Source organism: Eucyclogobius newberryi, unplaced genomic scaffold (genome assembly GCF_026437365.1).
Source record: "Eucyclogobius newberryi isolate DKJ021-1_F unplaced genomic scaffold, fEucNew1.0.hap1 SCAF_9, whole genome shotgun sequence".
Taxonomy (NCBI): Eukaryota; Metazoa; Chordata; class Actinopteri; order Gobiiformes; family Gobiidae; genus Eucyclogobius; species Eucyclogobius newberryi.
This window is the reverse complement of record NW_027316532.1, coordinates 21,238,321-21,310,061: the sequence shown is the minus strand read 5'-3', so window position 1 is coordinate 21,310,061 and position 71,741 is coordinate 21,238,321. Positions and strand designations below refer to the sequence as shown.

The 71,741-nt window shown below is 42.9% G+C and overlaps 3 protein-coding genes across 3 annotated transcripts in view; 2 read left to right on the top strand and 1 right to left on the bottom strand.

The window, feature by feature from the left end:
- The window catches only part of adamts10 (ADAM metallopeptidase with thrombospondin type 1 motif, 10), a 48,648-nt gene extending 43,208 nt beyond the window's left edge, over positions 1-5,440 (bottom strand). Inside the window, exon 1 of the mRNA XM_072439112.1 lies at positions 5,150-5,440. Coding sequence (XP_072295213.1) covers positions 5,150-5,240 — 91 coding nt within the window. The 5' untranslated portion in view covers positions 5,241-5,440. The remainder of the gene's footprint in view (positions 1-5,149) is intronic.
- A 16,387-nt stretch (positions 5,441-21,827) lies between these two features.
- On the top strand, positions 21,828-35,515 carry zap70 (zeta chain of T cell receptor associated protein kinase 70). The gene is made up of 14 exons (XM_072439051.1): positions 21,828-21,897; positions 23,309-23,562; positions 24,664-24,845; positions 26,392-26,552; positions 26,649-26,787; positions 27,926-28,007; positions 28,093-28,115; positions 28,194-28,248; positions 28,525-28,690; positions 29,399-29,605; positions 30,629-30,821; positions 32,013-32,153; positions 32,973-33,085; positions 35,162-35,515. The coding sequence occupies exons 2-14, from the start codon at positions 23,340-23,342 to the stop codon at positions 35,286-35,288; spliced, it is 1,812 nt and encodes a 603-aa protein (XP_072295152.1). The 5' UTR covers positions 21,828-21,897; positions 23,309-23,339; the 3' UTR covers positions 35,289-35,515.
- A 1,742-nt stretch (positions 35,516-37,257) lies between these two features.
- On the top strand, positions 37,258-49,451 carry mob3a (MOB kinase activator 3A). Its single transcript, XM_072438849.1, has 4 exons — positions 37,258-37,358; positions 39,026-39,522; positions 48,166-48,368; positions 49,419-49,451. The coding sequence occupies exons 2-4, from the start codon at positions 39,105-39,107 to the stop codon at positions 49,446-49,448; spliced, it is 651 nt and encodes a 216-aa protein (XP_072294950.1). The 5' UTR covers positions 37,258-37,358; positions 39,026-39,104; the 3' UTR covers positions 49,449-49,451.
- The last annotated feature ends 22,290 nt before the right edge of the window (positions 49,452-71,741 follow it).

The following is a 71,741-nucleotide window of genomic DNA, read 5'->3' as shown; positions in this document are numbered from 1 at the left end:
TAACATCTTTACAAGCCGCTCATGCAAATATTTCTCTTTCACGGATCAGTGACAAGCCCCACTCCAAAGTCACCAGGCATAGACTCAATATTTTGGATATTTAACCTGTCGGACAGTCGGTTCAGGGACATATGGGTCTTAATATTGAATAGTGCGATTGTTGAATGGGGCGTGTCTGTCATTTGACCATAACCTGGTTCTAATTGATTGATAAAATGGAGGTAATATGTTCTGCTGAGCTGTGTTTGTATGTTTAAAATGGTCAAAAGCCAATAAACACATTTTGAAGGGAAAAAAACATGCACATTTAGAGAAGGTGCAATCAAAAGTGCACTCAGGTCGAGGGAACGTGCAATCAAAGTGTCATTTTACATGTCACGTAAAAGCCCACTGATGTTGTGTTGTGTTCCCAGTGTCGGTATGTGTTCTTTATTTATTTTTTTTCTTCAATTTTTTCTAACATTTTTCAAATAAACACATCAGAGAGAAAATACAGTACACATACACCAAAAACAGAACACAAAAAGAGAACTCATGACACACAAAAACCACAGAAAACGTCTCATTTTGTCCACAGTCTGTCGAATTTGTCTATTCTCAAATTAAGTCAGAATATTATCTTATCTTAATATTATTATTTGACGAATGTCCATTATACTGTCAGTCCAGTCCTTGATCCTCGGTGCATTTTGTTTGGCTGCCACCAGGAGGACACTCTGTAGCTAGCTGCTGGTTGTGTCCACGGCAGGAGTCCTGAGGCCCAAATTATGTCATAAATTGTCTTTATTGATCTCTGTCCAAAACGCCTGAACGACAGGACAGTCCCAGAATACGTGATAGTGATATTTTGTGTCGTCCAGAAGAAGATCTGCACTTCCTCTGCCTCTAGAGTTTGTGGAGTTGTTTAGAAGTGACACAGAGGAAGAAGAATTCAGTGGATTTAGTGATTTGGGGTAATACTGATGCTTTGGTAAACTTGTTAGCATGTTCTTTATGCTATAGTTATCTGAATAACTGTTAATATGTTACGTTAACATACCAGACACTTTTCTGTCTGTGCGTCATGTAGCTGAAGGTGTTAGCGTTAGCATACGTACACCTATTCACCATGTTCTCTCATCTGTTATTATTTTAAATTGTATTTCAAGATGAAATGTTTGTTCTTGGTCTTGGATTTCATTTAAAAAAAAAAAAAAACATTCCCTCCTTTTTTCTTCTCTATTATGCCTTTTTTGGCTGATGTGATTTATACTCTGGAGCGACTTATAATACAGCATATCTAAAGAAGCACTGTGTAACTTTTTGGTGGAAGCTCCGCCCCCTGTCGTCTGCCTTGATTCGTCTGAAATATCCCTCAGTATGATATTACGCTTGTCCGTTTATTCCTGAGTTTTTATGGCTCAAAAATACATTGGAAAACACACTTTCTCACTAGGATCGGAGCAATAACATCGCCATGGAGACAGAAAGACTCCTGCACCAGAAAAGTTACGCAGTGTAGTCGTGTAATCTGACTGGTACGAGAAGGATGGACCAAGAACGGTCAGAAGATAGAGCGTTGACCTCGAGAACTGTGCGTCACACGGCACCCTAACACGTTACCGACACGGAGAGCAGACACGCTAAATTTAACACGCCACTAACGGCTCCGATAAACGACTCGTCCGCCCAGAACACGGGCATCACCCTGTTATTGTTATCACAGAACGAAAACAGTGGAAGGAAGCACTATGTTGGAAAAGCGTCCCACCCTTGATCTCGGGTCGCGGCGGGTCAACTCGGAGCCCCGCCCGTCTGCCGCCTGAGACCGGAGAACAGGCCCAAACGTGATTGTCCTGCTGCTCAGAGGTTTTGGATTGAGATCAATGAAGTCTTACGGACAATATACGACATTTACGCTCATTTAGATGTATTTGGGCCTCAGAACTCCTGCCATGGATACAACCGGCAGATATCTCTAGAACGTCCTCCTGGCGGCAGAGGAAAAAGCCCTCACGACAAACATGGACGACACAAAATGCACCAGCGATCAAAAATTGGACAGACATTATATTGGACATTAGAAACATTTTAAAAATCACATTCGGACTAAAATTAAAGAGCAACCAATTTGACATTTTGTGTGTAAAATTAGACATTTTGTGTGTAAAATGAGACAATTTGTGTGTTTTCGTTTCTATCGTTTTATAGGATGTCTTTTCTTTTTCTCTGTTGTACCATCTCTGGTCTTGTTCTGTTTTTGTATTTCATGTTTCTTTATATATTAATTAAAAAAAAGAACAGTCCAAAATGTGAAGGAGAATCAAGGCAACTGCATTAAACACGTTGTAAATGGTAAATGCTTAGATTATTCTAGAGCGTTTGTACATTCTGACAATAACTTCTACCAAACCTCAACCTAAAAACAATAACCGTAACCTAAATTAGCCCATATTTTGACTTTTAACTATGTCGTTGATCTAATATTGTCCCATTGTGTGGACAAATAAAGGCTTATCTTATCTTAATGTTGAAGGATTTACCTTGTGGGGCCTGGTGTTGGTCCTCATAAGGTAGGTTTGTGATTTTTAAGACTTTTTCACATTCACAAACGACTAAAAGTGATGTGAATGATGACAAAAGTGTGCTTATGTATGATTGCTATTGTTATAAAAGTTGAACGTTTTAGTGCTAATGCTTCTTTATGAACCTTTATTTAACCAGGTCAAACCCATTGAGATCGAGACCTCCTTTTCAAGTGTGTCCCGAGCCAAAGTGAAAAACAGGACAGCACGCAAATAAATAAAAACAACTGAGAGACATTTAAGAAGTAGACGCCCCTGAACATCGCAGACCCGGCTCGTACCGCTTTGACACACATGTTAATTCTCTGTGCGTGTGAATGTAGCGAGTGGCCCTGGGTCTCGGTGCACAATGAATCTAAAGACGTATTAATGCATCAGCGCTTTTCCATTGACAGTAATTCCATAAATGACCCAAACCAATAAAGACGAGCTACAGAACGCACTTTTGGATTCCGTTGTTTCCGGAGTCTTAGATTTAGGCTGTTCTGATGAAAGGGCGCATTCAGGTGTGTGTGTGTGTGTGTTATTGTGGGCGGGACAGCTGATGCCACGCCCATCACCGTGCACAGGCGTGAGGACTGTCTCTCATTAGCTCCACGGTTACACAGACTGATGCTTAAAGAAGCTCCGTGACCGTGAGAGACGAGTGACTGTGGCGGAGCAAAGGTTAAGTTTAGGAAATAGACTGTGACGGGCCTGTTCTGGGTGACAGCACAGGAGCATTCTGGGTATTTGTGTGTGTCTGTGCTTCAGAGGGATTTGACCGGCTCCGGTTCAGAGAGGACACGTGGCTCCGAGCCACACTGCACCTCCTTCTGCCCTCACACTGCACCTCCTTCTGCCCTCACACTGCACCTCCTTCTGCCCTCACACTGCACATACTTCTGCCCTCACACTGCACCTCCTTCTGCCCTCACACTGCACCTCCTTCTGCCCTCACACTGCACCTCCTTCTGCCCTCACACTGCACCTCCTTCTGCCCTCACACTGCACATACTTCTGCCCTCACACTGCACCTCCTTCTGCCCTCACACTGCACCTCCTTCTGCCCTCACACTGCACCTCCTTCTGCCCTCACACTGCACATCCTTCTGCCCTCACACTGCACCTCCTTCTGCCCTCACACTGCACCTCCTTCTACCCTCACACTGCACCTCCTTCTGCCCTCACACTGCACCTCCTTCTGCCCTCACACTGCACTTCCTTCTACCCTCACACTGCACCTCCTTCTGCCCTCACACTGCACCTCCTTCTACCCACACACTGCACTTCCTTCTGCCCTCACACTGCACCTCCTTCTACCCTCACACTGCACCTCCTTCTGCCCTCACACTGCACCTCCTTCTACCACTCGAACTACACCTCCTTCTGCCCTCACACTGCACTTCCTTCTACCCTCACACTGCACCTCCTTCTGCCCTCACACTGCACCTCCTTCTACCCTCACACTGCACCTCCTTCTGCCCTCACACTGCACCTCCTTCTACCACTCGAACTACACCTCCTTCTCACCTCACACTGCACCTCCTTCTCCACTCACACTGCACCTCCTTCTCTCACACTGCACCTCCTTCTCCTCTCACACTGCACATCCTTCTACCCTCCCACTACACCTCCTTCCTTCTCCACACACACTGCACCTCCTTCTCCACACACACTGCACCTCCTTCTCCCATCACACTGCACCTCCTTCTCCCATCACACTGCACCTCCTTCTACCCTCCCACTGCACCTCCTTCTCCACTCACACTGCACCTCCTCTTCCACTCACACTGCACCTCCTTCTCCACACACACTGCACCTCCTTCTCCCATCACACTGCACCTCCTTCTCCCATCACACTGCACCTCCTCTTCCACTCACACTGCACCTCCTTCTCCACTCACACTGCACCTCCTTCTCCACTCACACTGCACCTCCTTCTACCGTCACCTCTGTAGGGGCCAGATATGATGATGTGTAGCAACTAAAAACAAATGTTCCTGCACAAAAATAAACTTGAAGAGCTCAACTCACCTCACAACTGAAAGCCATAAAAGACCATTAAGAGGAGACGTTGGAGCATGTGTAATCAGCAGTGGACATCTTTGTCAACGGAGCGCTCTGATTGGTCACAAGTTTTCATCAGTGCGTCTTGATGTAGGAAAATACTGCCTAAATATACAGTAAAGGCGCTGGAGATGCGGTAAGTACAGCTGTGCAAGGAACATTATTTACTTATGATTTATTCTACAAGACAACCTGCTCCAGTACTTTGTATCTGACGTTGCCATGACATCAGAATGTTTAAAATTCCTGACAGGAGGCAACTGGAGGCGAAATGAAGTTGACAATAGAACATTTTCAATTATTAACTATCATCAGATTTAAACGATAAGAAGCTTAAGTATTTCTGACAAAAAATAAGATAGAAGAAGTACAAATGTCAAGCAGTCAGCACAAAAAGTATTATTTGTAGTGAGCATTGTATTAAATCTGTATTTGTCCAATCCTCAAAACCACATTGATTTTTCACATTTTATGATATTAAATGGCTAATCCCAGTGTTCAAATTGTGTTCCACTTGGTTTGTCGGTCGCTCTTACCTTGCGACTGGCCAAACTCATGTCCGTGGCCTCCGGCGATCTGCACGCCAAGCGCTACGACAATGACGAGGGTGCTCCACGCCGTCTCCATGGTTACCGCAGGGGTCGCTATCGTGACAGAACTCGGTGCAGTGGTCCCGGCGCCTCTGTCCCAACATGTCTCCCGCCCTCTGCGACGTCCCGGCGGCTAGCAAGGGGGCGGCCGAGCGCTGCGGCGGTCCATCGCTGGCGGCGGGGGGGGCGGAGAGTTCACAGCGACGGCATGGCGACGGGCGTGGTCCCTCCTGCCGCGGTCCTCCGGTGTCCTGGAGAGGGAGGTCACCGTGTCAAAATTTTGTGTTACGATTGTCGTGAGAGGAAAAAACGCCACGATTTAACGATTGTTCATTGACACTGTGACCAGAGAGCAGGGAAATATTTACCGTATTTTCCGCACTATACGGCGCACTGGAATATAAATCGCATTGTCAATGAATGGTCTATTTTTGATCATTTTTCATAAATAAGGCGCACCGGACTATAAGGCGCATTAAGCGAAACAAAACGTGTACCACACAAAATCACTTCGAGGTCAGTGAGCGCAACCAGAATTAATCCATATTGGAAGCACTGGATTTTTAGGCGCACTGTCGTTTTTAGAGTGCACCTTATAGTTCCTCAAGTTTGTGAGCGGCTTTACGAAATTGAACTTTCTGACGGACAAAATAATGTTAAACGTGACAAAACCAGCCAGATTAAAAAAATCGATTTACATTTAAGTCTATTTTTTGGACTAAAATGTACATAATTCTGCTTCTAAAATGGCCACAGTTATTATTTTTTGGTTCTTACGATTTGAATAATTATCTGAATAGCCTTGACATTCCCAGTCCTGAAAAGAGAGAAAGAGATCCAGTTCAAGTCGGACTAGGCCTCAGATTAGTTTAGTTCTGGGTGTGCACATAAACGTAGTGATTAAAGAGACTTATTTGACTCTCTACAGCTCAAATCTTATACATACATATTCATATAAAAAGAAGAAAATGTCCCACTATATAAAGAAAAGGCACACAATAAATGCTGCTCCAGCTTTCATAAATTGAACAATAGGTTGAATAATTGTCGTGACGGTGAGAAAAAACTGACATGTGAAACTCGGCTTTAACGATTTAACAAAAATATCTTCATCAGGATTTTTCTGCCAACGATCGTGACTTCAATTAGATTTGTCATTTTTGTTTCAATAGTAGAATTCTGTTCCAGGATTATCAACGTTTGAGAGAAGTTTGAGGTAAAATGACATTTCAGAACATGTTAGTAGAGGTCTAGCTACTTTATTACATAATAAGACTGCATGTTTTGTTGTTTGCAGGGGACATTATGTTTTCTTTTCTGGTTCCAAGTCTTTACTTGATTGGACAGTTTGATTTTCAGATGTTACGAAGTGACTTTTTTGCTCTCTGCAGGGGCATAATCAAAAACATTGGAGCTCCAGTCGTTTTTTACTTGTACATTTCACAGATCGGACGAAAACTATGAAACAGAAACAGTTTTGTCTCATTGCAGATACAAAATGAGTGATTACACGTCCTGTTTAGAGCTAGTCCACTGCAAACCCGCTCATTCAGACGCAGTTTCTCAGGATCGGGCTAAATCAATCCGGGCTTTTGTCTTTCACGCTGATGCCCACGGACAAGAGCAGGTCTGGGTGGTGCCCCCTCACGGAGCCTCACTTTGGAGCGGCCTGCCACCGGAAAGACTTCAAACACAAAGGAAGCCACTGATCTGGTGAAAAGCTGCACTTGAAGCCCAAACAGGACTTGGAAAGACTTTGTGTGTAGAATGAGCCTATGAGGGAAGCAGCAGGTCACATCCCCGTGTGGCGGTGGGAGGAGGACTGGCTCGCCGCCCGCCACTGCACAGCACTAATTGACTGTCTGATGGTATGAGAGTCTCTATGAAGCTTGTTTGGACACAGACAAAGGGAAAAGTGAAGGCAGCTGCAACAGTTTGTCCTTCAAAGACATAAACAGGCACTAGGCCTTTCCAACTTAATAAGTGATAATGTGACGATGGAAAGAGCTCCAGCAGATTAGCATTTCATCAGCCTTTCCATTCATTTCATTTGACAGGGTTAATATTAAACACGGCTCATGTTGGAACTACGTTTCTGGAAGTTTGTCTCTACATCAGTGTAGGGATTCTCAAGTGATCACTGTAGTGATATTCAGGTGATGATATTCAGGTATATAAAGTGTGGAAGGTAAACTCATCTGGACAGGTTTTCTTCAGTCACTTGCCTTTCAAAGGATTTCAAACTGTTTCAAAGGTGCGTCAATCTGACCACTCCTTGACAAATGGGGGATTACACCCACTCAGTATCCTTTATATGTAATAACAACAGTCTTTTGGATGTGGCTCTATGCACTCCTCCTATTGGTCAGCCCAATGACTTTAGTTACCACTTCAAAGCAATATAAAGGTATAACGTGTAATTGAATCATCACGATGGTTCCTAGAAAATTGTGATATATATATATCTTGGGGCATATTTGCCAACTCCTACTTCTCAACATTGTAGTAGTAGTAGTTGTTAGTTTGGTTGGAATTGAACCCCAGGGATGCCTCTTCCCTCTTGGAGCTGGAATATACTTTTTATCAGTCCGTCTTTAAAGAGATAAGTTATTTCTTAATACATGCAAACCTCATTACATTTGGACAGTTTTAGTTGAAAGAGAGAGCTGTGATTGAATGAACAATGAGTACATGTTACACTGCTCTGCCCTCTGCGTCAGTGATCCTGATTAAGCCCATAAGGTTTTACAAAAACACAGTTACTTTCTCAGAGCCATTTTAGACCATTATAGAAACAAGGCAAAGCCGGTGCCCTTTTTGTTGACTTGCCCCTTTCCCAAAATCTGGACTGCACCGTCAGCTAAAGGGGAGGCTTGCTGCCCCGTGTCCCAGCCTCCCTTCTTCCTTTCTGGGGAGGGTAAAGACGCCACACGGGCCCAGATGGCTGGCCGCTAACCAACTCCAGCCAAAGGTAATCAGAAGCAGATGGGAAACCTTTTGGTGACGAAAGCAGGGGAGCCAGTTCCCCCTGACAAAGAGAGAAAAGGCTGTGCATGGCCCTCAGAGGAGTCAGAGGGAGAGTTTCTGAAGTGTAAATATGTGCAGGAATGGCACTTATTTACACATTTCAATAAGAGCTCAGTGAAACCAGGCCTGTGTTTGACATAGATCTTAAATAGTTATGGTGGTGTGTTTGGATTCAAACCTGTTTGCAACAGCACCACACACTGATCCAAAAAGTCTTTGGACTTGATCTTTTCCAAAAAACAACCAGAGCGAAGCCAAATTAGTTTGGCTTGAGAAAAGGCTGTCAATTCTGTCTAGCAACCCCAATCAGAACGAGTGAAGCTCAAAGTCTGTTCTAACCACTCCATTACTCGGGGCCCTGTTGCGCCACATCGAGACGTGAAGGCTTGCTGCGTGTGCCCTGGTCGTCCCCTCCCTCAGGCACTCGCTCAGTCATTTCCTGCACCAGTCAAACTCCCTCCGTTTCATTACTTCTGCCCTCAGTCACAATTTATTGAGGGGTTATTAAACTTGCAGTTTGATATCAAGTGCGTTTCATTACAACTAACTCTCCCCTTTGTTTGTTTTAACAAGAGAAAGAGGAAGCACGGACCCCACAGAGCTCCCCCTTGGTGCTTTTTAAGTCGAACTGCTTAAAAAAAGTCGTGTGCAACCTTCACAAGACCCTCCCAACCACATGCATGCACGCTTTTCTGCCGGTTTTCTGGGAAATTATTGCATCTTCTCCGCCCCAAATGAAGAGGTATCTGTGGAGGTGATGCTGTTGTGAAAACCTCCCTCTGGGCCGTATCACTTCAACAAAATAAAAAGCTTATGTTTGTCGACAGGCCAAGCTGCCGGAGCGTACGCGTTGACTCCTTTGCTTCACTGTTTTCCTTGGACAAGTAGCTCGACAGCACAGGAATATCAAGCCTATGGCCGACCCGAATCACAGCCAAGGAAAGTCTTGGGCCGCAGACAGGCCACACAATTGCAATCACAATCTGCAAAAGGAGAAAAGGGAAAGTGGAGAAGAAAGGTTTCATTGTGAGAAAACTTGGATCGCTCGGGATGATTAGGTGCGAATTTACTCGAGAGCCAGATTCGAATGTAATCAAGTCCGTGCCGGGACCCAGAAACATTTGACACGTCATTCCTTCATCTTGTCATCTCGTCGCAAACAGAACTTTTTATGTGGTGCGTGGGATGTATTGTAACCTTCTTCTTCTTCTTCTTCTTCTTTTTTTTCATTTTTTAAACAGGCTAACTATGCTGTCCTTGTCTGTAACCGTTGCCAGCGCGAGTGGAGCTAGCCTGCTAATCAGAGCCATATGAGCGGCTCAAAGTAAAGTCTGTGCGAGGCTAACAGATGCTAAGTGTCCGTGGGCTTGCCCTCGCCGCTCCTCTCGTTCACACGCACCGGCGTCTACGCTTTGATCAGCCAAAAGCCCATGAATCAGCTTTAGGTCGGGTTTATTATTTCATTAAGCTGCTGGTACGGCTTCCCCCTTCTCTACCGGACCGTAAGGCAGCGGATCATATGGCCCATAATGCAGTCTGGGGAGGAGTCGGCTGCACAGGGAGAACCACGGAGGCAGAAAGAGAGGGAGTGTAAAAAATGGAGTTAAATATCTCTAAGAGTGCTGAGTCAGGACCAACGCTGACCCGACCTTCTCTTTCTCCACAAAGATCAGTCTCGTTCGAGCCACGAGGAAGCATCACCGGATGATTTCAAGTACGTAACAAACGGATGACGTTACTCACACCGTGTCCAATAGTGATATACCCTCCAAAAAAGAAAAGAAAATCCCAATTCATAAACTTAATATCTTTAAATGAGCTAAATTAATTTGCTCCTGCTTCAAACGTCATTGCAATTGGTCAAATCCACCTGTCGCTCGCTCAGTGCAGTACCGACACTGACCAATAGGAGGAATGGGGAATGGTGTCTTTGTTGGAGCATTAGTGGCACTTTTATCCAAGTGGCGTGAGGTCGTGATAGAGTCCGCAATTTCATTTGTATAGCCCGAGCCCAGACGATGTGATCGGCTCTCTTCTTTATTACTATTGCTGCAGTCGACCACAGGAATCCTCGGCCGATCGATTCGCCAACTAAAAAGGTGGCGCGCAAAAGCTTTCTAATCTAATTATCTATTCATCTCGGTGTCCGACCCAAAACTGCAACTGCAAAGTGACGAAACAACTACGACTGCACTTGAGTTTGAACTACTTGTACGGAAAAAGGCAAGTCACGATTCAAGCTAACTCGCTCCGTGTCGTCTCATTTCTGCTGTCGTCCCGTGTAAATCTTTATAATCTAAATTTGGTCAATAACGCGCCGTTGACCGATTAATCGACTGCGGACGTATGGTTCCAGTTGTCGAAAAATCTAAAACTGGTACAGAAATTATTTGAGCACATCACTGAACAGGCTTTTAGATAGAGACCCGTCTTCCCATATTTTAAAATGTGGACGGGCATTTTTGAGTGCAGGGACGGCCATTTTATTAATAAATCTTAGAATAAAAGGGAATATTATCATTAAATCGGGCCAGGAAGCGTTTGACAATAGTCCGCCATTACAGTTTACTGTTTACAAGTGAAAATTGAACAAGTGAACACTGGAAAGAATAACACAAATAAATTTATGTAACACTTTTCAATCAAGCTATTTTTGCAGCCTTTTACATAGATTTGAATCACAAACATTTTTTTCCCCATAAGTTCAATACATCTCTAATCTCTAAAACGGTACAGAAGTTGCATCATTGATATCGAGTGCGGAGCCTTTTCCCTTTGAGTTTGAAATGTTATCGCCGTGACGACATGAGCACAGACAAACGTTTAGTGCATTTAAATTGCGATTAACTTTGAGCTACAAACAATATTAGAAGTCACTTATGAAGCACTCAAACAGAAAATGCACATTTGAGTGGTTTTGTGTGCCGCGAGTGGGGTCTTGTCTTGGGTCTCCCGGGTTCACCTCGGCCTGTGATCCCCTCAACAGGTGATATAAATACTACAGAGGGGTTAGCGCCAGACTAAACTCATAGTGCGTCTGGTACAAAGTGAAAGAGGCGGGCATTCCTTTCTCCGTTTGCCCAAATAAACAGTGCGCAGATGAAAAGTGGGAATATGAGCGGGCGGGACTCCGATGCGCTCCCCTTGCCTCAGAATGTGCCTCTGAAAATCTGAAACAATATGTGAGAGCGCTGACTCGACACGAGCGGCTCTACAGCACAGATGGTCTGCACTGCTCCACATCAGCCCACTGGGACCTGCATACTCCGTTTATATTACATAACACAATTATTACTGCAGACGGAGGTGACTCAGGCCTTTTGGCACAGTCTCTGTCAGTTCTTTTGTAATATATTTCTATATTGCATTGCAGAATGGGTTCTCCATAAAACATCTCTATAAAAATCACAGCCGCCACTGTTGGATCAACTGCGTTTCCTTTCCTTGTGTTTATTATAACTTACAGAACAAAGCGGTTTTATTTTCTCAATGACACTTTGTGCCACTAGATGGAGTCAAGAGCAATGGTGTTCTCTCCAGAGCAGACTAGCGCTCACAGCTGCAACGTTTTATTTGGGAGCAAACACATTTTGGAGCAATGGTGGTGAAAATGAGTATTTTAGGAGCTTGTTTTTTCTTTCATGGTGATAAACGTAGGATTCAGTGTATATTCAGCAATATTGCCGCAAATGAAAATAACTTCTGCTTGTGATCGGCCCCACAGTCTGAGACACTTTGTTGTGATGACGTTTACAGGTGGAAATCAGTGCAGCAGCTTTTAACTGCAAGTCAACTGACATGTTTTAGATACATTTGATGTCCAAAACATAAAAGAATGATGCACGGGTTCATAGATTCATTACATCACACACAAAAGCATTATATGACATCGACTTCAAGCCTGAATCATGTACAAAGTTAAGTTTATGGCCACACGTGCTCTGTTTTTCTGCGTTCTAAGATCGACTGTGACTCCACTTAATTCACTTCCAATATTTACGCTGCTTTCAGTCTAATGGTTAATTTATTGCTTACTTTTACATCAAAGTAATTGTACTAGTTGCTCACAACTCCATCTGCTGTTGAATTATCATAATTGCAGTGTTAACAGTCATGTGTAGAAAGCTGTGAACCTGATTGACCTCAAAGAAACAAAACCTTGTAATAGACTAGTTTTTAATGGCTGTGTCACAACAACGACAGACCACATTTTTACACACATTTCTAAACTTATTATTTACAGCATGGTCCTTTTAATAAAGTCACTCCATCGTTCAAACTCTGAGAAGTCACGTGAGGCTCATTATTGGCCCCCAGCAGTGCATTAGTGCATCATCCAAACACATGAGAAACATGACACTCTTCTTCTGTTACTGCACTTACATAATGCGCACTGTAACGCATTACTTCATTACTGTGAGGGTCTCTGCTCCCCCCAGAGGCCACAACACGACTCCTCACTTCAGTCAATACCTGATGTCTGCAGACGGCCACATCATCCATTTACATAGTGTCACCTTCCAAACAACTGCCTCCACAAGGAAAAACTGCAGCTTTTTATCTTTGAGTGCAAAATATGAACACTTTACAATGAAATGGATGGTGTTTTGCAAACGCAGACTCATGCAAAACTATTGTAATAAACTAAAGTCCCGCAGAGAGCATTGGCTGGAGCTGCAGCCTGTTGCCAGCATCATGTCAGGACCGTTTCCTTCCAGACGCGCTGCGCGGAAAAAGGCGCAGACGGGACAAGATGGCACGCTTACCTTCTTCTCCCTGAGCTCCCGCCAAAGCTGTGCCCCGCAGAGAGAGTGTCCCGTGCCCGCTGTCCCGAGCGCTCTGTCCCGCTGTGTCCCGGAGCAGCGAGGAGGCGGAGGAGACGCTCACTTCTCCTCAGAGGCAGAGGCAGACACGCACGGCACGCGGCTACGTCAAGACGCACGTATGGACGAGCGCCACGTCCGGTCCGGCGCTTCAAAGTAAAGGCTCGACGCGCTGCTGCGAGTGGCGCTTGAACAGGATTTTATTTATTGCATCATGTTTCAGTTTTATGCTCTGTTCTGTTTCATCAGGACGTAGATTTACTCCAGACAATTATTCTTACTTGAATAGAAGTTTCCCCAAATACTTTACTCTTGCTGGGAAATTTCCTGTACTGCTGCTTTGTATTTCTGCTTGAGTAATATTATTTTGAAGTAATAAACTTAACTAGTTGAGTACAATTGTAACTGGATTGCTGCCGTTTTCCAAGTTTACTTTCTCATTTGTATGTGGCCATATTCATATCATAAGGGCATCTTTTGAGGACTTTTCACTATTTAATTGTATTATTATATTGGTAGTATCTGTGTCTGATATTTGTTAATTGAATGTGAATGGTTTCAGTACATTTTCACCCTATTAATAGACTTAAGCGCATGTCCATTGTTTTTCATCCGTTTTTTTTAAGTTGGGACACACGTTTCGTTCTGATCTCATTGTATACATACTGTATTTCTTATTTCGCGTGCCCATATTTTTATGTTATTTTCACTATTATCACATACATTGTTCTACCTGTTGTACTTTACCGCTAAAGCAAGTTCTTCGTTTGTTAATTCTCTACACTCGGAAAGGCATTAAAACCTCTTCCGATTCTTATTCTTGTTGAAAATCCGCTAAAACATTTTCAAACGACTCCAATCTGTGAAAAAACACAGATAACGTCCATATCAACAATGCGTCTGTATCCAATTGCGGATTTAGCGTTTGCGGTAGTTTTTGTGTCTTTTCTGGTTCTGAAGTTTGCGCTTAGAAAATTTAGAATCAAAACTATGTGAATTAGTTATTAGTCATTAGCAATCATTCACATACTTCAGTCCGATCGTGTTCTTTTGCGCACTGGCTTAACATGTGGATATTCTAACTGACCCATGTGAGAAAAAAAAACACCTCTTTACTTTATTTTGAAGGCGTGCAAGCTGTTTTCCTGTGCCGTGTTTGTTTGGGTCCGACTTGACAGGTTTGAGTTGTGATTGGCTGCAGCTCCGTGAAGCAGCTGCAGACAGAGGCGGAGGCAGCCGTGAACCCGTTTACACGCGACACACAGGGACCGGCCCCCGAGTTACACAAACTAAGGGGACCGGCCCCCGAGTTACACAAACTACAGGGACCGGCCCCCGAGTTACACAAACTACAGGGACCGGCCCCCGAGTTACACAAACTACAGGGACCGGCCCCCGAGTTACACAAACTACAGGGACCGGCCCCCGAGTTACACAAACTACAGGAACCGGCCCCCGAGTTACACAAACTACAGGAACCGGCCCCCGAGTTACACAAACTACAGGGACCGGCCCCCGAGTTACACAAACTACGGTCACTTTGTGCCCGAGGATTCATTTGAAGAAGGGGAAAAACGATTAGAGACCAAACTCGAATAATGATGTCCCGTAAGAGGCGGGTAAAGTCGACAAAAATTGCTTCTAAACAAGTAAAAGTACAAAATAATGGTCCAAGAAATAGCTCAAGAGTTTAAAAAAGTATTGGGGAGACTAATTCTTCATTTTATCTGTTTCTGTGCATTCAAACATAAACAGGAAGTGAACAGAGCACTAGATACACGGTCCTCTGTTTCGGAGCCTCACAAAAACACTCGGTTTCAACTATACCAAATTTGTGATGTTAAATGCAGAGATTTGGAGGTTTTTTGTGCTATTTTAAAATCCATAAATCATCACCAGACTCAAATTGCATTTATGACTCAAATTGCTTTCATTACAACCGCCTACTTACATTAGTGTGTCGGGCAAGCTAGCTTTTGTCTGTTCCCTCTGCTTCCAGTAGATGGAGCGCAACACAAATCCTGACGAGGGAGCGCCTGACTGTTATTAGGCAATGTGTTGTTTTCTATACTCTACATACAGTATTTTAAGTTCTAAAACATGAGTTGCTAAAGTGACGGTACTAAAGAGCACGTTTGACGACCAATAACAATGAAACGCGTGTCTTTAAAGTAAAACGTGTGACTGACAACGTACTGTTTACGAGCGCCGCAAATCGCACATTTAACTCCGCTCGGGTCGGCGAGTTCAGGCACACAGCGGCCGACTTTATTTCCTGCTGACTTTCGAGCGTTTGCATGCGAGACATGGCCCGACTTTTTCAAATGTGTAAAAATTCGCAGTTCGCCGCGCACAATAATCCCGTCTGTGTTCGCGGTGGGAGGCTGAATTAAGCGCGCGTTTCAAGAATCCCCAGATATACCGCGGTTTTGTTGCCACAGCTGCGCGGCCGGCTTAGCGCGAGGAAGAATAAAAAAAGTATGTACGCGCCGCAGTCACGCTGAGACACAAAGCCTGTTCCAGAGTTGACTTTACATGTACCCGAATACATATATTTATAGCCGCTTTCATTGTGCCTGGGAATAGAACAGTGCGAGGTTCGACGCGCCTCTGTGGCCGCCGGCTTTATCACTTGGAGAAATTACGACCTGTATTTTTGGGGACATATCTGCATGAGCCCGGCCACAAACGAGCCGGTGCACGTCCCGGAATAGACACGAAATGGCAGGTTATTGTCCAAATTCTGCTTTTTTTTTGGGCAAACACCGTGGCTATGAATAAAGTGCAAATGACAATGCGTGTAGGGTTTTCTCCAAAACAGTGTGGGAGAATGCAAAGATAACTCAGCGCAGGCGATACGTGCGTTATGATTATTATTATGATAAGTCTATTTTTAACTTTTACACGTGCACAAAATAGGAAGGTCGATGCGTTTCAAGTTGTTTTTGCGTCAGATACTGCGAAATAACACTGTGAATTTGGTCAAAGAGGTTTAAAAAAGACCAGATTTTCCTGCCTTTAAAACATACATGGAATAAACAAACATGGAATAAACAAACATGGAATAAACAAACATGGAATAAACAAACATGGAAAACAAAACAAACATGGAATAAACAAGCATGAAATAAACAAACGTGGAAAACAAAACAAACGTGGAATAAACAAACATGGAAAACAAAACAAACATGGAATAAACTAACATCGAAAACAAAACAAACATGGAATAAACAAACATGGAATAAACAAACATGGAAAACAAAAAACATGGAATAAACAAACATGTAAAACAAAACAAACATGGAATAAAGTCACATTACAAGTGCATTCAAATCTGAGACAAGTTTCAAACAATTATCACATTTAGCCCTATTTGAGTGCTATATTGTTTACATTTTTGCTCATAACTGGAACATTATCATAAATTCTGTAAAACATCAGGGATAAAATCATATTCCTGCACTTTTTTGGTAAATTCACGTTTGATAATGTAATGTAAGTTTAATTATAGATTGTGAATAATATGTACAAACCTTTGGCGATATCAACCAACCCGTTCTGGCTCGTTAGAAAATACTAATTGTAAAAATTTTAATTGACAAAGTTCACTTTACAATGTCACCAAACAAACCAAACAGAACTTTCCAACAGCTTTTCAAATCAAAATACAGAAAACCAGAAAGTCTGCCGGATTGTTTTTTGTAGATTTTAAGTTCAGTTAAGTTAAAACTCTTTATCACAGGGAGATAAATGATGTATGTTTACTTCCGTTAAATGTACTTATATATGTTAAAAGGGGAAGTGTACAATTGTCTATTTATCTGTGCTTTATGGCTTGCTAATACTAGAATGGCTTTTTCTTTAATTTAGTGTTTATTAGGGCGGGGTATTGTTTAGTACCTCAAACTTAACCCTAACCCTGATTCACGGATATCCCTTAAAACTGGTGTTAAAAGTTTATTGAAATTATGTTTTGATTAAGTAGAATAACAAAATTTAGTAGAATTTCATGTTCACAATGTCCTCAGTGTCAGAATACAACTGTCCCCTGATGACGTCACATTTTCAGCTCCTCAGATGCAGCATCTTTAGGTTCAGAAGTGTAGAACTCTAATAACTCTAATGACTTTACGTTGTTTAAAAGCATCACAAAATAAAAAGCTTTATATGGCCTTGTACTTGGACTTGGATTATGACTTGTGATGTGATTTCTGTTTCTGCTCAAACTCAACATGAGCTCACTCTTTGTTATAGTTTCATCTTGTCTTCGTGATAAACTTCGTGATTAGCGTGGACACAGAGCTCACAGCAGATTCACTCTGTCATGTTATTACACTCTAACCAGTGTTTTTACCTGTGGCTCCTGATCTGTCCAGGTTTGCGCTGGTTTGGATGTTTTCCTTCACAGAGCATCGTCGCAAAGTTTGTTTTCTTGTTGTTAGCGCCACATTAGCGCCACAGAAAACCTTCAACTTTCCCCAATCCTCAGACCTCTCTGCTCACGTCAAATCTGTAAGGTTTTGTGCACGTCGGCATCGAGGAGATGCCTGCAGGCCGCATCTTTGACACCCCTGCCATAAATCAATCAATCAATATACATTCTGATAAACTTTTACATGAGAAACACATTTTATTTACAGTGTAATCATCTCTTATTTGAGTTGAAGTTCTTATTTCTCTTCCCACTGTGAGTAAATCTGCACGTAACAAAAGCTTTGACAATATAAAATGTGTTTCTTGCTCCGCTTCTTCAGATGCAATTTAGTTTTTCATCATTTCAGCGGTCTATCTTTTTCCATATATTCCAGATTGTGTGTCACATAACGACTTTACAATTGCACACAATCTGCAAACGAGACGCCGCGAAAACTTACACGACGACACAATTGAGCGCTTGGAAACTGGCTGATGTCTGTTTGGGAGAATGCGCGACGTTACGTAATGCGGCGTAACTTCGTGATAGCACAACACAAATAATCGTCTGCGAAAATGGCCCCGTTCAGCGGTTATGGATGGAATGCACTTGATTTAGTGTAATTTACAAAAACACAGCTTGAATGATTTAAAACCATACGACGGAGCTCAGAGAACAACGCGAATATGCCACAAATGTTCATGACTTTAACTCTAGGCACTGCTTCCATGACCACGTAAAATGTTTGCGGCGTATTACAATATTTAACAATCTGAAATGGAAAAATAATTGACCAAAACATTTTTAAAAGTGCACAGTATAACTTCTCTGGAGCAGCATTTCGACACTTCATTGTAGAGGTTTTTGCTTTGCCTGGAATGTTCCACAGTGCGGCATTAAAGTCAACCGCCTTAATGGAAACAAGCGGGTGATGTCGCGGGTCAAGTTACGGGTCAGATCTGTGGAGAGGCGACCCTGCTCATTGTAAGAAGACGTGTTTTTCATGGTGTTATTTGCAATAAAATCACCTGTAATGCAATAGGGATCAGTTTAAAGCCATACTGTGGAACATCCCTGTAAAAACATTAAACAAAGCCTTTTATTAGTTTTGTAGCCCTATAGTTTTACTCTGCCTTTTTGTATCTTAACTATATTCATGGTATATTCTAATATTATGCTTAGATTAAGGTCTATTTTTAAGTTAAAATTTAGCTTTTCCTCTCTGTTCTTTGCATTGAACCTATTTGATTCTATATATCTTTATTCTATATATCTTGTTGTATGTTGCGCCAAATCACCAAAGCAAATAGGTATTTTTGTGAAATGTTTTTTTGACAATGGTAATAAAACTTTTTTGATTCTGATTCTGATTCTGAAGTTAAATGTGCACCAAAAAGAAGAAAAAAACCTAAATTAAATCTGGGCTATCCAACTTTTGTTTATTGTGAATGTTGTGTTTGGGCCTCAAAACTCCTGCCACGGACACAGTGGATGGATACCTTTGCAGCTCTCTCCTGTCAGCAGGAAAGAAGGCCCTTATATGGATGACACAAACTGCACCGACAAACAATTATAAATGATATTTTAAAAATTACTTTTTAGACAAACTTTTGACTTGATGACTTGACTTTGACCCATTAGTTGTGCTGTAATTTTAGATGTATTTATTGGATGTCTTGATTTTGTGTACTTGCTCTCTGTGCCGTTTTCTTTCTTTTGTGTTTTAAGTGTTTACAGTTTATATTTACACCAACACTATTCTGGAGATTTTGTTAGTTGAGGGTTAATTATCAGACAAATGTGAAACGTCTGTAAGATTAATCGCCAAAGTGCACAAATATCACCGTAAGCCCTTATCACTTTTCACACTTTTCACACTTGTATATTTGCGTGGCAGTTCTCCTCCTCCGCTGTGACTCATCTCGAGTAGTTTTGTGTCTTTAAGTGAAAGGCCACACTGGCTCTGCAGATGCATCGTGAGCGTGCAGCCTGCTCCATGTACGTGCTCATTAAAGGCTTAAAAAGACGCAACGCAACAATGTGGTTCAATGTAGGTCGAGTGCTCTGTTTACGGTGCAGAAAATCACAATTATCTCACATGAAATCTCAGTAAGTCTTAATAAAATGTATTGAACAATGTTTCCCTCTGGAGTTTGTGTGGTATTATCACGGCTTTGTCATGGAGCAATATTAACTGTGACGTGGGGAAGGTTTATGAATGTCAATTACTTTACTCTCTATTACTGTTGCCAGATATCAAGATGTTTTTTTATTCTGTTACATTTACTCTGTCACATTTACTCTGTTACATTTATTCTGTTACATTTACTCTGTCACATTTTCTCTGTTACAGCACTCTGTTACATTTACGGGCCTTTTTCTCTGCCTCCAAACATGCTTTCCAAAGGTATCCACTGTGTCCACGGCAGGAGTTTTGAGGCCCAAATACAAAGTGGGATGTCGATGTCAAGTCCAGTGTTTCTGAGCAGCAGAACAGTCCTAGGACACTGTGGTTTGCCTCCTGCCACCACAGTTTCTCCAACATGTCCAGAACACGGTGGTTTGCCTCCTGCCACCACAGTTTCTCCAACATGTCCTGAACACGGTGGTTTGCCTCCTGACAACCACAGTTTCTCCAACATGTCCTGAACACGGTGGTTTGCCTCCTGCCACCACAGTTTCTCCAACATGTCCTGAACACGGTGGTTTGCCTCCTGACAACCACAGTTTCTCCAACACGTCCTGAACAGGGTGGTTTGCCTCCTGACAACCACAGTTTCTCCAACACGTCCTGAACAGGGTGGTTTGCCTCCTGACAACCACAGTTTCTCCAACACGTCCTGAACACGGTGGTTTGCCTCCTGACAACCACAGTTTCTCCAACATTTCCTCGTGAATAATGACCCGTTTGACATATTTTCCCCACAGAATTCTTTCCAAACACGTGTCTTTGGAGTTCTTTCTGAGATCTATATTTGTTTTCCCTTTCTTCATCCGTCAAAGCAAAATTACCCTCTCTTTCCCATTTATTTTTAATTAATTGGTAGAAGGGCTGCTTGAATTGTCAATACATTTATATAGTTTGGATTTAATTCCCCTTGAAAGCCTTTTATAAGTTCAGTCAGAGAGTTATAATGACCGTTGCTACAATTTTACTCAAGTAATATTACATTTTTTCTTTCTTGAGTAACATTTTTGGCTTCTCCATCCGCCTTCTCAACAAGATGTACCTCACTTAAGCCCCAGAGCTGCTGCAATATTATCCAGTTTATCCATTCAAAGCCCACAATGTTTCTTTGTTGTTGTTGATATTGTTATTTTTTCTACAAAAAGTGAATAAAATAATAGGATTAGACAAACGACAGGCCTGGTGCACGTGGGCCTGTCGTGCATCGTGACTGTTTAACCTGTGCAACCGCCGCCGTCCATCGCTTCACCTGCTTTGCTCTCCGTTTGATGTGGCGCCCTCGACCCAGACCACAGCGCAGTCTTGTGGTCACTCTGGGCGCTGCGCCGCTTGTCCACTGCTGATGTGGTCAAGGACGCGAGAGGAAGCCGCGGTTTTACGCTGCTTCTTCCTCAAACTGAGACCCAAAAACCTGCTGTGCAACTCAAATTACATAATATACAGTTTCACATTTGATTTTATTACCCGAAGCAGCTTTTTAAGTGACACAAATGTTAACTTTTTCCACTTAATAATTCTATACATCTATTTAAATTATGTTTATGTTCAATTGGGATTCAGGTATTGAAATGGAAAAAGGGTGAAAATATATATATAGATTTTTTGGGTTTAAAATTTCATTTTTTGAGCGCATAACTCCTCCTTAAAAGTAAAAACGAAAAACAAGACGAGCCAAAATTAACTGTAAACTTTCCAAAACACAGAGATAATCATTGTTTTTTATCTGACATGTTCCACCGCCACTTTTCATCCTTATCTCGCATCTGCTCCACGACGTCACAATATATTAAACAGCATTGGCCTAAATAAGAGGCTAGGTGTTTTTTATTTTATTTCTATTTTTATTTTTATTTTTATCTTTATTTAATATTTTTATTTAAAATTCAGTTAATTTTATTCCCTTGTGTGTGAAATGTGCTCTACAAATAAACTTGCCTTGCCTAATATGGATTTTTAAGTTGTATTATTTGTGCTACAATCGAAGGCGCCGTAATGTTCTTGTTGAGTGCACAGAGAAAGATCTGGAAGCCTGCACCTGTCGCTCGGGGAAGATGCGGAGAAGGAGGCTGTGAGGGCGAAGTGCAGCTTCCTGTTGTGGCTTTTTGTCTCTGTCTCTTTCTCGTGCAAAACGCTCAGACTTTTTGACACAAACTCTCAAAGGCGCGGGGGCTCGAGGTGCAGGATATGTCGCCCGGTGAAGCCTCTGCACCGACACACGGCTTTGGGGATTCGAAAAACAAGGGTGAGACGCAAGGTTTTTACAGTTTTTTTTATTGCTTTTGTAGATTTGTTTAAAACGTTGACATTTCAAATATTTTCAGTGACTTTTCCCGCTGCTTTTGCTGTTTAACAACGACAGATTGCATAATGTCAGCAACGTAATACATGTTTTTGTAGGTGTCAGTGTTATTTTTTTATATATATATCGGTATTGGCTCGATGTTGTCATTCCCATTATGTTTTCTGTGCATTATATTTGCTTTGTTTTAGATTTTTTACGTAAATTGAAGAGTAACGAAGCTGAACATTTTGTAGTTTGACCTTTGTGACCTCAAATTATAGGCCTTTACACATAAGATGGTTTTATTTTGTTGGTTTTATTTGTTGTTTGCCTGAATAAGCAGTGTTTTATTTTGTAACTGACGAATAAAGTTATTTTCTAGTCATTGTTGGGAAATATTTTGATAATCTTTCATCGTTTTCCTGGACTTTACAGACTCTAAAACACTTATGAAAATACCTTTTTATAACAAAAACAGTGGCATTGTTCAATCTAAATGTCAAAAGAGAATAAACAATTTCTATTTTTCATCAATAACACACTTCATTTGTAAATGTTCTGCATCTAGAAGTTTTCAGTCGTCAAATTTCAACCTTTATTCGGCTGATATCTAAAAAGTCTCAATGGACAATAGAGATAATTGTTTGACAAATGGAAAAATGAATCGCAGACTAGACTGACCAATGAACTGCTTAAATGATCATTCGTCGCAGCCTTAGTAATATTGGATATAGTTATTGATAAAAAAAAATCAAATAAAATCCATAATTAGAACCTGGAACTGTCTGAAACTATTTGCTAAAAGCCTACAATGAGATGATGCCATGTTTTTATTTATTTTTTTAAAGTTCCCTGACCCTTATTGCATGTTTCATTTTATAATAACCACACCTTAACTCAATAAAGCATGAACAAAGACTTAATTCTTGGTAAGTACTTAATTGAGGAGTTAAGATTTCAAGATTATTCGGTTAATCGATAATCGTGATTATTCAGGTTGCAATATTGTCGTAAGAACCAAAAACGTATAATTGTGACCATATTAGAAGCAAAATTAAGCTTTTTTTGTTCAATATACGGCCCAAAAATAGATCTAAACGTAAAGAACTTAATTTTATCTGTCTGTTTCTGTCACATTTGACTTTATTTTGTCTTTCAGAGAGTTTAATTTCATAAAGCCGGTCACAAACATGAGGAAATATAACATGTTGGACAAAAACAATGAAGAAAATTAAAGATTTCATTGCTGTTTAGACACAATCTCTGTCATAATCTTGAGTTTTTTTCAAGTTAGATATCATGACATTAGAATTATAATGAAGTACTTTTAGTCAACTCTATTAGACGTGTTTCTCGTCCGTTGCGTCTCCAGTTGCTCTCGGCGAAGCCCTTTTCCCGGCGCCATGTCCATCGACCCGGCGGCCGAGCTCCCGTTCTTCTACGGCAGCATCAGCCGCTTCGACGCCGAGCAGTGCCTGAAGTTGGCCGGCATGAGCGACGGCCTGTTCCTCCTGCGCCAGTGCCTGCGCAGCCTCGGCGGCTACGTCCTGTCCGTGGTGTGGAACCTGAACTTCCACCACTACTCCATCGAGAGGCAGCTCAACGGGACGTACTGCATCGTGGGTGGTGAGTGGCGGACGGGCGCTCGTTTCGGCCCGAGTTTGATTATTAAAATGACGGGTTGGACTCGACTCGTTGAACTAGCTACTCAACTGAACTCGAGGCGTGCACAGGAATCACCGGCACAACGTTAATCTCACTATTGTTCTATCAGCAACGCTCTGATTTGAGCTGAAACAAAGTCATTTTCAAATCCCAACCTCCTTTTTAACAATTAAGATGAATATATATTAAATTTGGCTAAAGTACAAGACAGAGTTCCTTCCAGAATCGGTTGTTTTTCGACACTAAAATGTGATAATAATTATAACCTCAGAGCCAGTCACTGATCATTTCTATCAGTGACTGTGCCCTAGAACTCACTATATTGCAACATAAATCTGCATTGTAACAATATTTATTTCAAGTTCTGTATTAAATATTATTGTTTGATAGAATGCTGTGATGTCATCTGAAACCCAGAAATAGCTTTATCATTTTTACTTTCTGTTTGCAACTGATGACATCGTACTAGGAAATCACCCAACAAACACAAACTATATGAGAGCAACTTATTTTTGTTGAATTCATGTTTAGAAAGTCAAATAAATAATTTCTTTCTATTGTGTGATTTGTGCATAAACTTTGAGCGTAATGTCACTTTTTACAGATTTTTAAACATTCCTCCACAACTTCATTTATATTTGCAACAGGCATAAATACACCAAATACAGTCAAATACAGAAAATGATACAGACCCGTCATACGCACTTTACATTTTTTACCTTTTGAATTGTTTTGAGTTTAAAGACTGGAACAGTTTCATCTTCCCTGCCACAATTTGAAACTTCCTGTGTAGTTCACTTGCACAAATGTAAAAAAAAAAGTAAAATAAATCATCACGCCATGTTTTTATAAAGAAATAAGGCCTTTTATGTGTCAAAAACGGTAAAATTCAACACATTCGAGAACATTTAAATCTAAAAAATGAACAGAGCAGCTGCAGATTCCTCGCTTCATTTTAATGAGAAATGAATGTACAGAGTGGATTTTGATTATCCAACGAGATCTGACTGAAAATGGGCCTTTTAAAGTCGAAACGGCGCTGAAAGTGACGCTCTCCCGCAGGCAAAGCTCACTGCGGGCCGGCCGAGCTGTGCGAGTACTACAGCAAGGACCCGGACGGCCTGGTGTGCACGCTGAGGAAGCCCTGCCTGCGCCCGCCCGAGACACCCATCCGGCTCGGCGTGTTCGACAGCTTGCGGGACAACATGCTGCGGGACTACGTGCGGCAGACCTGGAACCTGCAGGTACCGCACCCGTCACCTGGAAACGCACCAGAAAAGACAAACTGGGGGCGTTAGGACTCAAAACTAACACTCGAACAACACATTTGACTTGCTGTCTTATGTCGTGAGGAAATGTTAAAGACACGAGATTAGGTCCATGAAAAAAACAAGATTTAGACAAACGTTATGATGAATAAATGTCAGATTAATTTGGATTTATTCGATTTTTGCTGTGACTTTTAAACATTTTTCGTTGATTGTGTGAGATTCAGCGCATCACGAGTTCTTGTCCTACATACTATTATATCTTAGACTAAGTGATATAGCAATATATAAAAGTATTTCTCAGGTCAGAATAAAATATCCCCTTCGAACAGCATTATTCTAGCATCACTGACGTTCAAAGAATGTTATGTCGAGTTGAGTTAAATGTCAGGCTAAATTTAAGCCAGTGACTTAATCCTTTTGTGCACAATAACACAGACACATATAAACGCTATAATCTGACTTTCACGCGCTATAAATATCTATTTAGCGTTACGAGTGAACATGCTCTCGTGACCTGCGACCAACTGCTTGTCTCCACAGAGATTCATGCGTTTAATGCCACGACGTGTAACATTGCAGATAAGGCAATAATATGTACCGTATTTCCTGACTATAAGTTGCACCAGCCAAAAAATGCATAATAGAGAAGAAAAAAACATATAAGTGGCACTGGTGTATAAGCCACATTTTTGGGGGAAATGTATTTGATCAAATCCAAGACCAAGAACAGACATTTCATCTTGAAATGCAGTTTAAAATAATAACAGATGAGAGAACATGGTGAATAGGTGTACATATGCTAACGCTAACACCTTCAGCTACATGACGCACAGACAGAAAAGTGTCTGGTATGTTAACGTAACATATTAACAGTTATTCAGATAACTATAGCATAAAGAACATGCTAACAAGTTTACCAAAGCATCAGTATTACCCCAAATCACTAAATCCATTGAATTCTTCTTCCTCTGTGTCACTTCTAAACAACTCCACAAACTCCGGAGGTAAAGGAAGTACAGATTCTTCTTCTGCGTCGCTTAGAGCCTAGAGCGCCCTCAGTGTGAATATAAGGAATAATATCACAAGTCGCTCTGGAGCAGGGGTGGGCAATTATTTTCCTTCGAGGGCCATATTCGAATCCAGGCAAGTAGCGGAGGACCGGCCTGCAATCATTAGTGTAAAAAAAACAAAATCTATGTATATTAAATATCAAATAAAATATCACTTTTCGGTAAACTACAGACTATTGAATCTATATTTAATTAATTAACATCTTTATTAAGGATACAAGTGCAGACAGATGTTACAGACAGTTAAAAAATAGAAACTAAAATCTTTCTAGGGAAGTATTAAAACATGCTGAGGGCCACATCTTGAATGCCCAGGTCTGCTCTGGAGTATAAGTCGCACCCCGGCCAAAACTATGAAAAAAGGTGCGAAATATCGTCCGGAAAATACGGTATAGAGAAATGTTCCCTTGAGTGTTATGAATATGTGTATGTGGGTGTGATGTGCGCAGGGTGACGAGATGGAGCAGGCCGTCATCAGCCAGGCCCCAAACCTGGAGCGCCTCATCGCCACCACGGCCCACGAGCGGATGTCCTGGTACCACGGGAAGATCCCCAGACAGGAGGGGGAGCGGCGGCTGTACAGCGGGGTGCAGCCGGACGGAAAGTTCCTGTGAGGAGAGAAGAAGAACAAAAAAAGAACCCCGTCGACATCCTGTTTTCTTCTTCACACCATTATAAAGACAAAATGTGGTGTTTTTGTTCTCAGTGTCCGAGACAGAGGCGAGGCCGGGACATTCGCGCTCTCCATGGTGTACGGGAAAACTGTGTACCACTATCAGATCCTGGAAGACAAATCAGGGAAGTACTCCATGCCAGAGGGAACCAAGTTTGACACGATCTGGCAGGTGAGTACGCAGTAATGACTCTTAAAGGGGACTTTAAAGGGGAATTGTGGTTTGATCGATTGTACGTGTCAGTGTTGATCCTGTTCTGACCTGCATTTGAGGCGTGTTGATGTGTTTACTTGCAACTATTAGGGTTGTGAAACGTGAAATAAACACGTACAACCACATGTAACCGCTGCTAGTTACGGGGAAATGTCACTAGGAAGAGGCGGGGCTTATCAGCTCAGGAAGTCAATGGAGCCTTTTATTTTAACAAACTGTTTTAGATTAATACTGTCGTTTACAACAACAACAAATGCAAAATTATATGTTAGTTTGATATTCTGACTAAATACCAGAAAAAAGCATATCTCGCTGACTTTGTCTTTCATTTATTCCTTTTTGTCCACCGTCTGATAAAAGGACACTCTCAAGCTGCTGGACATGTTAAACATAGAAATAAATACATAAAAATTGTACATTTTTAGTCAAATCAACCATTCTGGGATTCCAGAACCATTCAGATCCAGCCTGGACTAGTTCATTTCATTTCATTTTATTTTGTTTTGTTTTATTTTGTTTTGTTTTATGTTATTTATTTTGATTTATTAATTAATTATTATTTTTTTAATTATGATTTAATTATTTATTTATTTTGATTATTTATTTATTTAACTTCATTACAAGTCCCTAAAACATTTTTTGTGTGTGAAATTTGATTCAGCTTTTAAAGAGAAATTGTATAAACCCCACAAATGTCCAAAGCAGCAGTTCCAGTCCGATGTTCCTCTGGGCGGAGCTTGTTCCCACTTTTAATCAGAGTAAATCAGAAACTGCAGCGTCTCAAAAGAATTTGTTTTTTGTTCTCCAAATGTTCATTAACAGCTTCAGTTTGAATTTAAGCTCATTTTAGTCGTTTTAGGAGAAAAAAGGCCCTAAACTTAAGGAGTTTGAGGTGAACTACCATCTGTTACTTCCACAATGGACCTATAAAGTGTATATTTGACAATCAACTGTAGAGTTTGTGCAGTACAACACCTGTAGAAGTAAACATGGCCGTCAGTATCGCAGCTCTTGTGTAGTGGCCTCATGTTTTTGAATATATAAACGCGTGTGTCCCGGTCTTATTCACGGCCCTTCTGTGTTTTGTGCTCGTCAGCTGGTGGAGTATCTGAAGCTGAAGCCCGACGGCCTGGTCACTTGTCTGGGAGAGGCCTGTTCCAACGGGAAATCTGTTGACAGTGAGAACAATTCAAGTTTATTTAGCAAAAAGAAAAAACACATCAGCCTGAATGGGACTAACAATGATCTTTTGTTGCTTTGCAGAGAAACCGAGTCTTCCTGGAAGCGTAAGTCAAGTGCTCATCGTCTGCAGCAGGTTGGTTTGTGCAGCTTGTGTTGAACTTTCCCCATGAAAACTGTTCCAGAGGCAACTGTTCCAGAAGCGAGCGGATCCAAATGGATATGCACCGCCTCCTGCAGGTCAGTCATCAGAACTACAAGACGCTTTTATCACTTCAACATAAGAAATAATAACGATAATGAACTGGGGCCACACTTTAGGGACTTTTTTAGCTCCTGTTCTCTCTTCCCAGTCAGACCAGACTTTTAGGAACACAAGTATCGGACTTAAACAAACTTTAAGAAACCCAAACCACCTCTGGAGCACTCTTGATCTAAACGTTCAAACATTTACACAAACATTAATGAGACTAAAGTAGTGAGTGTAGAGCTGCTTCTCTGAGGTGTGACCTGTAGATCTTCCTACAGCGCGCGACCCGCTGCCCATGGACGACAGCACCTACCACAACCCGCACGAGCTGAAGATGTTCAACATCAAGAGGTCCAAACTGGTCCTGGACGAGGTGGAGCTCGGGTCAGGAAACTTCGCCTGCGTCAAGAAAGGAGTCCTCAAGACGGACAAGTACGAGCGCAGGGGTTTAGGATATGAAACGGAAGGAGCAAGCGTGACATTTTATATATGAAACACTTTTAATGGGAGAACTAAAGGGAAGAGGACAATTAAATTAAATTGAATAAAACTGCATATTATTCTTCCAAACAAAGATGAGCCTAAAAGGTGATAGTTTAAAGTCGATCAGCTTTGGCCAGAATTTGAAGCTCAAATTAGACAATTGTAGGCATTTCTTAGCACATTCTTTCACATTCTTGATTAATTACATCTATTGTGATTTTCATATTTATCCAAACAAATAGAATAACAACACTTTTAAGAGACTGATAATAAAACAAGAACAAAGACTTAATTCATAATGAACAAATGGCTTTTTCAGGCTTAGTAACATCTTAATTATGACTTTAACCACGACGACCTGATTAAGTATTTACTAAACCTGAATTATTCTCAATAAATCATTTGTTCAATATGAATTAAGTCTTTGTTCATGGTTTATTAAGGTTAATTAATGGACTAATAATTGGTCTACAAATGGTTATATGAATGTTTTGACTTGTAGGACTAGAAGATAATGTGAACTTATTTGTCTATAGTTCAAAGTTATATATATAGTTAATCATTTGTTAATAACTTGTATTGTGATTTTAATGCTTTTTCTTTACTTGCACAATCAAACGTGCTCTTGATTTGTGACCGTGCGCGTCCTTTTTGCAGGGGTCAGATCGACGTGGCCATCAAAGTGCTGAAGAACGAGAACCACAACCTGGTGAAGGACGAGATGATGCGCGAGGCGGAGATCATGTACCAGCTCAGTAACCCGTACATCGTGCGCATGCTGGGCCTGTGCGACGCCGAGAACCTCATGCTGGTGATGGAGATGGCCTCGGCTGGACCTCTCAACAAGTTCCTCGCGAATAACAGGTCCGAGCGCGCTTTTATTTTGAAAAACGGACGCTTCAGTTGTGTGTGAATGTGTTATTCCTCAATAAATCATTAGAAACAAACAAAAATCATCCGTTACAAGTCCATATTAAGTCTGCGAGATTAATCACAGTCAAATCAAAGTTAAATAAAGACGCATTTAGCAAAAGGCTGCAATTTTTGTGCCATAATGTCCGCCGTAAACGATATCCTGTCTAATTCTGCATAAAAACTGCTGATTATAGTTCAGACCTGTGCAGTTTGTCAGGTCATGGGCCTATTTCAGTCTTTTTGTCATCAGTGCATCGTTAAAGCCCTGTCCAATCAGAGGAGGCGATGCAGTGCTGTTATGTGAGCTTGATTAATAAAATAATAAAGGTTAAAGTTCAGTGGCTAACAGGGTTTTAAAAGTAAACGTGTATTAAAATAACGTGCTAAACTTTTTACTCAATTACAATCACCGGTTTCAAAATTCTACACTAAACTGTACAATTATCCCCAAAAATACAGTAACATGAGTATTTTTTATTTATTTTTCAAAAGTTTATTTATTTATTTTTTGAAGACCAGAGAGAACAAAATAAGTAAAGATGAAAATAGAAAATAAAGAAGAGGAAGCATACAAAGAAAAGAAAATTAAGGAATACAATATAGCTATCAGTATATAAATGCATTAATAATCTGGACGGTCAATCTACTAAATACATAAACATTACATGGGGAGAAAGAGGTTTAATCCATTTTCAAATTGAGTCTAAAGGTGTTTTTTTTTGTCTTCCATTTCCCGTACGTCAGTTGTGATGTCAGTCCAGTCCTCAATAGTCTTTAGTGATGGCTTTTTTCCCAGTATATTCCAAAGATATCCATTTATTGTGTCCATGGCAGGCGTTTTGAGGCCCAGATACATCGTTCTGAGACTGAGTGGGACGATGTGTCAAAAACAAACCGCTGTTAATTTGAGTATCATTATTGTAAAAAGCTCTTTACGCTGAAGAACAGTACGTTGTTTGTGTGTGTTTGCAGGGACACTGTGACGGAGGAGAACATCGTGGACCTCATGCACCAGGTGTCCGTGGGCATGAAGTATCTGGAGGAGAAGAACTTTGTGCACAGAGACCTGGCGGCTCGGAACGTCCTGCTGGTCAAACCTCACTACGCCAAGATCAGCGACTTCGGCCTGTCCAAGGCTCTCAACGCCGACGAGAGCTACTACAAGGTAGAGCGGAAACACCACGGACACACTAGTTCTTGTTGTCGGGAGCGTCCCGACTTTTTTTTTTTTAACTGGAGTGCCCCGAGGGTGTTGGAACATGATCTGATTTAGGACAGTTTTCCATATATATTATAGGGCTGTCACTAGGTATGTCAAGATTATTCAGTTCATTGATTAAGTCATTCATTTGTATTATCTAATTTTAATTTGATTCAATCTAATTTAATTGAATTCAATTATATTTCATTTTATTCATTTTATTCATTTTATTCATTTTATTCATTTTATTCATTTTATTCATTTTATTCATTTTATTATTATTTGTTATTTCTTTTTTATTCGCTTTATTTTATTTATAAATTCTAAATGTTTATGCATACCTTTTTAATATATATATTTTACTACTATTTTCATTCATTGTTGTACGTTGCACCTTAATGTCAAAACAAGTTTCTAGTTTTTGAATCCTGTTCATTGACACTGGAAATTATTCTGATTCTGAAGATCGTGATCGCTCAGGTCACAATAATTATATAATTACACAATGATAATTTTAGAAGCAAAATTAAGTATGCTTTGTTCAATAAACAGGTCAAAGCCGGACACAAACCTGAGGAACACTCACATGTCAGACCACGAGAATGAAAGAAAATTTAAGATTTCACTGTGTTTTAGTCACAATGTCAACAATCCTGAATAATCGTTACATCGTAAGGTTTTTCTCACAATAATCATAACTCTAAAAACATCCCTAGCTGTCACTAACTATTATCTCTATTGTATATTTAACACAACGGTTGATATATGGCGACTGAAGCCTTCTACCAAGAGAATACTTACAAATAAACAGTATCATTCATAAAAATCTGACATAGTTTATTAGTTTTGACATTTGGAGGTAATAATGCCACTGATTTTGTTATAAAACTGTCTTTAGAATGTGTATTAGCGTCTGTTTAGTCCAGAAAACAATTACAATGATCAAAATATGACTAAACCATAGTCACAATTAGCCCTGATACACAATTTTGGCTCCAGATACACATGAAATACTCAATAATATGACATTCCTACCCTGGAATTTCCAAATTGCTACTTATTTTTAGCCGTTAGACTTAAAAGTATAAGTGTTTCGCTTCGCTTTCTCGTTTTACTCGGTATCGTTTAAGTGTTTGTGGTCTTTGTGTTCTCCAGTCGCGCAGCGGAGGGAAGTGGCCTCTGAAGTGGTACGCGCCCGAGTGTATCAGCCATCGCAAGTTCTCCAGCAAGAGCGACGTGTGGAGCTTCGGCGTCACCATGTGGGAAGCCTTTTCCTACGGAGGAAAACCGTACAAGGTGCGGTCTCGAGCCACGACGTGTGATTTATTTATTTATTATTTATTACTCGTGTGCGACAAGAAGCGGCTCACGGCAGGAAGTCAAAAGAACAGAAATAGACGTCCAGACAATTGGTTTTCATGTGTGTTTGTGAATTAATCTACCATTTTGGAGCGTCCCAAGTGACTTCTGAACCAGTTGAAAATGCAAAACAATAATCTAGTCCAAACAAAAAGGGTTAGAACATTTTTGCTAAATCATTTTCTTGTATTTTTCATATAATTTTTTACAAAATACTGGGATAGTGACTCAAAACCTTTGAAAAGTGCTGTTATAAAGACAATACAGGACGTCTAGAATCATGCCACCAAGACAAATGTTACACAAATGTTACACAAATACATTGCAGTAAAAGTATTTTCTTCAAAAAGTAAATTATTTATCTTTTTTCCCACATTGTTAACCATTTACTGCTTCTATTGCACACATTTATTGTCACGTTTTCTGGTGGTTGGTCGGCTACGTTCTTGGAGATATAATGCCGCAGTGTGGAATATTCCGGGCAAAACGAGCACATCTCCACGGTGACAAGGAGGTGGCAAAGTAACCACCAGAAAACGTATAGCTTTCAGTGCGTTATTAGTCTATTCCCAGTATCTGTCACAAACAATCCGACAGCCTTTTCAGTGTCACAGAACTCTCTTTGTTTTGTTTGTTTGTTTGTTTGTTCTTTCTTCTTCTGCTCTTGTTAGTCTTTTAATAGTTTGCTTTTCACCTTCCTTATTTTCTCGTGCTGAAAAGAACTCTTCCCCGTTGTGTCTGTATTTGTTGGAGCAGAAACTGAAAGGCCAGGAAGTGATGGACTTCGTGAAAAGTGGCCAGAGGTTGGAGTGTCCGGTGGGCTGTCCAGAGCGGATGTACAGCCTGATGCTGGAGTGCTGGAGCGTCGAGTAAGAAACGCCGTGAAAGTCACGTGTGCCGACGAGCGAAAGAGTAACAGAGAGTCAGGAACATGTGTTACTATACGTTTTATTTGTCAAGATTATTAAGTTAATGAATTAAGTCATTAATTAATTTGTATTACTTAAATCAATTTAAATTCATTTAAATGTATTTATTTTATTTATTTTATTTATTTATTTATTTATTTTATTTATTTTATTTATTTTATTTTATTTTATTTTATTTTATTTATTTTATTTATTTTATTTATTTATTTTATTTATTTTATTTATTTTATTTATTTTATTTATTTTATTTATTTTATTTATTTTATTTATTTATTTTATTCAAAATGCAATGTTTCTGGGGATGCGTTAAAACATGTTTTGATGAAAATATAAAAGATTCTGATGTAAGTGAGATAAACTAGAACGTAACAATCCAATCCACTTTATTTATTTACTGAAATTACTTAAAATAAATAAAATGAAATAAATAAGATAAATAAAATAAAATAAATAAGATGAATAAAATTAATACATTTAAAAAAATAATAATTCATAATAATACATAATAATATTACAAACTAAAACAGTAAATAAATAATCCAAAACAACAAATAGTGGTTAAAAATAACACATAAAAAAAATAAAAATAATAACAACCCTACACTGCTGCAGTATTTATGGGTTACAGCGTCTATAAAATAAGATAAGATAAGATAAGATAAGATATTCCTTTATTGTCCCACATGGGGAAATTTCATTGGTGCAACGCAGGTAGATACAGAGGTAGATACAGAAGAACAGATCACTTATAGGAAGTCTGAAAAACACTTTCAGTAGAAGATCTCCTATAAATAAATAAAAACTCCCATAGACAAATAAATAAATAAATAAATAAATACCATTGCATGTGATCCCGACAGTAATTGCACATGAATATGTGTCACGACAGCACATAGATTGCACATGAATTTCACAGTAATTGCACATGAATTCCAATAGCAATTGCACATATGACAGAATTGCACATCAGTATTAGGTTAGGTCAGTATTGCGACGGGATAACGTGACGATCTCCGGGTAAGACGACTGTTCTCCGCAGTTTCATGAGTTCCTCCTTTGTGGAAACGCGGTACGGCGCCGGCCGGGGGGCGGGGCCGGAGCCGGGGGGCGGTGCCGGAGCCGGAGCCGGGGGGCGGGGCCGGAGCCGGGGGACTCAGAGCCAAAACACATCGCAACGACACGACGAAAACACTCAATCCAGCCGAATAAAGTCAAAACAAGTTAATTTAAAGCGATTCCAGTGCGTGTCCCGATCGTTCGTGAAGTTCCTCTTTCATATAAACGTGTAATATGTTGTTGTTATTTATTTATTATTTATTGTAAGAACCCATTGATATTAAAAGCTATGGAAAGGCCTTTGTATGATATAAATAGTGATCAAAGAACACAAACTTACTTTTCTGAATGTGGATGTGTGGCTGTCACTGATAACACTAGGCCGCCCTCTAGTGGTGCAATACTGCTTCTGCTGCTGTGGCTTTGCTCAGTTATTAGACACATACGACCCAGGCTCCACAGTGACCTCCTGCACCTCCTATGAACATTGTAAATCAGCAAACACATCATTTCCCGCATTTACCCACAACAATGTTCAATTTCATTTGATATTTTCTGAATAAAAGTGAATAAATATGGCTTTATGGCAAAGTCTAGACGCCAAACCACCTCTTGATCAGAAAGGCCTGATCATTGACGATTTGAAACGATTATATCTCGTACTACATTTAGCTACTTAAGCACAGATACTTGTTCCTTTTCTTCGACCTAAGTTAAAGCAGTTGAAGTATCCGTTTAAAAATGCATAAAGTAAAAGAACTACTAAAGTGTCTAATGTGGTGATCAACAACAACAACAACAACAGAAGCGACTGAATCAGCTTTATTTGTTCGCTTTTGTGGTCGTAGCTGCTGTGAAATCTACCGAAGCAAAAGAACAGCTACAAACTTGACTTGATTGCTTCCCACCACTGCTGCTCTGTAACGTTCTTTTCTTTCCCTCCGACATTCCCGCCCTCAGACTCGACAAGCGGCCCGACTTCAAGAAGGTGGAGGAGTCCATGAGGTTGTCCCATTTCTCCGTGTCAGCCCGATCTCAAGCTGGGGAAGCTGCCGCCGCCGCCGCCGATGCACAGGCCGTCAGCTAGACTCAAAACAAGGCACATCCTGTCTCTCCCCCCCTTTTCCCCGAGCCACAAAGAGCCCTCTGAACGGCTCCTGACAACCACTGAGACAAAGAGCTTCTTATGACACGGTTCTAATGCAAAAGCAGGCCCGGCTGACCGCCACAGAAGAGCGCCGGACTCACCGCCGGAGACGCGTCCATGGAGGAACGCGCCGTTGTTTTAGTTCACCTGGGAAACCGACAAAAGCTTCACGTCGACGATGATAAATTATTTGAACGTTTGTGGTTCTTGCGTCGTCACACGGTTTAGCTTCTCGTTTTTGTGTTCTGTCCTCGGAAAACGGCAGATTCTGTTCACTAGTTAGTCGTGCTTTGTGTCTTTCAACTTCAAAATAAATCAGAAGTCCGTACTCTGCCCAGTTAATTCGTACTCTTACTCGAGAACTGTCCCCTGATGTTTGTAGTAAAGTGGTAAAAAGGAGTAGATAGTAAAAGTTTGAAATGTACTTGAGTAGATGTAACTGAGTATGAATGTATTGTTTTATCTATCCATCTATCTCTATATCTATTATTATCTGTTGATCTACCGGTATCTATAATTATCTATATATCTATCTCTTTTATCTATAATTAACTATTTATCTATCCATCTATCTCTATTATCATCCATCTAGAATTAAATATCTATCAAAAATCTATCTATTTATCAATCTATCTCCATGTCTATCTAAATATAATTATCTATCTATCTAGTGTATCAATCTATCATTTCTATATTATTATTATCTATAATTAACTATCTATCTATCTCTATTTTCATCCATCTAGAATTAACTATCTATCGAAAACTATATCTATTTATCTATGTATCTCCATGTCTATCTCTATATAATTATCTATCTATAACTATAATTATCTGTCCATCTATAATTATGATCTATTATCTATGTACCGTATCTATCTATAATTATCCACCCACCTATTTATCTATCTCTATTATTATCTATCTATAATTATCTATCTATCTACTGTATCCATCTATCTATTTCTATCATTATCTATTTATAACTATAATTATCTGTCTAATTATAATGATGATCTATCCATCTATAATCTATCTGTCTATCTCTGGGGGTTTTAAACTGCATAAAGGCAATAATTACAGGCGTCACGATATCGGAGGATTTCCCCAGGTATCGGTATCGGTCCAATATCGAAAACATCGCCAATATTTTGACCCGATATCTCACCTGAGCCGCCCCAGTTTGTCCTCGGAAGCGTCAGATTTGTGAACAGAAGACGCAATAAGACAATCAGAAACATTTCGCGCAAGTTTTGTCTATTTTAAAAGTTCTTCTTTATTGTGATTTTGTACTGCATGTTTCCATTCTCCTGCTGTACATCCCAGATAAATACATTTACTTATTGGATTTACAAAAGTGAAAGTAACGTCTGTAAAAGTGTGACGTCACAGGCGCGTTTCTGGAAGATCAGATAAAATGCAAAAAAAAAAAACAGACTGCGCACGTCACGGAAGCGGCTCGACTCAAACCGTAAACATAATTGTATTTTATTTCTCTTGACAGATAATCTTTACGACTCGTCTAAATTAAAGGCTTGTGCTTCGCGACTTCGCCATAATTACGACCGCGTAACTAAGTGTAACTAAGTAACAACACCCCGCCACTTCGCGACACATCAGAGACAGCAGAAACCGCAGAAACGCACTTGTGCCCGGAAGCGAAGCTCGCCATTTCACAATAAAAGAACAACCCTGGAAGAGACGGAAGAGAAGCGTAACCGACACGACGATCGGCACATTTATTTTGACATCGACGCCGGAAACCGATCTCAGTTCCGGCGCATTTACAGCGGTGTAGTTTTCTCTGGACAGGGAGGAGTCGGGTCGATAGTTTTGTTGAATAAAGTGACAGCGATTGACGCGTTATTATCCGTCTTTGGCGACATCATGTATTCCTCCTCCGCGTCACCATGATGTAGCCGCCTTTAATGCGCAAAAACGTGACGATTTCGTGCGTAAAGAGATCATTCTGTTTCATCTCGAAGAGGATCCAACAGGAAGGCGGAACAAGTAAGTTCAGAAAGTAGCTTTGAACTAAGCCGTTTCATCGTCGGCTTTTTCCGTCGATTCGCGAAGACTTTAAACGAGCCCCGAGCGAACGCGGCCGAGGATATGACGTAAAATAGTAATAAAATAACGCGCGTTTTGACTTTTTGATCGTTAAAAGTCGGCAACAAGTCGGCTAGAATTTGTTCCGCGCGTCACGTCTAAACTCCTCCGTGCGTCCATGTCCGTCACGCGCCCCGGTTAATCCCCGCGTGAAAACGACGTGAGAGAAAAAATGGCTCGCGGGGGTAAAACGACGTGAAAACGCGCGAACGGGCGAACGTGAGCGGCTCGCACGGCTTTTTAATTGTTTTATTGTCATTTCGGAGATTCTTGGCGTCGAGGCGGAATCGGTCATCGGAAATGAGTCACGTCGTCTTGCGTCAGGGCGCGTGTAACTTTGTTTCTGTGTCGCGGAAGAAGAAGGCGACCCGAGGCTACGGAAAACGTTTGCGCAGTCGTTCCGGTCGAGAATTGGAAAAAGTATGTGCGGCATTTCACGCTCAAAGCCGCAAAACCGCGTCTCCATCCGTGCGTAAAAGCGACGTAACTCCGTCCTTTCGTTCTTTTAAAAGCGACGTAACTCCGTCCTTTCGTTCTTAAAAGTCACGTTTTTGTTTTTTTGTCGTTTTATTTTCATTTTTGGTGGTCAGGGGATTATTTTATATCCATATTCCGTGCAGCTTTCCACTGGATATTATCATCTGATGCGGGAGATGTAAAGGATTATCACTTAATCCGGGGAAAAAATATATGATAAACAGTCATTTCAGTCATTCAAGAGGGATTTATGTGTTCATACCTGTTCTGAAAACGCAAAAATGTAAGCAAAATAGCAATAGTCTACGTTACTACTACTTTATACTGCAATTTTATCACTTCTTAATCGTTTTAGAAATTTGTAAAGAGATGTTTTGGTGGATTTTAGGTGTTTGTGGTGGATATAAAGGTGGGAAATGTATTTGTTCTGGAGAAATGCAAAATTAGAAAGCCGGTAATCAAAACTATTCAAACGCTGATTCAAATCGAATGAAAACAGAAAAGTCTTGTGTAATCGTCCAAACACGGGAATAAAGTGATATTTCTGCAATTTGGTGTTAATTGAATGGTTGATACGGATCATGCAAAACAATTACACATAAAAATATACAATTTAGTCGATATTTTCCACCCCTGTCGTCCATGGATTCAGTTAGTGGACAAAACTCAACCCTTATCAGTATTCAATCACTGGACGGTCACAGATGGTTATGCTGGTGGTAAAAAGGACCAAAACAGCAGACAAAAATACTTCATTTGGTTAAAGTGTGAGGCACATTGGAGCAAGGGCTGTGCGATTTGGGAAAACGATGGTAATTGTGACGTGTAATGAGTACCATCAGATTTGCGACTGTCACATTTCAAACACGTCCAGGAGAATTGACAAAAAGATCAAAATATGCTCCTGAAACGGGTAAAATAATCACATTCGAAAGTTGTTGTCGGTGGAGGAAATGATGATACTTACAGCTGTGACCGTTCGCTATTTGCGTCCATTCAAACTGTGATTTCGACTGCGATTAATTGTACTGCTGCGACGGTTTATTACAATTGTGAAGGTTGACGTTCTCTGCTCGCTTCTCTTTATGCAGGATCGGCTTTGGCGTTCTGTAAATCCCTGAAATCCCGGCGACTCACCCGACCGTTTGGCCACTTGCACCCTCCTCCACGATGTCCATGGCGCTCAAACAGGTCTTCAACAAAGACCGGACATTCCGGCCCAAGCGCAAGTTCGAGCCCGGCACGCAGCGCTTCGAGCTCCACAAGAAGGCGCAGGCGTCGCTGAACGCCGGGCTGGACCTGAAGCAGGCCGTGCAGCTGCCGCACAGGGAGGACCTCAACGACTGGGTGGCCGTGCACGTGGTGGACTTCTTCAACCGGATCAACCTCATCTACGGCACCATCAGCGACTCGTGCACGGACCAGACCTGCCCCGTCATGTCCGGCGGGCCCAAGTACGAGTACCGCTGGCAGGACGAGCACAAGTACAAGAGGCCCACGGCGCTGCCCGCCCCCAAGTACATGAGCCTGCTGATGGACTGGATCGAGGTGCAGATCAACAACGAGAACATCTTCCCCACCAATGTCGGTGAGTGCGAGCGTGAGGATCTCGCAAACGCTCAGAAACATGATGATGGGTAAAGCTAGGATCAAAAAGATAAAAAAAAACTGGACTAAATTTGACCTTTTGTGAACACGTTTAGAATGATTTTGAACTTTATCAGAACTAAAGCAAATAACGTAAAGAGCGTACTATTATTTTATTATTTTGAAATGGGAGTACCGTGACAACACTGTCCCAGCATGCTCTCTGTTGGAGCTGGAACAAAAAAATATTTAAAAAAATTCCCCTCATGTTGATTGATCACAATTTATACCAACAATGAGAACGTCTTCCCCACCAATGTCGGTGAGTGTGAGCGTGAGGATCTCGCAAATGCTCAAAAACATGATGATAACTGGTAAAGCTAGTTTATAAAATATATACTCATTTTAACAAGTATTGATTAAAAATACCATTACCATACCAAATAAGGTAAAGAGCGTACTATTATTTGTGTTGATAAATGTGTTTTTATTATTATTGTGAAATGGGAGTATCGTAGTAGTAGTCGTCCCAGAACACTCGCTGTTGGAGCTGGAACAAAAAATATATGAAAAAGTTTGTGTATTGACCAGATAATGCTTATTTAAATATGTAATCAGTTGATTTGGTCGTGATTCATCGATTAACTTGTTTGAGCCGTAATATAAAAACAAAAACAAGACTTTTAATCTGTGCAAATGAACACAAAAAGAGTCAAATATATTCCTCCAAAGTCAAAGCCAAACCCTGTATTGATTATAGAATATTGATCTAAATTTTAGATTTTTTGCATTATATTGACAAATATATACAAATATTTTAACCGCGCATGAGGAAAGTGCTAAACTTGTAAATCTCTGTTGAGGTTCAAAACGTGAATATACCATAAACAATTAACCATAAACAATTATCCACAAAAGTGCAGAAATATCACGTTTTATCTTCTCGATGGGGACATTACACTGGACGTTTCCATCTCTTTTGGGAGTCAGTTTTAATTGTCGAGAGGATTCTAAAAACATTCTAAAAACCAGGAGTGTTTAATCTGATCCGTTTATATTAGTCCATTTTTTGTTACTGCAGCTACCGTATTTTTCGGAGTAGCATCGGAGTATAAGTTGCACCAGCCAAAAAATGCATAATAGAGAAGAAAAAAACATATAAGTCGCACTGAAGTATGAAATGCGGTTGCAAGTGTGAAAATAACAAATAATATCACATACAAGTCGCTCTGGAGTATAAGTATATAAGTATAAGTCGCACCCCGGCCAAAATGATAAATGGTGCAACTTATAGTCCGGAAAATATGGTATATTACTCAAGGTGTGTGAGAACTTGCTGTCCTATAAATGGCATCTCGTAACAACAATGACATGAAATAAACAAATAAACAAATAAAATCGAATCAAATAGTCAGAAAGAGCTTGTGCAAATTGTCCACAAATTGAATTATTGCAGACATAAAGTAATAAACGGCGATCTCACAGAGGTGTGTGTCGTGTCGATGTGAAAGAAAAACCACAGTGAGCCAACGGTTTCTCAACTCTTTCACAAGCGCGCCTCCCCGTCCGTTGCTAAGCTGCGGGCCCGTCCAGTGTTTGTAAACAGCACGCAGCGTTCCATGCGCAGCGTTAGCTCTCGTGCACGTTCAATGGGAGGGTTAACGTTAGCCTCCACACGCCGCGAACTGCGACAAACCACATTCTTTGAAGACGCACAACTACTGTACGACACAACACGACTGAATGAAGCAGAAGAGCTGTTAAAATGCACTGGTGACTCAAGAATATGAACAAAAACATCTCTTAAATAAATCGTTAAGCTGCAGAGTTGTTAGCGTTAGCCTCCAAACGCCACAAACTATGACAAACCGCATACTTTGAAGACGCTCAACTACAGTAGGGCGTCTTTAACTGGACACAACACGACTGAATGAAGCAGAAGAGCTGTTAAAATGCACTGGTGACTCGCGAATTTGAACAAAAACACGCTTAAATAAACCGTTACGCTGCAGAGTTGCTAGCGTTAGCCACTTAGCTTAGTCACCATCACAGGCAAAAAGTTGAATAATCCGGTCCGTTTGTTGTTGAACGTGAGATCCGTGACTTGCATGGTGATTAGTAGTCCATAAATATGTGCATGTCGACCATTTTTACAGAAATTCATTTTTATCGCCGTTTTGCAGAATCTTTTTTTTAACTGGACGCCAGAGTCACGTGACCTGCGGCGAGGAGACAGTAGTGAGCCAAGTGTCTGAATCGCTCTGTGATTGAGTGCACTATAAAGTCTGCTAAATAGTGCAGGACTGTGGAGTGAAGGAGGGGTCAAGGGACGAGCGTGGACATCGGAACGCAGCCTTTAAAAAGTTCTAAAACAGAATCCCTCTGTGATGTCATCAATGCGCGACGTGCCGTTAAAACACAGAGACAGTTTACACTTAATTAACAAACTTTACCGACAGTTTAAACTATCATTTGACAAAATTAAGGTGTTATATTGTGTTATTATTGTCAAATCATAACTGTTGTGTCATTTATATGAATTTTGTCTCTTGTTTACTGTCTGGTTGCTAGGAAACAGTTGTGGAATGACCTCTACCTATGTCATATTCGCTGCTCGTGTCCAACCAGGAAGTGCAATGATAAACTTTATAAAAACGGTCAAACTGGAGACAAACGGGCAAAATGTTTTGTACAATCTGAAATATAAACAAGTGTTCACTGCGTTTAAATGAAATGTGTCTTCTAACCTGTTACATAGTATTTAAAGTACACGCTTGGGTAGTAGCAGTAGTAGTAGTAGTAGAAACAGACAAGGCCACGTGCACTGAATCGTCTGCATCGTTGTCCACATTAAAGACTTAGAGATCTTCCATCGCGCTCTGGGTCGTCGTTGTTATTCGGCCTCGGAGTCGCCGTGGAAACACCCCGGCAGTGGATTTACGAAACGGTCGCGCGGTACACGCTCGGGTTAATAATAGCGGCGACCTTAGCCCGCGCGCCCTCGAACAGATGCCAGAAATGCTGTTGAATTAGTCTCCTTGAAACGGACCGGAGTCGGAGGCTTATCCCCCCCTGCATACCCCCCCGCACTTAAACTGAGGCGTGTTGGTTTTTCCGTCGTAACTCGAGCCCGGGACCTTTAACACAAATAGGATAATAATAGTAGAATGCCGGTGGTGGATTGTACATAACGACACAGATTGTTTTAGCGGTCGACTAGTCAGCGGATTCATTGTTCGCTTCTATTGTACAATGAGACTATTCAAATAGTTTTAATTGTATATAAGTTGAAATATTGTGACTGAGACTTCTTGATACAGAATGCTAACCGTATATGAATAGCATTTTAAAATCAAAATGTCAAAAGAATGAGCAATTTCTTATTTTCATCGTAAGTATTCTCTATCTAGAAGCCTTCAATCGCCATATTGCAACCTTTATTCGGTTAAAAATGTGTTTATGTCTCTATGCGATCGTAAATAATCGCTTGACCTTTGACCTTAAAGTGCATCGTTCATGACAATCAGGAACGGTTTATTCCATTTTGTCATTTTTATTGAATACTGCCGCCATCGTTGTTAAAAACAGTCTGTTGGCGTCAGTTGTATAGATTCTGTGCCGTTTACATTTACAAATAAAATTGATAAAATACAATTCCGATTATGTTTCATAGTCGTCACGATCAGTCTATCACTTTAGCTCTAATGTTATCTTTGGACAGTTTATGGAAGCTGCATTCTAACTTCTTTATACATTTAAGGCTGCAACAAGTCAATTAATTTGTAACTAATTGATGATAGAACTACTCGCCAACTAATTAAACTTGCAGCTTTATGACCCACATGGGGAGGACATCAACACCATCACAGAGTGCATCACGGACTACATAAACTTCTGTTTTGAGAACATTGTTCTCTCCCGGACGGTGCGGTGTTTTCCAAACAACAAGCCGTGGATTAACCGTGAACTGAAGGCTCTGCTGATGGAGAAGAAGAGAGCCTTCAGGTCAGGGAACAAGGAGGAGCTGAGGACTGTGCAGAAGGAGCTGAGGAGGAAGATCAGGCAGGCTGAGGCCGGCTACAAGAGGAGGATGGAGGAGCAGCTGCAGCAGAAGAACATTCAGGGAGTGTGGAGGAGCCTGAAAACCATCTCGGGCTTCAAAATCCCCCCTGCCCAGACAGAGGGGAATCTACAGTGGGTGAATGATTTAAATGCTCACTTCTTGAGGTTTGATCAACCGCCCACCCCTCCCCCTGCACAGCTGCATGCCCTCTCTTCCACAGCCGGAAAATAGCCTGCACCCGTCCCTCTTCACACCTCTTCTCCGGACCATCAGCTCCCCACTTCACCTGGACTCATCCATCCCCCCAGCACACAGTCCCCCTGCCATTCACTGACTGTCTCAGCAGCACAGGTGAGGACTGAGCTGAAGAGGATTAAAGTGAGGAAGGCAGCAGGACCTGACGGCATCAGCCCCAGGCTCCTTAAGTCCTGCGCAGATGAACTGTGTGGAGTTATGGAGCATGTCTTCAACATGAGCCTGAAGCTGAGGGTGGTACCACAGGTCTGGAAGACCTCCTGTCTGGTACCTGTGCCCAAGACACCGCGCCCCAAAGACCTCAACAGCTTCAGGCCAGTGGCTCTAACGTCCCACCTGATGAAGACACTGGAGCGGCTGGTCCTGGACCACCTCCGCTCCACCGTGAGCCCAGCCATGGACCCGTTGCAGTTTGCATATTGGCATCGGAGTGGAGGACGCCGTCATCTCCCTGCTGCACCGCTCTCTCTCTCACCTGGAAAAGCCTGGCAGCTCTGTGAGGATTCTGTTCTTTGATCTCTCCAGCGCCTTCAACACCATCCAGCCACTGCTCCTGAGGGACAAGCTGGAGACGGCTGGAGTGGAGTATGACCTGGCAGAGTGGATCCTGGACTACCTCACAGACCGACCCCAGTCTGTGAGAGCCCGGGACTGTGTGTCTGACACTCTTTACACTGCAGACTTCAGACATGACACGGACAGCTGTGTCCTGCAGAAGTTCTCTGATGACTCTGCCATCATCGGACTCATCAGGGACGACGATGATGCGGAGTACAGAGGACTGGCGCAGGACTTTGTGGACTGGTGTCAGCGGAACCACCTCCTGATCAACGCGGGGAAGACCAAGGAGATGGTGGTGGATTTCCGCAGACGCCACCCCACTGCCCCCTCACCAGTGAACATCCTGGGACGGGACATTGAGAGAGTGGACTCATACAAGTACCTGGGTGTTCATCTGAACCACAAACTGGACTGGACTCATAACACAGACGCACTGTACAGGAAGAGCCAGAGTCGGCTCTACCTCCTGAGGAGACTCAGGTCTTTTGGAGTGACAGGGCCACTCCTGAAGACCTTCTACGACTCTGTGGTGGCATCAGCCCTCCTGTACGGTGTGGCCTGCTGGAGCAGCAGCATCACAGAGAGGGAGAGGAAGAAGCTGGACAGAGTCATCAAGAAGTCCAGCTCCGTCCTGGGCTGTGCTCTGGACTCGGTGCAGGAGGTGGGGGACAGGAGGGTCCTGGCTAGATTCACATCTATGCTGGACCATGAGTGTCACCCCCTGCAGGACACTCTGTCCGCTCTGGAGCGCAGCTTCAGTGAGAGACTGATCCACCCTCACTGTGTGAAGGAAAGGTTCCGTAGGTCTTTCCTTCCTGCTGCTGTCAGACTTTATAACAAAAACTGTTAGTACTGAACACTCGCAATAATGACCTAACCTAATACTGATGTGCAATTCTGTCATATGTGCAATTGCTGTTGGAATTCATGTGCAATTCATGTGCAACCTATGTGCTGTCGTGACACATATTCATGTGCAATTACTGTCGTGATCACATGCAATGGTATTTATGTATTTATTTATTTATTTATTTGTCTATGGGAGTTTTTATTTATTTATAGGAGATCTTCTACTGAAAGTGTTTTTCAGTCTTCCTATAAGTGATCTGTTCTTCTGTATCTACCTCTGTATCTACCTGCGTTGCACCAATGAAATTTCCCCACGCGGGACAATAAAGGAATATCTTATCTTATCTATCACCTTTACTGTATGAATATAAAGTGGGTGCACCTGATTTTGTCCCAGTTCATGGTGTTAAAGCGGCTCTCGTGATCAAAATGAGGCCGTGGTGTGCTGTCTGCGTCTGATTATAAAGCGTTTTATTGTGAAGGAAGCGGGAGGTTACACCGTTGCGCTGTTAGCATGCTAATGGGGCTCTCGCTCGAATCCTACAACGATCGTCTGCGCTTTTACGTGTAGATTCTCTTTTAAATTGTTCTTAAATGTTTCTTTTTAAACGTGGAAATGTATTTTGTGATTTGCGCGCCGCTACATTTGTACTTTTCCCCTGGTCACCCTTTTAAAAAACATCTTCTCACGTGGTAAAAAGCCATTCTCTAAACATGGAGGAGTATTATTAGGAGGTTTGGAATGCGTTACGGAAGCAAGGAAGCAGTTTGACCCATTGCAAAAAGTTTAAAATTAACTTTTTCACGTTTTTATGACAGTAGAAATGCAGTACAGCTGTTGTAATTATCTTGTTATCAATGAAAAAAGATGAATTGTTTCAGGTTCGAGTATCAGAAGTGCAGAAATATCCCTTTGTAACCTTTTTTTTGAAAGATTTCATATCGTCGAACTAAAATAAACTACACTCCCTGCTCTCCGCTGCATCCGTGAATCTCCTCGTTTGTCAGTTACCACGGTTACCTTGTTGTTGATCTTTATTATTGGCGGTGGGACTCGTTTGAGCCCGGTCCGTTCCAGCTCTGCCTTTTGTGTTCTCGTCCGTCGTCATCGGTCGCTCTCGTTCATTGACGCTGCTCGACTTCAACGACTAAAGCGACAGTATTTCCAATTCAACCTTGTTAAGACGGCAAACGTACGAGTCTAGATTTCTGAAAGACAAAAACACTTCCACGGCGTGTAAACACTGTTTCAGCGTTTGGCGCTCGATGGGGCCCTCTGCTCCGTATGTTTCAAAATGTCGCCCTCGGTGAGAAAAGTTTGGACACTCCTGACTAGAGCTGGGTTGAAATAATCGATTTTCCAATTTTTAATCGATTCGCATATTAATGACTGATTATCGATTCGTATGTCCAAAGATCGATTTTTTTTTTCTTTTTTCTACATTTCCCTCAGTGAAATTCAATCTACCTTCAAGAAAGATAATTCAGGACTCCTGGATTATCTTTCTTGAAGGTAGATTGACCCTTAACCTTTTCATCAGTCTTCCATCAGTAACTACCAATACTTGTAAGATTTGCTGTTTAATATTGATATAATACTAGTTTTAATATGTTGCTTCTTTACACAGTCATGAAGTGAAGGAAACGGTTCAAATTAATTTTTCATTTTTAATAACATTAACCCCGGATCGAATCGAAATCGGATCGAATCGGAAATCAGATCGAAATCGGAGCGAATCGGATGGGATCTGAGAAATCGGAAAAAAACGATTTTGAAACGTAAAAATCTGAATCGAATCGATTCTTGAAATTTGAATCGAAACCCAGCTCTACTCCTGACCTAAAAGCGACAAATGCGACTAAAAGCGACAAAACCTGCGTCCAAACTAGATCTGGGTATCGCAGAGTTCCTCTCTCACAATACGGTACGAATCCCGATACAGGGAACTTGATACGATACATGTCCTGATGCATGGATTTCTGTTCAAACAAATGTTAAAAGTTGATTAAGTAGAATAACAAAATGCAGTAGAATTTCATGTTCACAAAGTCACATTTTCTGCTCCTCAGGTTCGGCTTTGAGGCAGCGTCTTTAGGTTCAAAAGTGTAGAATGTGGCAATTTCTAATTAGTTTAAAATACACATATCTGTATTGATACACGTATTGCCCAGAAGTTCACCACGATGTCACAATATCGATCTATTGAGCACAGGCCTAGTCAAAACTGCAACCAACGGCAACTCAACCGCAACTAAAGGCGACAAAAACGTTCTGAAACATGCTATTCATTCATCGGTTTGTCATCTCGCATTTCAGTCTTTTGGTCAACTCTCCTGGACGTGTTTTAAAATGTGAACTTTAAACAGAATCACTGCAAATAATCTAGTTTAGATCTGTAAGAGCAGGTTCAGAAACAAGTGTTAAAAATGTAACTAAAAGCGACAAAAACTGCACCTAAAAACAACAAATGCACCTAAAAGCGTCAAAAATTGCATTAAAACCGCAACCAACAGCAACAAAACTGTGACTAAAAGCGACAAATGCCACCTAAAGCATGCAGCTAAAATTGACAAAAACTGCGTCTAAACCGCAACCGACGGCAACAAAACTGTGACTAAAAGCAACAAAACCTGCACATAAAAACAACAAATGCACCTAAAAGTGGTAAAAACTGCATCATTATGAAATTTCCCCATGTGGGACAATAAAGCAATATCTTATCTTATCTTATCAACTACGTCAAAACCGCAATCGACGGCAACAAAACTCTGACTAAAAGCGACAAATGCCACTTAAAGCAACAAATACGCAGCTAAAAGCGACCAAAACTGTGACTAAAAGCGACAAAAACTTTCTGAAACACACAATTCTTTGATCAGTTTGTACCAGTGCTCAGCCCCCCTGTGCCCCCCCAGGTACCCCCTTCCCCAAGGGCTTCATGCAGGCGGCGAAGAAGATCCTGTCGCGCCTGTTCCGCGTCTTCGTGCACGTCTACATCCACCACTTCGACCGCGTGAGCCAGATGGGCGCCGAGGCTCACGTCAACACCTGCTACAAGCACTTCTTCTACTTCGTCACCGAGTTCAACCTCATCGACAACAAGGAGCTGGAGCCTCTGGTGAGTGGCGCCCCCTGGAGGCCAGCGCGGGAAATGACTCGCGGTTTATTCTCTTCACATTGTTACTTATTTATGTTGGAAAAAAATGACTTTCTTGAACAAAAACGAGACGGACTTTTAGTCGGCGCAATTTAACTTAGGAAAGAGGCAAGTTCACCTCCTCAAAGTCATGACACTGTAACTGACGAGGAAATCTTTAGTAGTGTAAAACGTCTTCTAGCTTTTGTACATTTTTTGACACCAGTAAAAATTTACCGTATTTTCTGGACTATCAGTCGCACCAGCCAAAAAATGCATATGAGAGAAGAACAAAACATATATAAGTCGCACTGGAGTATGAAATGCGGTTGCAAGTGTGAAAATAACAAATAATATCACATATAAGTCGCTCCGGAATATAAGTATATAAGTATAAATATAAGTATAAATCGCACCCAGGTGCAAATTTTAGTATTTTAACAGTCGACTAGTTAAACAGTTATTTCTATTGCGCATCGAGACTTTTAAAATACATTATAAAGTTTGAAATGTGGCGAATAAAGTGTGTTATTTAAGAAAACCTGAAATAATTAGTTGATTTTTGACATTTTGTTTTAATAATAATGATAATCTCTGCTTGTCCATGCGTGTTTTAGAGTGCAGACGGCCTTTACAATTCTCAAACTATGATTACCGTATTTTCCAGAGTATAAGTCGCACCAGCCAAAAAATGCATAATAGAGAAGAAAAAACATATATAAGTCGCACTGAGACACAAGAGTAGGAAATACAGTGTGAAAATATCAAATAATATCACATATAAGTCGCTTCGGAGTATAAGTATATAAGTATAAATATAAGTATAAGTCACACCCCGGCCAAAACTATGAAAAAAGGTGCGACTTATAGTCCGGAAAATACGGTACGTTTCACTTAGGGTCAAATATTTGGCTACAGTTTTAAGAGCGTTTACTTGACATCTCGTTTCCTTGACGACGGCACCGCATTTTCCCGTCACGTACAGTCTCTGCAGCCACTGAACCCTTTGGCTCGTCGTCTTGTGTTTTGCAGAAGGAGATGACGTCCCGGATGTGCCACTGAGACCGTCAGCGCCGCCGTCGCCGAACAAAAACGCAAAAGAAGAAGAGTCTATTTTTATATTTAAAAGTACTGTAATGTATTGTAGCCGCGTACGAGAGGCTTTCACCCGGACGCTCGTCATCGTTTCCTCTGCCGTTTTACTGAGTATTAACAGCTGTTTGTGTTTTTCCCCGTTTCATTCTCAATCATTCCAGGATTTCTCTCTTTTTTTTTTCCATCGACGGATCAAAAGAAACTAGTACGAACTTTTAAACACGCCCGTCTGTACGTTTATATACTCGACTAAATCTGTACTTTCTTACTGCAGTACTGTATTTTCAGATGTTTTGATTCATTAAAAATATTGATCCCTAAATGGAAGTTGTGTATTTTTGTACGTTTTAGGTTAAAGTCGTTCACCCGGAGACGAAACAAGTTATATAAGACTCACGTTAAAATGTGTGAATAATAGAGAAGAAAAAAAACATATACCACATATAAGTCGCTCTGGAGTATAAGTCGCACCATGGCCAAAACTATGAAAAAAGGTGCGTCTTATAGTCCAGAAACTACGGTAATAGAGAATAACTCAGAGTTTAATTCATTAAGTTTTGCTCCGTTTCGAGAACATAATGCAGAGTGGAAAGTACAAATACCGACTCACAAATGTAGCAAAGTACGAGTATAAATCTACTTTGATCGCTGTGATGTTCGAATGTTTTAATAGCGGCGTTTTACCTCCAAACGTGGGCTTTTTTTAGTTTGTCTGATTACCGTATTTTCCGGAGTATAAGTAGCACCGGAGTATAAGTCGCACTAGTCAAAAAATGCATAGATAGAGATGAAAACACATAAGTTGCACTGGAGTATGAAATGCGTTTGCAAGTGTGAAAATAACAAATAATATCACATATAAGTCGCTCCGGAGTATAAGTATATAAGTAGAAATATAAGTATAAGTCGCACCCCGGCCAAAACTGAAAAAAAGTGCAACTTATAGTCCGGAAAATACGGTAGTTTTAGAGGATGTTATTTACCGCGCCTCATCGATTGATCCTGTGTTTTGTGTTCAGTCTACGATAATGTGAGGATTTTAAAAGATTGATTCTATTCACAGCAGAAAACACAAAGCACAAAGTTTATAAAGAGTTTGAACTCACATGGAACTTTCCGGGAGAAGCAGTGGCATAAGAAAAGATGAGTGTCGCACCTTTAAATAGTCTTTTGTTACATTTAAAGTGATACACGCGCTATTTTACATTCTCGCTCAAACTTTGTAATTTTCTTTTGTTTCTGCAGCTGCTCCACATGAAAAACTTGGAACATTTTGTATTAGAAATGGTCAATTGTGTGATTATAGAAGAAGACATGTGTAATCTTAGAACAAATACTGATAATACTTTGTTAAACTATGCTACATCCTTGGTCTTGCTTTAATAATCATATTTTGTATTTGTTTCCATATTCTTTTGTCTTTGTGAAGTAACGGCGCAGTATCATCGTAATTGTGTTTGTTCAGGTACTCATTTGTTATGAACATGTCAGTTACATGAGATGAACCGCATGTGTCGTTTCCAGGGTAACAGAAAGAAAAGCACATTTTCAACACTTGTCCATAGGAGGTTTTTAACACGATGCAGTGTTAAAAGTGAACAGTATTTATCTTAACAACCTGCATTTTGTCATGTGTGCAACCCTGCTCTTCTTCTCATTTTTATCATTCTTCTCATTCATCTCTTCTTCTTTTCCCTCTTTTTTCTTTCTCCCCCCTTTTGTTTGCGTTGCTCTTTCTTTATTAAGTTGTTGGCTCACATATATTTGAGTGTTATCAGAAAAGCTGAATGTTTTCTGTCAGAAGCAGACCACGCGTCACTTTAGCAATCGACATATTCCAACATTCAAACCCTTTTCCACTTGTAGTATTTATTATTATTAACCACATGCTCTTAAAATAGATTCTTTCCACTCTGAACTGAACTCGAACTAGGATTTCAGCTCGTGGAAAGCACTCGCTTTGTCCACCAGATGGCGCCAGACACTGACTACAGATGATCCTGTAGTGAAATCAGTCCAATGTTTCACCTGTGCAGAAGAAGTGAAGCCTCCTGAGCAGCAGAAGAAGTGAAGCCTCCTGAGCAGCAGAAGAAGTGAAGCCTCCTGAGCAGGAGGAGAAGTGAAGCCTCCTGAGCAGGAGGAGAAGTGAAGCCTTCTGAGCAGCAGAAGAAGTGAAGCCTCCTGAGCAGCAGAAGAAGTGAAGCCTCCTGAGCAGCAGAAGAAGTGAAGCCTCCTGAGCAGGAGGAGAAGTGAAGCCTCCTGAGCAGGAGGAGAAGTGAAGCCTCCTGAGCAGGAGGAGAAGTGAAGCCTTCTGAGCAGCAGAAGAAGTGAAGCCTCCTGAGCAGCAGAAGAAGTGAAGCCTCCTGAGCAGGAGGAGAAGTGAAGCCTCCTGAGCAGCAGAAGAAGTGAAGCCTCCTGAGCAGGAGGAGAAGTGAAGCCTTCTGAGCAGCAGAAGAAGTGAAGCCTCCTGAGCAGCAGAAGAAGTGAAGCCTCCTGAGCAGGAGGAGAAGTGAAGCCTCTTGAGCAGAAGAAGTGAAGCCTCCTGAGCAGCAGAAAAAGTGAAGCCTCCTGAGCAGGAGGAGAAGTGAAGCCTTCTGAGCAGCAGAAGAAGTGAAGCCTCCTGAGCAGCAGAAGAAGTGAAGCCTCCTGAGCAGGAGGAGAAGTGAAGCCTCTTGAGCAGAATAAGTGAAGCCTCCTGAGCAGCAGAAGAAGTGAAGCCTCCTGAGCAGGAGGAGAAGTGAAGCCTTCTGAGCAGCAGAAGAAGTGAAGCCTCCTGAGCAGGAGGAGAAGTGAAGCCTTCTGAGCAGCAGAAGAAGTGAAGCCTCCTGAGCAGCAGAAGAAGTGAAGCCTCCTGAGCAGGAGGAGAAGTGAAGCCTCTTGAGCAGAAGAAGTGAAGCCTCCTGAGCAGCAGAAGAAGTGAAGCCTCCTGAGCAGGAGGAGAAGTGAAGCCTTCTGAGCAGCAGAAGAAGTGAAGCCTCCTGAGCAGCAGAAGAGGTGAAGCCTCCTGAGCAGAAGGAGAAGTGAAGCCTTCTGAGCAGCAGAAGAAGTGAAGCCTCTTGAGCAGCAGAAGAAGTGAAGCCTCCTGAGCAGGAGGAGAAGTGAAGCCTTCTGAGCAGCAGAAGAAGTGAAGCCTCCTGAGCAGCAGAAGAAGTGAAGCCTCCTGAGCAGAAGGAGAAGTGAAGCCTCTTGAGCAGAAGAAGTGAAGCCTCCTGAGCAGCAGAAGAAGTGAAGCCTCCTGAGCAGAAGAAGTGAAGCCTCCTGAGCAGCAGAAGAAGTGAAGCCTCCTGAGCAGAAGAAGTGAAGCCTCCTGAGCAGAAGAAGTGACGCCTCCTGAGCAGCAGAAGAAGTGAAGCCTCCTGAGCAGAAGAAGTGAAGTCCCCTGAGCAGGAGAAGTGGAGCCTCCTGAGCAGGAGGAGAAGTGAAGCCTCCTGAGCAGAAGAAGTGAAGCCTCCTGAGCAGGAGAAGTGGAGCCTCCTGAGCAGGAGAAGTGAAGCCTCCTGAGCAGGAGAAGTGGAGCCTCCTGAGCAGGAGGAGAAGTGAAGCCTCCTGAGCAGGAGGAGAAGTGAAGCCTCCTGAGCAGCAGAAGAAGTGAAGCCTCCTGAGCAGCAGAAGAAGTGAAGCCTCCTGAGCAGGAGGAGAAGTGAAGCCTCCTGAGCAGCAGAAGAAGTGAAGCCTCCTGAGCAGGAGGAGAAGTGAAGCCTCCTGAGCAGCAGAAGAAGTGAAGCCTCCTGAGCAGGAGGAGAAGTGAAGCCTTCTGAGCAGCAGAAGAAGTGAAGCCTCCTGAGCAGCAGAAGAAGTGAAGCCTCCTGAGCAGGAGGAGAAGTGAAGCCTCTTGAGCAGAAGAAGTGAAGCCTCCTGAGCAGCAGAAAAAGTGAAGCCTCCTGAGCAGGAGGAGAAGTGAAGCCTTCTGAGCAGCAGAAGAAGTGAAGCCTCCTGAGCAGCAGAAGAAGTGAAGCCTCCTGAGCAGGAGGAGAAGTGAAGCCTCTTGAGCAGAATAAGTGAAGCCTCCTGAGCAGCAGAAGAAGTGAAGCCTCCTGAGCAGGAGGAGAAGTGAAGCCTTCTGAGCAGCAGAAGAAGTGAAGCCTCCTGAGCAGCAGAAGTGAAGCCTCCTGAGCAGCAGAAGAAGTGAAGCCTCCTGAGCAGCAGAAGAAGTGAAGCCTCCTGAGCAGGAGGAGAAGTGAAGCCTCTTGAGCAGAAGAAGTGAAGCCTCCTGAGCAGCAGAAGAAGTGACGCCTCCTGAGCAGCAGAAGAAGTGAAGCCTCCTGAGCAGGAGGAGAAGTGAAGCCTTCTGAGCAGCAGAAGAAGTGAAGCCTCCTGAGCAGCAGAAGAAGTGAAGCCTCCTGAGCAGGAGGAGAAGTGAAGCCTCTTGAGCAGAAGAAGTGAAGCCTCCTGAGCAGCAGAAGAAGTGAAGCCTCCTGAGCAGGAGGAGAAGTGAAGCCTTCTGAGCAGCAGAAGAAGTGAAGCCTCCTGAGCAGCAGAAGAGGTGAAGCCTCCTGAGCAGAAGGAGAAGTGAAGCCTTCTGAGCAGCAGAAGAAGTGAAGCCTCCTGAGCAGGAGGAGAAGTGAAGCCTTCTGAGCAGCAGAAGAAGTGAAGCCTCCTGAGCAGCAGAAGAAGTGAAGCCTCCTGAGCAGAAGGAGAAGTGAAGCCTCTTGAGCAGAAGAAGTGAAGCCTCCTGAGCAGCAGAAGAAGTGACGCCTCCTGAGCAGCAGAAGAAGTGAAGCCTCCTGAGCAGGAGGAGAAGTGAAGCCTTCTGAGCAGCAGAAGAAGTGAAGCCTCCTGAGCAGCAGAAGAAGTGAAGCCTCCTGAGCAGGAGGAGAAGTGAAGCCTCTTGAGCAGAAGAAGTGAAGCCTCCTGAGCAGCAGAAGAAGTGAAGCCTCCTGAGCAGGAGGAGAAGTGAAGCCTTCTGAGCAGCAGAAGAAGTGAAGCCTCCTGAGCAGCAGAAGAGGTGAAGCCTCCTGAGCAGAAGGAGAAGTGAAGCCTTCTGAGCAGCAGAAGAAGTGAAGCCTCCTGAGCAGGAGGAGAAGTGAAGCCTTCTGAGCAGCAGAAGAAGTGAAGCCTCCTGAGCAGCAGAAGAAGTGAAGCCTCCTGAGCAGAAGGAGAAGTGAAGCCTCTTGAGCAGAAGAAGTGAAGCCTCCTGAGCAGCAGAAGAAGTGAAGCCTCCTGAGCAGAAGAAGTGAAGCCTCCTGAGCAGCAGAAGAAGTGAAGCCTCCTGAGCAGAAGAAGTGAAGCCTCCTGAGCAGAAGAAGTGACGCCTCCTGAGCAGCAGAAGAAGTGAAGCCTCCTGAGCAGAAGAAGTGAAGCCTCCTGAGCAGAAGAAGTGAAGTCCCCTGAGCAGGAGAAGTGGAGCCTCCTGAGCAGGAGGAGAAGTGGAGCCTCCTGAGCAGGAGGAGAAGTGAAGCCTCCTGAGCAGAAGAAGTGAAGCCTCCTGAGCAGGAGAAGTGGAGCCTCCTGAGCAGGAGGAGAAGTGAAGCCTCCTGAGCAGAAGAAGTGAAGTCCCCTGAGCAGGAGAAGTGGAGCCTCCTGAGCAGGAGGAGAAGTGAAGCCTCCTGAGCAGAAGAAGTGAAGCCTCCTGAGCAGGAGGAGAAGTGAAGCCTTCTGAGCAGCAGAAGAAGTGAAGCCTCCTGAGCAGCAGAAGAGGTGAAGCCTCCTGAGCAGAAGGAGAAGTGAAGCCTTCTGAGCAGCAGAAGAAGTGAAGCCTCTTGAGCAGCAGAAGAAGTGAAGCCTCCTGAGCAGGAGGAGAAGTGAAGCCTTCTGAGCAGCAGAAGAAGTGAAGCCTCCTGAGCAGCAGAAGAAGTGAAGCCTCCTGAGCAGAAGGAGAAGTGAAGCCTCTTGAGCAGAAGAAGTGAAGCCTCCTGAGCAGCAGAAGAAGTGAAGCCTCCTGAGCAGAAGAAGTGAAGCCTCCTGAGCAGCAGAAGAAGTGAAGCCTCCTGAGCAGAAGAAGTGAAGCCTCCTGAGCAGAAGAAGTGACGCCTCCTGAGCAGCAGAAGAAGTGAAGCCTCCTGAGCAGAAGAAGTGAAGTCCCCTGAGCAGGAGAAGTGGAGCCTCCTGAGCAGGAGGAGAAGTGAAGCCTCCTGAGCAGAAGAAGTGAAGCCTCCTGAGCAGGAGAAGTGGAGCCTCCTGAGCAGGAGAAGTGAAGCCTCCTGAGCAGGAGAAGTGGAGCCTCCTGAGCAGGAGGAGAAGTGAAGCCTCCTGAGCAGGAGGAGAAGTGAAGCCTCCTGAGCAGCAGAAGAAGTGAAGCCTCCTGAGCAGCAGAAGAAGTGAAGCCTCCTGAGCAGGAGGAGAAGTGAAGCCTCCTGAGCAGCAGAAGAAGTGAAGCCTCCTGAGCAGGAGGAGAAGTGAAGCCTCCTGAGCAGCAGAAGAAGTGAAGCCTCCTGAGCAGGAGGAGAAGTGAAGCCTTCTGAGCAGCAGAAGAAGTGAAGCCTCCTGAGCAGCAGAAGAAGTGAAGCCTCCTGAGCAGGAGGAGAAGTGAAGCCTCTTGAGCAGAAGAAGTGAAGCCTCCTGAGCAGCAGAAAAAGTGAAGCCTCCTGAGCAGGAGGAGAAGTGAAGCCTTCTGAGCAGCAGAAGAAGTGAAGCCTCCTGAGCAGCAGAAGAAGTGAAGCCTCCTGAGCAGGAGGAGAAGTGAAGCCTCTTGAGCAGAATAAGTGAAGCCTCCTGAGCAGCAGAAGAAGTGAAGCCTCCTGAGCAGGAGGAGAAGTGAAGCCTTCTGAGCAGCAGAAGAAGTGAAGCCTCCTGAGCAGGAGGAGAAGTGAAGCCTTCTGAGCAGCAGAAGAAGTGAAGCCTCCTGAGCAGCAGAAGAAGTGAAGCCTCCTGAGCAGGAGGAGAAGTGAAGCCTCTTGAGCAGAAGAAGTGAAGCCTCCTGAGCAGCAGAAGAAGTGAAGCCTCCTGAGCAGGAGGAGAAGTGAAGCCTTCTGAGCAGCAGAAGAAGTGAAGCCTCCTGAGCAGCAGAAGAGGTGAAGCCTCCTGAGCAGAAGGAGAAGTGAAGCCTTCTGAGCAGCAGAAGAAGTGAAGCCTCTTGAGCAGCAGAAGAAGTGAAGCCTCCTGAGCAGGAGGAGAAGTGAAGCCTTCTGAGCAGCAGAAGAAGTGAAGCCTCCTGAGCAGCAGAAGAAGTGAAGCCTCCTGAGCAGAAGGAGAAGTGAAGCCTCTTGAGCAGAAGAAGTGAAGCCTCCTGAGCAGCAGAAGAAGTGAAGCCTCCTGAGCAGAAGAAGTGAAGCCTCCTGAGCAGCAGAAGAAGTGAAGCCTCCTGAGCAGAAGAAGTGAAGCCTCCTGAGCAGAAGAAGTGACGCCTCCTGAGCAGCAGAAGAAGTGAAGCCTCCTGAGCAGAAGAAGTGAAGTCCCCTGAGCAGGAGAAGTGGAGCCTCCTGAGCAGGAGGAGAAGTGAAGCCTCCTGAGCAGAAGAAGTGAAGCCTCCTGAGCAGGAGAAGTGGAGCCTCCTGAGCAGGAGAAGTGAAGCCTCCTGAGCAGGAGAAGTGGAGCCTCCTGAGCAGGAGGAGAAGTGAAGCCTCCTGAGCAGGAGGAGAAGTGAAGCCTCCTGAGCAGCAGAAGAAGTGAAGCCTCCTGAGCAGCAGAAGAAGTGAAGCCTCCTGAGCAGGAGGAGAAGTGAAGCCTCCTGAGCAGCAGAAGAAGTGAAGCCTCCTGAGCAGGAGGAGAAGTGAAGCCTCCTGAGCAGCAGAAGAAGTGAAGCCTCCTGAGCAGGAGGAGAAGTGAAGCCTTCTGAGCAGCAGAAGAAGTGAAGCCTCCTGAGCAGCAGAAGAAGTGAAGCCTCCTGAGCAGGAGGAGAAGTGAAGCCTCTTGAGCAGAAGAAGTGAAGCCTCCTGAGCAGCAGAAAAAGTGAAGCCTCCTGAGCAGGAGGAGAAGTGAAGCCTTCTGAGCAGCAGAAGAAGTGAAGCCTCCTGAGCAGCAGAAGAAGTGAAGCCTCCTGAGCAGGAGGAGAAGTGAAGCCTCTTGAGCAGAATAAGTGAAGCCTCCTGAGCAGCAGAAGAAGTGAAGCCTCCTGAGCAGGAGGAGAAGTGAAGCCTTCTGAGCAGCAGAAGAAGTGAAGCCTCCTGAGCAGCAGAAGTGAAGCCTCCTGAGCAGCAGAAGAAGTGAAGCCTCCTGAGCAGCAGAAGAAGTGAAGCCTCCTGAGCAGGAGGAGAAGTGAAGCCTCTTGAGCAGAAGAAGTGAAGCCTCCTGAGCAGCAGAAGAAGTGACGCCTCCTGAGCAGGAGGAGAAGTGAAGCCTTCTGAGCAGCAGAAGAAGTGAAGCCTCCTGAGCAGCAGAAGAAGTGAAGCCTCCTGAGCAGGAGGAGAAGTGAAGCCTCTTGAGCAGAAGAAGTGAAGCCTCCTGAGCAGCAGAAGAAGTGAAGCCTCCTGAGCAGGAGGAGAAGTGAAGCCTTCTGAGCAGCAGAAGAAGTGAAGCCTCCTGAGCAGCAGAAGAGGTGAAGCCTCCTGAGCAGAAGGAGAAGTGAAGCCTTCTGAGCAGCAGAAGAAGTGAAGCCTCTTGAGCAGCAGAAGAAGTGAAGCCTCCTGAGCAGGAGGAGAAGTGAAGCCTTCTGAGCAGCAGAAGAAGTGAAGCCTCCTGAGCAGCAGAAGAAGTGAAGCCTCCTGAGCAGAAGGAGAAGTGAAGCCTCTTGAGCAGAAGAAGTGAAGCCTCCTGAGCAGCAGAAGAAGTGAAGCCTCCTGAGCAGAAGAAGTGAAGCCTCCTGAGCAGCAGAAGAAGTGAAGCCTCCTGAGCAGAAGAAGTGAAGCCTCCTGAGCAGAAGAAGTGAAGTCCCCTGAGCAGGAGAAGTGGAGCCTCCTGAGCAGGAGGAGAAGTGGAGCCTCCTGAGCAGGAGGAGAAGTGAAGCCTCCTGAGCAGAAGAAGTGAAGCCTCCTGAGCAGGAGAAGTGGAGCCTCCTGAGCAGGAGGAGAAGTGAAGCCTCCTGAGCAGAAGAAGTGAAGTCCCCTGAGCAGGAGAAGTGGAGCCTCCTGAGCAGGAGGAGAAGTGAAGCCTCCTGAGCAGAAGAAGTGAAGCCTCCTGAGCAGGAGAAGTGGAGCCTCCTGAGCAGGAGAAGTGGAGCCTCCTGAGCAGGAGAAGTGGAGCCTCCTGAGCAGGAGAAGTGGAGCCTCCTGAGCAGGAGAAGTGGAGCCTCCTGAGCAGGAGGAGAAGTGGCGCCTCCTGAACCTCCTGAACTGGAGTCACTTTGTTTGGGATGAACCTGACTCAACTCGAGCTCAGAACAAAGTCTGGAGAACAATAGAGAGGGAATTAAAGCTGGAGTCGTGGCTGTTACTGCAGATTACATAAATAATGAGGCCGGGAAAAAGATACAAGTCTATTACGGCGAGGTCACACAGAGGTCACGCTGACTGTCTCTCTGCGAGCTCGAGTTACTGAGGCGGGTTTGGTGCTTTTATAAAACCACAATGTTTGGACAGAGAGGAAACTGACTGTAAATAGAGTTTTTAGATTTGTAAAAGCAGCAGTTATTATGTTTAATCATGTGACAGGAGCTCGCGATTATGACGTTAATCGATAATCGTGATGATTCAGGTCACAATATAACAGCAAGAACTAAAAGAATCGTGACAATTTTAGAAGCAAAATTAAGTATTTCTAGTTCAATATATTGTCCAAAAAATAGACCTAAATATAAAGAACTATTTTTTATCTGGATGTTTTTGTCACATTTAACTTTATTTTGTCCGTCAGACCACAAGAAAGAAAGAAAATAATGAAGATTTATCAGTAATAATTGTGAATAATTGTTAAATTGTGATGTTTTTTCTCACAATCATCGTTAAAGAATCTCAAAAATGTGATATTGTGACGTCTCTAGAGCCACGTGACGTTAGAGTAACTTTACTTTACTTATACTTAAAACAACGACTCAAGAAGAAGTTAAAAAGTTGTGACACAAAAAATTATTTGGCTCAAGTAAAAAAAAATGACTACTCGAGTAACATTTGTTTCCAATCTGATTTGTGATTTATGAGTTGCTGTAATCTGACAGCGACACTTAAAATAATGAACTTAATCTGGAATTTCCGATGAACAGACGGAAAAACAAATCCTATCTGAAGGCTGGACGCAAGAAAAACATTAAATACTGATAATGAGATGACGCTTTTGCACTAGAAAACTTAACTTACGGCTCACAAAAAAACAAAATAATAATAATAAAAATAAATGAAATAATAATAATAAATACATAAATAAAATATATGTATGTACCCCGACTAAGGCCCAAAGTCACTGGGATAGGCTCCAGTCACTCGTGACCCCGAAAGGGAACAAGCGGTAGAAAATGGATGGATGGATAAATAAAATATGTTTAGAAAAATTATAAATAAAAAAAATATCAATTAAAAATTCAAAACATATTCAAAAAACAATAATAATACATTTTAGATACAAAATAAATACAAATAAATAAATAAAATATGTTAAAAATATATATAAATAAATAAAATAATTAATTAATTAAACAAAACAATATATGTATATATATATTTTAGATACAAAAAAATTCTAAAGAAAAAGAAAATATGAAAACAATAGAAATATTAATCGATGAAAAATGAATTAAAAATGAATTAAAAATAAATACATTAAACGATAAAATAATAAAGGAATAGTTCAAATAAACTGTGGTCTCTTTGGTTGTAAATCCAATCCGACCATAAACTGAACTATGCAGCCGGTGTTTTTCCATTGCACTTTCTTCTTGGAGGTGTGAACGCTTCTGCCTCGTGTCAGTGGATGACTCAGTGACTCGGGTTTGGCTGATGAAACGCTGAGACAACACACGGCTGCACTTACCAAAACCTGTCCCAGATTACACAATATTCTTAAACTGCATTTGTCCAGACTCAAAACGCCACGATATGATCAACGACGGCCGATAATGTACGTGTCTTCTGCAGGTTTCAAGCCCCGTTTTTGCTGAAATAAACAAATTACGTCGCAAATTGTGTAACGTTAGGTCTTATTTTAAAAGATATCTATGTGAGATTAATTGCGTCTCTGTGAATTGTAACTATAGAAGTCATTTGGTCAGTTTAGGAACAAATTTACTTTAATGGCACTCGATTTGGTCCCGTTTTAGACCAGTTTCAGTATAAGTTTAGTCCTTATCTCACTGTGGTTAGGGACCAGAGAGTTTGCGATACTTTGTGTATTTATATTCGAGCACGTGGACGGTTTCATCGGGGGAATTTCTGTGGCGTGACTCAGCGGTGACGGATGATGAAACGCGCGCGGTCGAAATGCAATCCGCGCTAAAACCTTCACCGATATTAATTACAAATAATTTTAGGCGGAAGAAGCGCTGCGTTCTGCGACCAAAGTAAAAGTGCTGATGTAAACGCTCACATTTAGACCAGAAGTATTTTGAAACACGGAAGAATCGTCGGGTCAATTTCTGGACTTTATGACGTGTACGTTTCTTTGACTCAGAAGCTTCCGGCGACTCAGAATAACTCAGAGTTTAATTCATTACGTTTTGCTCCGTTTCGAGAACATAATGCAGAGTGGAAAGTACAAATACCGACTCACAAATGTAGTAAAGTATGAGTATAAATCTACGTTTTAATAGCGGCGTTTTACCTCCAAATGTGGGCTTTTTTTGTCTGATTATCATATTTTCCAGAGTATAAGTCGCACCAGTCAAAAAATACATTATAGAGAAGAAAAAAAAACATATATAAGTCGCACTGGAGTATGAAATGTGGTTTGAAGTGTGAAAATAACAAATAATATCACATATAAGTTGCTCCGGAGTATAAGTATAAGTATAAATATAAGTATAAGTCGCACCCCGGCCAAAACTATGAAAAAAGGTGCAACTTATAGTCCGGAAAATACGGTAGTTTTAGAGGATGTTATTTACCGCGTCTCATCGATTGATCCTGTGTTTTGTGTTCGGTCGGTCGATGATACGTAACATTGTACAACACAGTGTCGGGTAAAAGTATATTTTGTGGTATTTCTAGCCTCGTGTGTGTGACTGTGCGGCGTTTGGACCACGGCCGAGACGATTACCACGGACATTGTCTGAATATCGTGGGATCCAGTGGTTTAATGGCGACAAGTATCCACAGTAAAAAACTATGTGCAGTACTTCTACTTCTGTACTTTGTTACTTTCCACCACTGAAGTAAAAGAAGGAAAGAAAGAAAATGCAAACATAAATAATGCTTTTCTAGTGGATTATTTTTGAAAGAGATTTATAGACTTCATTTGTTTTTTAATGAATGAATCATTGTTATACTTTTCATATATTTTTCAGTTTCAGTCAACTGACCGACCAGAAATACCACAGTAAAAAAGTGGAAACAAAATGAAGAGACAAAAAAGTAAAAAATAGAATTAAATAAAAAAATACAATTGAATAAAAAAAAAATACCATAATTAAAAAATACTATTAAATACATTTTTAAATAAAATACATTAATTTAAATAAACTTTGGATTATTTATAGCCTTGTGTGTGTAACTGTGCGGCCGAGACATTTACCACGGACATTGTGAGAATATCGTGATCGTTCAGTGGTTTAATGGCATCAAGTATTCACAGTTAAAACTATTGAAGTAAAGTACAGATACCTACAAATGTTACTCAAGCGCAGTACTTCTACCTTTGTCCTGTGAAAAGGTATGTGTGACGTGTCTTTGTGGCAACATTTTAAAAAACAATAAACAAATGACAAATCTGTTCCGCAACGAGCGTAAAGACGGCTTTTCATGACGTCATCGTGGGCGTGTCTCTTTTGATGTGAGATGTTTTATTGTGTGTGACATCATCACCCGTCACGCCGCATTCACAACAAGTTAAAAGTACGTATATCATGAATGACCTGTCTAATTGTATTTATTTTTAGGAAGTACAACCGTCACACTCCAGGACATCAAACGTAGGATGTACAAAGTATAAACCCTGAAGAGCTCCTTCTGTGTCTTTACCGCGCCCCCTACAGGTCGGACCACTCTCTCAACTAAAACGTCATCACAGAAAAGCACATTTTTTAAAGTTTAGTATTTCACTTCCTGTTTGTACTTGATGACATCACACTGGGAAATTACCCAGAAAACACTGGGTCAAAACTCATCTAATGTCACAATTTTTTTGATTTGACAAATACAAATATATGAGAGCGACTTTATTTTGTCTAATTAATGTTTAAAGAGTCAAAAAAGTTGTTTCTTTGAGTAAATTCTGTATAAACTTTGACTGGAACGAGTGTCCCTGGTGTGATGTCACTTCCTGTCATTTTCTACAGATTTTTCACAGTTTTCTCCACAAATACCTGCTCGATTGGTGTAAAACTATCAATTATATGTAACAGGTGTAAACACACAAAATAAATCAAAATTATAAAATTGTACGTCCTCTAAATGTGTGATCTTTCTTTGCAACATTGCAGCATTAAACTTCTTACGTAGCCACACTCCCTCATCGCTATGGCAACACTTTCATGAAACGTCCCTGACACAAGTAACTCAAGAAAAACAGGAAGAGATGTGTTTTGTTAAAAATACAGAAAATCTAACATGACTTCGCTCTAAAAAATACTTAATAATGACTGTTTAATAAGTGTTTTTAATTAATAATGTGATTGTTTTTCATCAGGGGCCAAATGTCTGTGACTTGATATCGAAGTTGATTCATGTTCAAAACAAAGATAACAAACATAACGTGATAACCCAAAGTTGCTCAGTTTGTGGAAAACATCTTCCGACATTTATTATAAAAACAGCTCAAGATGATTAGAATAAAAAACAACCTGTCAGCACAATGTATAAACCAACTCCACAGTCTCTTAAACTAAACCTTCATGTGTGGTGTTAAATTATGTATACAACGACACAGAATCAATATAATCGTAAGAACTGAAAAACAACAACTTTGACAATTTTAGAAGCAATACTAATTGTAAATAAATGTAAAGTACTTTTAATCCAACTGCTTTTGTCTTTTAGACAATGGGAATAAAAGAAAATTAAAGATGTTGTTTGTATCGTGTTTATCTGGATCTGAAACCCCGCCCTAAAGTGCATGATGTAACTCTGCAGCCCAATAACATCAGCCAATGAGATGACCTCACTGCCAGGACTAATGGGACTAACCTACTCTGGCCCCGCCTCCTCCGTTCTATTCATTGAGCTTCACACCTCTCTCTCTCCCCATCTCCCCCCCTCTCACTTCCTCTCTCTCTTTCGTTCTCTCTCTCTTTCTCTCTCACTCCCTCACTTCCTCTCTCTCTTTCGTTCTCTCTCTCTTTCTCTCTCACTCCCTCACTTCCTCTCTCTCTTTCGTTCTCTCTCTCTTTCTCTCTCACTACCTCACTTCCTCTCTCTCTTTTTCTCTCTCTCACTCCCTCACTTCCTCTCTCTCTCTCTTTCTCACTCTCCTTCTCTCTCACTCCCTCACTTCCTCTCTCCCTCTCTCCCTCTCCTCCTCTCTCCCTCCCTCTCGCTTTATCTCTCCTGTGTTTTCACTTCAGAGGAATGTTCCAGACTTTCAAGACATCTCAGAGGGAGAGGAGAGCGGGGGCCGAGAGCGGGGGCAGAATGTAACAGTAAACTAGACAGTTAAAGCTCAAATTGACACGGGCTGCTGCTTATGCAGGTCACCATAAAACAACAACAACAACAAAGAACCAATATTCAGACGAAATTAGGTCCAAACGTGTCTTTAAACGTATTAGTTGAGGTTTAATCGTCCGAAAAATGTGAAATGTGTGTAAAATGAATCATAAAAGTGCAAAAATATCACTGTATATACTCTTATTTGAAAGTGTTTTTTTTTTTTTTTCATAAACATTTTTTAATCAGCGTTTTTTGCAGCATTTCTTACAATAAACAACATGCTATTTGAATTTGAATTAGTGAATGGCAAAGGTGGTAATTTTTGAAGAGCCATATTTTACGCCACAAACAACAGAATATCCTGTTTAATTCTGCATAAAAACTGCAAATCCTCTGTTTTAAATCCGTACAAACGTGTGTGATATTCTTAAATTAGTCTCTATCTTGTCGATTTTCCTGGACATGTTTAAAACGTAAACTCTGAACAGAAAACTAAATCTAATCGCAACAAACACAGCAGTTTGAGGATATTTCTGGTGGTGGTTTGTATGTGGGAGTGTTATCTGTGTAAGATCTGGGGTTTTTTGCAACGAAAACACCAGGGTTAGGGCTGTGGTCGACTAAAGGCGCTGTAAAAACGCTGTGTATCTGAGCAAAAGAATATTAAACTGTATTTATGCAAAAACTAACTAACTCACTCAACAAAAACACACAAATAATGGACCGATTAATCGACTACAAGGTTTCACAGTTGGGCACAAAATAAAAATTTGGATAATATCAGGAATGTTTATTATTTATATTTGAAAATGTTGAAAATATTAGAACATTTTGAAATTTTTGGAAAATGAACATTGAGCATATCTTTTATATTTATATATATATATATATACATATATATATATATATATATATATATATATATATATATATATTTTAAAAGCAAGCAAAAAAAGGAAAAATGTATGTTGTATGTCATTTCACATTTGTTTGATGATTAAACCTCAAACCGAACATATTTTATACATTTAACACAACGATTTAACACAAACGTTTCAGTCGGAGTGACGTAATATCGCCTGAATTTCGTGCTCTGGAGACGCCATTTTCGTCCATATCGTGACAGTAATGAACAATAACAACAACAACAACAACAACTCCTTGAACAACGCCTCTCCTTGAACCGACACCTTAACGTGGTGGAGGGGTTTGAGTGCCCGAATGATCCCGGGAGCTATGTTGTCGGGGGCTTCATGCCCCTGGTAGGGTCTCCCAAGGCAAACAGGTCCTAGGTGACGGGTCAGACAAAGATCGGTTCAGAAGCCTCTTATGACGACGACACGAACAAGGCCGTTTACGTCGCCCGGATCGGCGTCACCGGGGCCCCATCCTGGAGCCAGGCCTGGGATGGGTGCTCCATGGCGAGCGCCTGGTGGCCGGGTCTTACCCCACGGGGCCCGGCCGGGCACAGCCCGAAAGAGCGACGTGGGGCCGCCCTCCCGTGGGCCCACCACCCGCAGGAGGATCCATAAGGGGCCGGTGCAGAGAGATCTGGGCGGCAGTCGACGGCAGGGGCCTCGGCGACCAGATCTCCAGACACAGAGACTAACTCTGGGGACATGGAATGTCACCTCGCTGGGGGGGAAAGAGCCTGAGCTTGTGCGGGAGGTTGAGCGATACCGACTAGATATAGTCGGCCTCACCTCCAAGCACAGTTTGGGCTCTGGAACCCATCTCCTCGAGAGGGGCTGGACGCTCCACTTCTCTGGTGTTGCCCGCGGGGAGAGGCGTGGGCTTGCTGATAGCCCCTCAGCTCAGCCGCCACGTGTTGGAATTTACCCCGGTGAACGAGAGGGTCGCGTCCCTCCGCCTTCGGGTGGGGGACAGGTCTCTCACTGTTGTGGCGGCCTACGGGCCGAACAGCAGTGCAGAGTACCCGGCCTTCTTGGAGTCCTTGGGAGGGGTACTGGACAGTGCACCGACCGGGGACTCCGTTGTTCTACTGGGGGACTTCAACGCCCACGTGGGCAATGACAGTGACACCTGGAGAGGGGTGATCGGGAAGAACGGCTTCCCCGATCTGAACCCGAGCGGTGTTCAGTTATTGGACTTCTGTGCTAGCCACGGATTGTCCATAACGAACACCATGTTCAAGCACAAGGGTGTCCATCAGTGCACATGGCACCAGGACACCCTAGGCCGGAGGTCAATGATCGACTTTGTTGTCGTGTCATCAGACCTTCGGCCGCGTGTCTTGGACACTCGGGTGAAGAGAGGGGCAGAGTTGTCAACCGATCACCACCTGGTGGTGAGTTGGATCCGCTGGCAGAGGAGGAAGCCGGACAGACTTGGCAGACCCAAGCGCATTGTGAGGGTCTGTTGGGAACGTCTAGTGGAGCCCTCTGTCAGTAGGGTATTCAACTCGCACCTCCGGGAGAGCTTCTCCCATGTCCCGGGGGAGGTTGGGGACATTGAGTCCGAGTGGACCATGTTCTCCGCCTCCATTGTTGATGCGGCTGCTCGGAGCTGTGGTCGCAAGGTCTCCGGTGCCTGTCGTGGCGGCAACCCCCGAACCCGGTGGTGGACACCGGAAGTAAGGGATGCCGTCAGACTGAAGAAGGAGGCCTATCAGGCCACTCTGGCTTGTAGGTCTCCGGAGGTCATCGACGGGTATCGGCAGGCCAAGCGAGCCGCGGCTCGTGCTGTCGCAGAGGCAAAAACCCGGGCCTGGGAGGAGTTCGGGGAGGCCATGGAGGAGGACTATCGGTCGGCACCAAAGAAATTCTGGCAAACCGTCCGGCGCCTCAGGAGGGGGAAGCAGTGTCTCACCAACACCGTTTACGGTGCGGGTGGAGGCCTGCTGACCTCAACTGGGGATGTCGTCGGACGGTGGAAGGAATACTTTGAGGATCTCCTTAATCCCTCAGTCACGTCTTCCGAAGAGGAAGTGGAGACCGGGGACTCGGTGGCTGGCTCATCCATCACCCAAGCTGAAGTCACTGAGGTTGTTCGCAAACTCCTCGGTGGCAGGGCTCCGGGGGTGGATGAGATCCGCCCTGAGTACCTAAAGTATCTGGATGTTGTAGGACTGTCTTGGTTGACACGTCTCTGCAACATCGCGTGGCGTTCGGGGACCGTGCCTCTGGACTGGCAGACCGGGGTGGTGGTCCCTCTGTTCAAGAAGGGGGACCGGAGGGTGTGTTCCAACTACAGAGGGATCACACTCCTCAGCCTCCCGGGTAAGGTCTATTCCAAGGTACTGGAGAGGAGAATCCGACCGATAGTCGAACCTCGGATTCAGGAGGAGCAGAGTGGTTTTCGTCCCGGTCGTGGAACACTGGACCAGCTCTATACCCTCCATCGGGTGCTCGAGGGTTCATGGGAGTTTGCCCAACCAGTCCATATGTGTTTTGTGGATCTGGAGAAGGCTTTCGACCGTGTCCCTCGGGGTGTCCTTTGGGGGGTGCTCCGAGAGTACGGGGTCCGGGGCCCTTTGCTCAGGGCTGTCCGGTCCCTGTATGACCGGAGCAGGAGCTGTGTTCGCATTGCCGGCAGTAAGTCAGACCTGTTCCCAGTGCATGTTGGACTCCGCCAGGGCTGCCCTTTGTCACCGGTTCTGTTCATAATTTTTATGGACAGAATTTCTAGGCGCAGTCAGGGGTCGGAGGGTGTCCGGTTTGGGGACCACAGGATCTCATCTCTGCTGTTTGCAGACGATGTTGTCCTGATGGCTCCATCAAACCCGGACCTGCAACATGCACTGGGACGGTTTGCAGCCGAGTGTGAAGCGGCTGGGATGAGAATCAGCACCTCCAAATCCGAGGCCATGGTTCTCGACCGGAAAAAGGTGGCTTGCCCTCTCCAGGTGGGTGGGGTGTCCTTGCCCCAAGTGGAGGAGTTCAAGTATCTCAGGGTCTTGTTCACGAGTGAGGGAAGGATGGAGCGTGAGATCGACAGGCGGATCGGTGCAGCGGCTGCAGTGATGCAGTCGCTGCATCGGACCGTTGTGGTAAAGAGGGAGCTGAGCCGAAAGGCAAAGCTCTCTATTTACCGGTCGGTCTATGTTCCTACCCTCACCTATGGTCATGAGCTTTGGGTAGTGACCGAAAGAACAAGATCGCGGATACAAGCGGTCGAAATGAGTTTCCTCCGCCGTGTGGCTGGGCGCTCCCTTAGAGATAAGGTGAGGAGCTCGGCCACACGGGGGGAGCTCGGAGTAGAGCCGCTGCTCCTCCACGTCGAGAGGAGCCAGCTGAGGTGGCTCGGGCATCTGTTTCGGATGCCTCCTGGGCGCCTCCCTCGGGAGGTGTTTCAGGCATGTCCCACCGGGAAGAGGCCCCGGGGAAGACCCAGGACAAGCTGGAGAGACTATGTCTCTCGGCTGGCCTGGGAACGCCTCGGGATCCCCCCGGAGGAGTTAGAGGAAGTGTCTGGGGAGAAGGAAGTCTGGGAGTCCCTGCTCAGACTGCTGCCCCCGCGACCCGGCCCCGGATAAAGCGGCAGAAGATGGATGGATGGATGGATGGACAACAACAACAACAACAACAACAGAAAAATAGCTTTAATCGCAGAAGAAAAACAGACGGAGAAAAAAAATAAATTGTCATAATAAAAAGAAGCAGGAGCGCGAGCGTTTTCTGATTTCTGACACTCGATTGGCACGGCGACGCGGCGGGTCGGGCGGCCGATGTTGTTGTTTTGGTCGTTATTGACGAGAGGACAAAGGGAGATAAAGGGAGTTGACCGCAGACTGGACTCACGCCCTTAACGGTTCTGTCGTGGTTCAGCCCAAAGCGGCAAAGTAAAAAACGCTGACTGATCAAAGTTCTCGTAACGGCGAAGAAATACGGAGAAGTGCAACAGGGAAACGGAACATACAGCGTTAAAAAACAATGAATCTATCAGAACCGGCTCATGTTGTGTAATGAATTAGCTTCTTATTGACCACAAACGCTTTGCAATTACAAATACATCTGCGTTTTGTGAGTTTTAATCGAAATGCTCAGGTCCAGGAGCATTAACATGTGAGAGAAAACTGAAGTGATAAAGTAATATAAGAATGGCCGCAGAGGTGTAAACTACAGCGTTAGCAGGTTTTATACATAATGAGAATGGATATTTTGCTAATTGCGATCGTTAAAATTGTGATTTCAATTCACTTTGGAATCAGAATGACTTTTAGGTGATATTTACGGCCGACCGGGGAGAAGAAGAAAGTGACTAAATGTATGATTATGTGTGAGATTTGCACTCTTAGTTTGCATAAGAGGAAGAAAACATTTTAAGTGGATGCGAAATAAACCATAATGAGCTTTAAAGTTTGTTACAACCGCGTAATTAGTAATTTGATTGAGTCATATAAATGTTTGAGTTAATTTTAAGGTACTATTGCGGTTTACAATTAACAAAATCTAAAATGATGATCTACATGTTGATGTTACAGTTCATCACTAAGCACCTGGAAAACGCATTATGTCTGTATTAGCAGTTAGCATTAGCACAAAAGAAACTACAGGAATAAAACAGAGCGACCCAGAACTAAATAGCAGTTAGCATTAGCATTAGCACAGAACAAACCACAGGAATAAAACCGAGCGACCCAGAACTAAAAGCAGTTAGCATTAGCATTAGCACAGAACAAAATACAGGAATAAAACAGCGTCCCAGAACTAAAGCAATTCCAACCAAAAATAAATAAGTGAATCATTGCATTTATTCAGTTATTCAGTCTATTTAAAATATGCTGCACTTTAACCATTGTCTTCTGATGACATAATCCCAAAACATGACACCAGCTCCTCCCAAAGCATGTTTACTCTTCTGTGCTACAATGGATTACTTGTTCAAACGCAGAACAAATCAGTTACGACACAACGACCTTGACAAGGAAAAACAATACGATCTGTCACATAATCGACTGTTTAGCATTTCATGAGGACAAGAGTATGTCCCACAATGTAAAGCAAGATCCTGTGTGTGAGGGAAAAGAGAGAGGGAAGAGAGAGAGAGAAGAAGAGAGAGAAAGAAGAAGAGAGGGAGAAAGAGGGAGAAAGAAGAAGAAGAGAGGGAGAAAGAAGAAGAAGAGAGAGAGAGGGAGAAAGAAGAAGAAGAGAGGGAGAAAGAAGAAGAAGAGAGAGAGAGGGAGAAAGAAGAAGAAGAGAGGGAGAAAGAAGAAGAGAGGGAGAAAGAAGAAGAGAGGGAGAGAGAGGGAGAAAGAAGAAGAAGAGAGGGAGAAAGAAGAAGAGAGGGAGAAAGAAGAAGAAGAGAGGGAGAAAGAAGAAGAAGAGAGGGAGAAAGAAGAAGAGAGGGAGAGAGAGGGAGAAAGAAGAAGAAGAGAGGGAGAAAGAAGAAGAAGAGAGAGAGAGGGAGAAAGAAGAAGAAGAGAGGGAGAAAGAAGAAGAGAGGGAGAGAGAGCGAAAGTGGAGTGACAGAGAAGGGGAGAGAGAGACAGACAAGGAGAGCGAGGGAGAAAGACAGAGAGAGAGGGAAGTAGCGAGGGAGAGAGAGTGAAAGCAAGAAAAAAGAAGAGAGAGAGAGAGAGAGTGCCATGTGCTGACGTGCTCCTGAAACATGAGATCGTGTCATATGAAAACAAATACTGGGTCATGAACATTGTGGACTGATGAATAAAATTATAAATATTTGATGCCAGTAATGGACCTGGCAGTCGGGACATTTTATCTCAATTGCACCATCCGGACACGCTTGACCCTGGACACCCTTGACCCCAGACGCCCTTGACCCCGGACACGTTTGACCCCATACGCGCTTGACCCCGGACACGCTTGACCCTGAACGCCCTTGACCCCGGACACGCTTGACCCGGACACGCTTGACCCCGGAACGCTTGACCCCGGACGCGCTTGACCCCGGACGCGCTTGACCCCGGACACGCTTGACCCACACGCAACACTGAACAATGGGTCAAGCGTGTCCGGACGCCCTTGACCCCGGACACGCTTGACCCCGGACGCGCTTGACCCCGGACGCGCTTGACCCCGGACGCGCTTGACCCCGGACGCGCTTGACCCCGGACACGCTTGACCCCGGACACGCTTGACTCACACGCGACACTGAACGATGGGTCAAATGCAGACGACACACTTAAACTGGGACAATAGTGTTCTTTAACTACACAACAACAAAGGGATTATATTTCAGATTGGACCAAACATTTTGACTGTCATTTTTGGTGACGTTTGTGATGTCACTTCCTGGTTTGACATGTCCAGCAGATATGACATAGGCTGTTACTTAGCGACCAGATTGTAAACAAGGACAAAAATCCATTCAAACCATGCAATAATTATGATTCGACACTTAATTACACCTGGCAACACGTTTATTTTGTTAAATGATCGTTTGAACTGTCTTAAAAAAGTGTAAGTCGCATGCACATTTTTGAAACGGCGCTTTTTGATGACATCACAGAGGCGGGGCTACTCTGTTGTAAAGCAGTCAGCACTACTTCCTGCAATTTGCACCTTTTATTCGTCACATTTTCGCCACAAACGGCAACTTGACCGACGCAAAACTACAATATTCATTTAGCGCAGGAACTAACGAACCAAACGGCGTCATAATTAAAATCAACCCGTCCCGTGGACTTTAACATCAAGGTCGACGCGATATTTACAGCTCCTGCACTCGACCCGAACCTCTGAATGACGTCCAATCACATCAGGCGAACAAAACAAAATGAACGCTGATAAACATA

Bases quoted from the DNA above. Each gene is read 5' to 3' on its own strand.
- zap70 (XM_072439051.1), top strand. From the start codon at position 23,340: ATGTCCATCGACCCGGCGGCCGAGCTCCCGTTCTTCTACGGCAGCATC. The intron at 28,249-28,524 runs GTCAGTCATCAG...TGTGACCTGTAG, and splicing joins ATATGCACCGCCTCCTGCAG to ATCTTCCTACAGCGCGCGAC. The intron at 28,691-29,398 runs GTACGAGCGCAG...TCCTTTTTGCAG, and splicing joins GGAGTCCTCAAGACGGACAA to GGGTCAGATCGACGTGGCCA.
- mob3a (XM_072438849.1), top strand. From the start codon at position 39,105: ATGTCCATGGCGCTCAAACAGGTCTTCAACAAAGACCGGACATTCCGG. The intron at 39,523-48,165 runs GTGAGTGCGAGC...GTGCCCCCCCAG, and splicing joins CATCTTCCCCACCAATGTCG to GTACCCCCTTCCCCAAGGGC. The intron at 48,369-49,418 runs GTGAGTGGCGCC...TGTGTTTTGCAG, and splicing joins ACAAGGAGCTGGAGCCTCTG to AAGGAGATGACGTCCCGGAT.